General features: G+C 37.5%; 1 protein-coding gene across 9 annotated transcripts; it reads left to right on the forward strand.

The window, feature by feature from the left end:
- The first annotated feature begins 19338 nt into the window (after nt 1-19338).
- Nucleotides 19339-47824, forward strand: LOC106836131 (zinc finger protein 566). 9 transcript variants are annotated; one of them, XM_070499035.1, is made up of 7 exons: nt 19596-19728; nt 24624-24670; nt 27010-27073; nt 29818-29889; nt 33035-33161; nt 33462-33560; nt 45730-47824. In XM_070499035.1, exons 4-7 carry the CDS (start codon nt 29881-29883, stop codon nt 46752-46754), a joined length of 1260 nt encoding a protein of 419 aa, XP_070355136.1. In that variant the 5' UTR covers nt 19596-19728; nt 24624-24670; nt 27010-27073; nt 29818-29880; the 3' UTR covers nt 46755-47824. The 9 variants fall into 9 exon arrangements, with proteins under 9 accessions (XP_070355135.1, XP_014704285.2, XP_070355139.1 ...); XM_070499036.1 differs by having other exon boundaries at nt 33465-33560; XM_070499037.1 differs by lacking the exon at nt 27010-27073 and having other exon boundaries at nt 33465-33560.
- The last annotated feature ends 21934 nt before the right edge of the window (nt 47825-69758 follow it).

Here is a 69758-nt window from a genome sequence, read left to right on the forward strand (position 1 = left end):
GGAAGAATCTGATTTCCAGAGTTAACACCTTATAATAGTGCACAATTTTCAACATAAAAACAAGGTACACAAAGAAAGAGGAAACATGACTCATTCAAAGGAACAAAATAAATTGACAGAAACCATCCCTGAGGAAGCCCACTTATCAGACTTACTAGATAAAAATTTTATGGGGGCTGGCCCAGTGGCCAAATGGTTAAGTTCACATGCTCTGCTTTGGTGGCCCAGGATTTTGCCGGTTCGAATCCTGGGCAGGGACATGGCACTGCTCATCAGGCCACAGTGAGGCCGTATTCCACATGCCACAACTAGGACCCACAACTAAAAATACACAACTATGTGCCAGGGGGCTTTGGGAGAAAAAGGAAAAATAAAATCTTTTAAAAAAGAAACTTTATAACAACTGTCTTAAATATGCATAAAGAGCTAAGTGAAAACATGGGCAAATAATTAATCAGGAAAACCTTATGAGCAAAGTGAGAATATCAACAAATTATAAAATGGAACCACCCAAATTCTGGAGGTGCAATATACAATAACTGATATGAAAAATTTACTAGAGGGTTTCAACAGCAGATCTGAGTAGACAAAAAAACATCAGCAAACTTGAAGATAAGACAATTAAAATTATTGAGTCTAAGGAGCAGAAAGAAACCAGAATGAAGAAAACTGCATAAGGGACTTGTGAGACATGCTTGAGCAGATCAACATATGCATTATGGGAGTCCCAGAAAGAGAAGAGATAGAGAAAAGGGCAGAAAGGTTATTTGAATGAATAGTGGCCCCAAACTTCCAAAATTTGATGAAAGAGATTAATCTACAAATCCAAGAAGCTCAATGAACTCCAAATAAGATAAATCCAAAAAGACCCACATTGAGACACGTAATCAAATTGCCAAAAGGCAGAGAGAATCTTGAAAGCAGCAAGAGAAAAGTGACTCATTGCATACAAGACATCCTCAATAAGATTATTAGTCAATTTCTCATCAGCAAATTTGGAGGCCAGAAGGCAGTGGGATGGTATATTTAAAGTTCTAAAAGAAAATATCAACTGACAATTCTATATCTGTCAAAACTAAAAACTGTCCTTCACAAATGAGGGGAAAATTAAGACATACCTAGATAAGAGCTGAGTTCATCACCACTACAGCTGCCCTAGAATAAATGCTAAAGGGAGCCCTTCAGGTTAAAATGAAAGGAAACTAGAAAATAATTCAAACCCATATGAAGATATAAAAAATCTCCAGTAGAGGAAAACACATGGGAAATATTGGAGCCATTATTTTTGTAATTTTAGTTTGTAACTTCATTTTTTATTTTCTACATAATTTCCAAGATAAATGCATAAAATAATTGTAAATCTATGTTATTGGCATACATTGTACAAAGATTCAGCATTTTGACATTAACAACAAAGGGAGAATAGAGCTGTAAAAGAGCAGAATTTTGTATGTGAATGTAAGTTGGTATTAATTCAGATTAAATTGTTATAACATTAAGATGTTATGTGTAATCCCCATGGTAACCATAAAGATATATTCATAGAATAGGGGCTGGCCCCGTGGCCGAGTGGTTAAGTTCGCACGCTCCGCTGCAGGCGGCCCAGTGTTTCGTTAGTTCGAATCCTGGGCGCGGACATGGCACTGCTCATCGGACCATGCTGAGGCAGCGTCCCACATGCCACAACTAGAAGAACCCACAACAAAGAATACACAACTATGTACTGGGGGGGCTTTGGGGAGAAAAAGGAAAAAATAAAATCTTTAAAAAAAAAAAAGATATATTCATAGAATATACACAAAAGGAAATGGGAAGAGAATCAAAATATGTCACTACAACATCAAAAAAAACTAAACACAAATGAAGGCTGTAATAGAGGAAATGATGGTAAAATGCTGTAAGACACACAGAAAACAACTAACTGGCAGAAGTTCTTCCTTATCAGTAATTACATTAAATGTAAATTGATTCAACTCTTTAATTAAAATTTCCAGAAAAGGGCCAGCCCTGTGGTTAAGTTCGTGTGCTCTGCTTCGGCAGCAGAGGGTTTCACCGGTTCAAATCCTGGTCATGGACATGGCACTGCTCATCAAGCCATATTGAGGTGGCATCCCACATGCCACAACTGGAAGGACCCACAACTAAAAATACACAACTACGTACTGGGGGGCTTTGGGGAGAAAAAGGAAAAAAATAAAATCTTAAGAAAAAAAAAGAACAACTTTAAAAAAATAATAAATTCCAGAATGGAATTTTAAAAAAATGATCCAACTATACACCATGTACAAGATACTAATTTTAGATCTAAAGACACAAAAAGGTTGAGGGTAAAAGGATAGAAATGAATATTCCTTGCAAATAGTAACCAAAAGAGAGCTGGAATGGCTATACTAATATCAGACAAAAGTGACATTAAGTAAAAAACTGTTATAAGAGAAAATGAAAATATTTATTGATAAAAGAGTAAATCAACCAAGAAGTATAGAAATTAAAAACATATGCACCAGACATCAGAGTCCTAAAATATATGAAGCAATCTTTGACAGGACTGAAGGGAGAAATAGTTCTACAATTATAGTTGGATATTTCAATACTACAATTTCAATAATGGATAGAACAACAGGAAAAAAAGATCAATAAGGAAAAAGAAGACTTGAAAACAGTATAAACCATTTAGACCTTACAGACCTAGAGAAGACTGTACCTAGCAACAGCAGAATACAATATTTTCTCAAGTTCATATGGAATATTCTGCAGAACAGACAATGTTAGGTCAAAAAACAAGTCTCAATAAATTTTCAATAAAGAAACTCAGATACAAAGATTAAAATAATACAAAATATGATTTCCAATCACAATTGAATGAAACTAGACATAATAACAGCAAGAAAAGTAGAAAATTCACAAATACATAGAAATTAAACAGCACACTGTTAAACAAGGGGTCAAAGAAGAAATCAAGTGGAAAATTTTTTAAATACCTTGAAACAAATGAAAATGAAACCCCAACATACCAAAATTTATGAGATGCAGCAAAAGCAATGCTAAGAAGGAAACTGAAAGTTGTAAACACATACAACTCAAAGCAACACCTAAGTTTACACCTTAAGGATCTCAAATCAAGATCTCAAAGCAACAATCTAAGTTTACATCTTAAGGAACTAGAAAACAAGGAGCAAATTAAGCCTAAACTAGCAAAGAGAAGAAAATAAAGATTTAAGCAGGGAAAAAAAGAATAGAAAATTCTCAAAACCAAAAGTTAGTTCTTTGAAAAAAAAATCAATAATATTGACAAGCTTCAGCTATATTGACTAAGAAAAACATAAGACTCAAACTCGTAAAATCAAAAATAAAAGTGGGGACATTACCACCAATTTTACAGATGTCAAAAGTATTATGAGAATACTATGAACTGTACACCAAAAAATGGATAATCTATATGAAATAGATAAATTCCTATTAACACACAACTTACCAAGACTGATTCATGAAGAAATAGAAAATCTGAACAGACTTATAACTAGCAAGGAAATTGAAGCAGTGATCAAAAATTTCCCAAGAAAGAAAAGTCTTGGAACAGATGGCTTCACTGGTCAATTGTATTAAACATTTAAAGAAGAATCAACACTCATCCTTCTCAAACTCTTCCAAAAAGTTAGAGGAGGGAACACTTCCTAACTTATTCTACAAGGTCAGCATTACTCTGATACCAAAGCCAAAAACATTACAAGAAAAGAAAACTACAGACCAATATCCCTTCTGAATATTGATACAAAATTCTTCAACAAAATACTAGGAAACTGAAATCAGCAACATATCAAAAGGATTAAAGACCATGACCTACTGGGATAAATTCCTGGATGAGTCAACATATTCAAGAATCACTCAACACACGTCAATCAATGTGATACACCACTTTTAACAAAATTCAACACACTTTCATGATAAAAACACTCAACAAATTAGGAACATAATAAAACTTCCTCATCATGATAAAGCCCATATATAAAAAACCCATAGTTAACATCATACGTATTGTTGAAACACTGAAAAGTTTTCCCCTAAGATCGAGAACAAGACAAGGACACCTGCACTCACTATTTCTATTTAACATAGTATTGGAAAGTCTAGCCAGAGCAATTAGGCGAAAAAAAAAAATCTATCTAAGTTGGAAAGGAAGAAGAATATTTCTCTTCTCTGAGATGTTATTTTATGTAGAAAACAATAAAGATTCCACACAAAAAAATGTTAGAGCTCATAAATGAACTGGTCAAAGTTGCAGGATACAAAATCGACATGCAAAATTCAATTCCATTTCCATTTCTATACACTAACAATGAACAATCCAAAAAGGAAATTATGAAAACAATTCCATTTATAATAGGTCCATTCCATTTATAACAATTTTGAATCAAAAAGAATAAAATACTTAGGAATAAATTAACCAAAGAGTTGAAAGACTTGTATAGTAAAAGTTACATCATAGTGCTGAAAGAAACTAAAGAAGACATAAATAAATGGAAAGACATCTCATGATCATCAATAGAAGACAATATTGTTAAGATGACAATAATACCTAAAGGGATATACAGATTCAATACAATCCCTATCAAAATCCCAATGGCATTTTTGTAGAAATAGAAAAACCCACCCTAAAATTCATATGGGATTTCAGTGACCCAGAATAGCCAAAGCAATCTTGTAAAAGAAGAACAAAGTTGGAGGATTTCCTGATCCTGATTACAAACATTACTACACAGTACAGTAATCAAAACAGTGTGGTACTGGCAAAAGAACAGACATAGCAAATGGAATATGATAGAGAGTACAGAAACAAACCTTTGATATATTGTCAATTGATTTTCAACAACAATGCCAAAGCCATTTAATGGGGAAAAGACAGTCTTTTCAACAAATGTTGCTGGGAAAACTGGACATCCACATGCAAAAGAATGAAGTTACTCAATACCACATACACAAATTAACTCAAAATGGAACAAATACCTAAACATAGGACCTAAAACTATAGGGGCCGGCCCTGTGGCCAAGTGGTTAAGTACGTGTGCTCCGCTTCAGCAGCCCAGGGTTTCTTTGGTTCGGATCCTAGGCACGGACATGGCACTGCTCATCAAGCCATGCTGAGGCGGCATCCCACATGCCACAAACAGAAGGACCCACAACTAAAAACATACAACTACATACCGGGGGCTTTGGGGAGAAAAAGGAAAAATAAAATCTTTTTTTTAAAAAAAAAGACCTAAAACTACAAAAACTCAGAAGAAAACACGAGGGAAAGCTTCATGACACTGTATTTGGCAATAATTTCTTGGATATCACACCAAAAACACAGGCAACCAGAGGAAAAACAGGTAAATTAGACTTCATCAAAATAAAGTTTGTGTATCAAAGGTTACTATCAAGAGAGTGAAAAAACAACTGTAGAAAATATTTGCAATGCATATATTAATATGTAGGATATATAAAGAACTCACAACTCAACAACAACAGACAACCCAATTCAAAAATGAGAAAAGGACTTCAGCAGACATTTCTGCAAAGAAGATAGACAGATGGGCATAAGCAGGAGAAAAGATGCTCAACAGCACTACCTATTAGGGAATCATAAAACAAAACTGCATTGAGATACCACTTACACGTTAGTATGACTATTACCAAATTGTGGAAAATAAGTGTTGGCAAGGATGTGCAGAAATTGGAACCTTTTGCATTGCTGGAGGGAATGTAAAATGGTATAGCTACTGGAAAACAGGTTGGTGGTTCCTAACATAGAATTACCATGTGGTCTAACAATTCCACTCTGGGTCTATACCCAAAAGAATTCAAGGTAGGCACACAAAGAGATATTTGTACAACCATGTTCATAGCAGCATTGTTCACAATGGCCAAAAGGTGGAAACAACCCAAATGTCCATTGACAGATGAATGGATAAACAAAATGTGATATATATATACATAATTAATTATTCAGCCTTTTAAAAGAATATGATTCTGATACAACATGGATGAACCTTGAAAACATTATGCTAAGTGAAATAACTCAGATACGAAAGGACAAATATGATTCCATTTATATGGGGTACCTAGAAGAGACAAATTCATAGACAGAAAGTAGGATAGAGATTACCAGGGGCTGGGAGGAGGGGAGAATGGGGGGTTATTTTTTAATTGTTACAGTTTCTGTTTGGGATGATGAAAAAGTTCTGGAAAAGGATAGTGGAGATGGTTGCACAACATTGTGAATATAGTTAATGCCACTAAACTAAAAATGGTTAAAATGGTAAATTTTTATTATGTATATCTTACTACAATAAAAAATATTTTTTCTGGTGGTGAGTAGGTGAGAATAAATGTTAACAATCATAATTATTATCTAGTATTTATATGAGTGAAGTCTAATATCAAGAAATTACAAAATAATAAACCTACAAAATTGATCTGAGCTATGATTAAAAGTAAGAGTAATATTTGTTCAGACAAGGCAGGGATCAATGCTAATTGAAAGAGTTTTATCATCTCAGGTAGGAATGAAAAATCAATGTCAGAGGATGTTTTTATATGGACAGAGAATATAACAAAGAAGGCAGATGTAGGGAAGAATACAATGTGAGAAATTTTAAAGAAACTTGAAATGTAGTACAGGAAGAGTAAATATTCCTTACTCCAGTACAAGGGATCTTCTCGTCAAGTAACTCCAGCCCTTTAAGGTTTTGAATCCAGATTCTGTGACCCAAAATGCAATCATTTGTCATTGTCTCCATAGAGACGGTGGGTCATGAATGGAAACTATTTGCAGTGATCCCTCAAATACGAAAAGGAAGGGTATGTCATTTGTGCAACATTTTTCCCTTCTGCAACCATAGAGACATTTATTGAACATTTACTATAGCCCAGGCCATTGAAGACTTCTGTGTTTCTACAAAAGCCTCAGTGATATACTCTGCCAAATGCCCTAAGTACAAAGTGCATAAACTCAAAATTTTTTCATTCAATCATTGATTATTGATTCCATTTTTGAGTCAGGTCCTGTTCTTGGCTAATGGATATATACTAATCAGTTTATTTCCTGAGACTCACATAGTGTATAACAGATATAGGGTCAAATAACCATAAAAGTTGTGGAATAGGGGCATGTGAAAGACCCACAGGAGTAGAGAGGAGCCCGTGACAAATTTTGAAGCTGGGTCTAGAGAGGCTTCTCAGAGAAGGTGACACTTAAGCTGATTCTTGGCAAGTGAGAGTGAATCACTGGGCAGAGAAGGGAGAAAAGATCATTCCTAGGCAAAGGATACCCTATGTGCAATTGACCAAGGGCTATATTACATAGACTGTATATGTGCTATCCCCCAGCTGGGAGCAGCTTCCCATCCACTTAACCTAGTTGGTACTGCTTCATCAGCTCAGTGGTTAATTTCTCAGGCAAGTAGTTCCTGAGAGACCTGGGTAGGGGAAAACTGCTATTTTCATTGCTCATCAAACTACATAAATCACTGTAGTAACAAAAAACTGTTGAAAATTTACACTTACTTTTATGACTGATAAATATGTCTCCCCATCTAGACTGCAAGTCTCAGGAGGACAGAAAGTGTGTTTATTCTTATTCATAATTGAATTCCCTAGTTTCTGGACCCTAGAAAGTGCTCAATAAATATCTGAGGAATTAGCAAACGAATGAATGAATATACCCCCTCAAGACAGGACAAGTGAGTTGCCTATAATTGATAAATGGAAGACTAAGATGAATGCCCAGGACTCTTGATTTCTGGTCAAGACATTCAACAACAAAAAGCCCTGGGTCAGGAGAAAAGTTTGTAGCTATTTTGAAATTAAGCATTCTCTGTGAATATAAAGACATAGTTATATTCTTCTCAGACCACTGTACCTTTCTTTTTCACAGTCATTTCCAAGGGCTCTCAGTAGAACTTGAAAGGCCACAAGCTATGGGAGCAGTAATTTTTTCTCTCTTTTGGGTGCTGATATTCACAGTTATCCATCTCTCAGGGAACCATGCTATCTCAGATTTGACAAATATTCCCATTATCTGCCCAGGATAATTGCAATGACTTCTACTGTTCTTTTTTACTCTCTTCTCACAAGTGATTCATGGTGTCTTTGTGAATGGAATACTAGGGCAAATGACATCCATACTTTTAAATTTATTAAATATTTCCAAATTGCATTAAAAGTAGTCGTACCAGTTTACAATCCCTCAGCAATGGATGGGAATCCCCACTGATGCAGGTCCTCACCAACCCTTGCTTTCAGACTAATTTTCCCAAATATGTTGATTGTGGAATGGTTGCTCATTATGGCTATAATTTGCATTGCCTTGGTTATTTGTAAGGATGAGCTTCTTTTCAAATGTTTTTTGTCTGTCTACTTTCCTCTTCTGTGGATTTTCTGTTCATATATACCCCTCACCCACTTTTTCCTCCATTTTTTGCATTTAAAAATAAGTAGGTATGAATTGTGTATACAATCTGGATTCTAATCTGTCAGTTACATGCGCTGCAAATATCTACTCTCAGACTACAATTTCTCTTTTTACTTTATGATCTCTTTTGATGCCCAGTAGTTTTAAATTTTAATTTAGTCACCTTATTCTTTTGGGATCTTGTTTAAGAAATATTTCCTACTCCATAGTCTCCAAGCTATTATGCTATATTTTCTTCCAGAGTTTTATAGATTTTTTAAAATAATTAGTTCCTTTATCTTTTTTCCTTTTTTATTGATATAATTGACATATAACATTATATCAGTTTCACGTATACAACATAATGATTTGATATTTGTATATACTGAAAAATGATCACCATAAGTCTAGTTGTCACCACAGTTATAATTTTTTTCTTGTGATGAGAACTTTTAAGATCTACTCTCTTAGCAACTTTCAAATATACAATACAGTATTATTAACTACAGTTGCCATATGTATGTCTCCAGGAGTTTTTAATTTTATAACTAGAAGTTTGTACTTATGACTACCTTCATCCATTTTGCCTACTCCTCACCCCACACCTCTGGCAACCACCAATCTGCTCTCTATGAGTTGTTTTGTTTGTTTGCTTGTTTTAGGTTCCACATATAAGTGAGATCATAAGGTATTTGTCTGACTTATTTCACTGAGCATAATGCCCTCAAAGTCCATCCACGTTGTCACAAATAGCAAGATCTTCTTCTTTTTATAGCTGAATAATATTCCACTGTACATAAAAGACATACAAATGGCCAAAAGGTACTTGAAAAGATGTTCAACATCACTCATCATGAGGGAACTGCAAATCAAAACCATGAGATACCACCTCATAACTGTTAGAATGTCTGTCATTAAAAAGACAGAGATAACAAATATTGGTGAGGATGTAGAGAAAATGGAACCCTGGTGCAATGTTGATGAAAACGTAAATTGGTGCAGCCACTATAGAAAATAGTATGGAGGATCCTTAAAAAACTGAAAATAGAACTACCATATGATCCAGAATCCCACTTCTGGGTATATATCCAAAGGAAATGGAAACAGCATCTCAAAGAGATATCTGCACTCCCATATTCACTGCAGCATTATTCACAAGAGCCAAGATATGGAAACAACCTAAGTGCCCGTCAATGGATGAATGGATAAAGAAGATGTGGTGTGTGTGTATCACACAAACAATGGAACATTATTCATCCATGGGATTTTATTTCAAAGGAGCAAGAGGATTCATTTTCAGATTCAATTCTTGAATGTTGACTGCTTTGGACTTTAACTTTCAAGGGGTTTTAGTTTTTGGATTTTAATTTCTCCCTGGAAATTTGAGTAGAAGGAAATTTTTCTCAAATTTGGTGCATCTTATGTTGGGTATTTTGTTATACCTTATCATAGAATCTCTGTGGTGGGCTTTATTAGACATTGAAACTGAGCATAATTCAAGATGGGAAAAAATTAGAGACTGATGTGAAAGACAAACCAGAGCTGAACAGTAGTTAAAGTGGTAAAAATGGATTTTACCGAAGACTATTTCAATAGTGGAAAAAAGATCTTGGTATAGAACCAGGCTCAATTCTGAAGGCAGCATGGGCAAGTGGAAATTTATAACGAGAGCGCAGGGTGAGGGTCAGTGGATGGAAGATTCTAGAAGGAAACATCAGGGGTAAGGGTGGTTCTGGCTAACCCAACCTAACAAGAGTCTTGCTGAGTATAGGCCAGCATGATCAGATATCACCTAGGAGATAGTGAAGGATTAGCAACCTGACCAAATATCAAGGGTGATCAGATAATGAGAGTGGAGGGTTCTGATTAAACTTACTTAGAAGGGTTCTTGCTAAAACTAGATTTTATAAGTAAGTGCACAGATAGGCCTAAGAGAAGGATCAGGAGTCTGACTAAAGTTTGGTCAAGCAAACAATCTTCGTCACTGAATTGTTGGCATTTGGGCAAAGCAGCACTTTGAGGTTAGTTTAACTAACGTGCTATTAATGACCCATTTCAGAGATTTCTGAAGGCAAACCATACATGTCCAATAGTAGTCCAAAAAGATGCCCCAAGCAGCAAGGGTTAGTAGTGGGGCAGTGGTCTCATGAAGATGCAGTCAGGCTATACTATGACAGGCAACAGAACAAGTCTCAGCAAATTTAAGATTTCTGAAATCATACTAAGCATCTTTTCTGACCACCATAGTATGAAACTAGAAATGAAAACATGAGGAAATCTGGAAAATCTATAAATATGTAGAAACTAAAAAATACAATTCTGAACAACCAATGGGTAAAAGAAGAAATCAAAAGGGAAATTTTTAAAAATCTCTAAACAAATGAAAATGGAAACACAATACACCATAACCTATGGGATTCTCCAAAAGCAGTTCTAAGAGAGAAGTTAATAGAGATAATGCATATATTAGGAAAGTAGAAAGGCCTCAAATAAACAACCTAACTTCACACCTCAAAGAACTAAAAAACAAGAACAAATTAAACCCAAAATTAGCAAAAGGAAAGAAAGAATAAGAATCAGAGTAAAAATAATGAAATAGAGACCACAAAAAAAAAAAAATAGAAAAGAGCAATGAAACTAAGAGCTGGTTTTTTGAAAACAAAAACACAATTGACAACCTTTTAGCTAGACTGAGAAAAAAATAGAGAAGACTCAAATAAATAAAATCAGAAATGAAAGAGATGTTACAACTGATACTACACAAACACATATGCTCATAAGAGACAATTATAACGCCAACAGATTAGATAGCTTAGAAAAAGCAGATAAATTCCTGGAAACACACAACCTACCAAGACTACATCAGGAAGAAACAGAATATCTGAACAGACCAAAAAGTAAAACGTTGAATCAGGGGGCCAGCCCAGTGGCGCAGTGGTTATGTTTACACGTTCTGCTTCGGTGGCCCAGGGTTCACCAGTTCGGAACCCAGTGCAGACGTACACACTGCTTGTCAAGCCATGCTGTGGCAGGCATCCCACATATAAGGTAGAGGAATATGGGCATGGATGTTAGCTCAGGGCCAGTCTTCCTCAGCAAAAAGAGGAGGATTGGTGGCAGATGTTAGCTCAGGACTAATCTTCCTCAAAAGAAAAATTAATCAGTAATCAAAAACCTCCAAACACAGAAAACTCCAGAACTAGACAGCTTCACTGATGAATTCCACCAATTATTTAAAGGAGAATTAATGCCAATCCTTCTTAAACTCTTCCAAAAGACTGAATAGGAGAGAACACTTTCAAACTCATTTTACAAGACTGGCATTACCTAATACCAAAGCCAGATAAGGACATTATAAGGAAAGAAAAATATAGATCAATATCCCTGATGAATATAGATACAAAAATTCTCAACAAAGTATTGGCAAGCTGAATTCAAGAATATATTACAAGGATTATACACCATGACCAAGGGGAATTTATCCCTGGGATGAAAGGATGGTTCAACATCCACAAATCAAGAAATGAGATATAACACATTAATCAGGTGAAAGATAAAAATCACATGATCATCTCAACAGACGCAGAAAACTCATCTGACAAAATATAACGTCCTTTCATGATAAAAACCCAGATTGTGTGTAGAGGGTGTATTCCTCAACATTATAAAGGCCATATATGACAAACTCTCAGCTAACATTATACTCAATGGTAAAAAATTGAAAGTTTTTCCTCTAAGAGCAAGAACAAGACAAAGATGCCCACTTTAACCACTACTATTCAAGATAGTACTGGAAGTCCCAGCTAGAGCAATTAACAAGACAAAGAAGTAAAAGGCATCCAAATCAGAAAGGAAGTAGTAAAACTGTCATTATTCACATATGATATGATTTTATATACAGAAAATCCCAAAGACACAACCAAAAAACGGTTGGTACTAATCAACAAATTCAGTTTGCAGGATATAAAATCAACATACAGATATCAGTTGCACTTCTATTCACTAACAATGAAACGTGAAAAAGAAATAAAAGCTATCTCATTCACAATAGCATCAAGAACAATAAAATACCTAGGAATAAATTTAACCAAGGAAGGGAAAGATCTGTATAATGAAAACTACCAAACTGTGCTGAAAGAAAGTGAAGAAGACACAAACAAATGGAAAGATGTCCCATGGATTGAAGAATTAATATTGTTAAAATGTCCATACTACCCAGAGCTATCTATAAACCCAATGCAATCTCTAACAAAATTCCATGGCATCTTTCACAGAAATGGAAAAAACAATCCCAAATTGTCCCATTTGCAAGAAGATGGATGGAATTTGAGGGTATTATGTTAAGCAAAATAAGCCAGACAGAGAAAGACAAACACCATATGATTTCACTCATATGTGGAAGAGAAACTAACACATGGACCAAGAGAACAGATTAGTGGTTACCAGAGGGGAAGGGGGTTGTGGGGTGGCATAAGGAGTAAAGGGGAACATTTATATGGTGACTGACAAATAATAATGTACAACTGAAATTTCACAATGTTATGAACTATTATGAGCTCCATAAAAAAGGGGGGAGAGGGCTGGCCCGTGGCCGAGTGGTTAAGTTCGCGCGCTCCGCTGCAGGCGGCCCAGTGTTTCATCGGTTCGAATCCTGGGCGCGGACATGGCACTGCTCGTCAGACCACGCTGAGGCAGCGTCCCACATGCCACAACTAGAGGAACCCACAACGAAGAATACACAACTATGTACCGGGGGACTTTGGGGAGAAAAAGGAAAAAATAAAATCTTTAAAAAAAAAAAAAAAAAAGGGGGGGGAGATAGATGAAAAAAAATCCTGGACACCAAGGCTCAAGTAAACATGCTGTCATACATCACTGCTGGCAGAATTAAGGGCTATCTGTACAACTCCACTAGGAGAGGACAACAGGAACCTTGTGTCTGTTCTCTCCTGGTCTCTACCCTATGCTCATTTTTTCTTTGCTGGTTTTCATCTCTATCCTTAGGCATGAGTATAACATAACCCATAGACATGAGTATAACAACTTTTCTGGGTCTTCTGAGTCCTTCAACCAAATCATCAATCCTTAGGATGGTCTGGGAACCCTCCACACAACAAGGATATCTATTACAAATATGTTTATGTTAGCATAAGCCTGGAAATGGTGCTGGGGAAACTGGATATCCACACGCAAAAGAATGAAGTTGGACCCTAATCTTATAGCACATAAAAAATGAACTGAAATGGATCAAGGATCTAAACAAAAGAGCTAAAACTATAAAACTCTTAGAAGAAAATATGAGGAGAAATCTTCATGAAATTGGATTTAGCAGTGATTTCTTGGACATGACACCAAAAGCACAGGCAACAAAAGAAAAAACAGACAAATCTGACTTCATCAAAATTAAAAACTTTTGTGCATCAAAGGACACTATCAACAGAGTGAAAAGGTAACCCACAGAATGGGGGGAAATATTTACAAATCATTTATGTGATGAGAGATTAATATCCAGGCTATACGAAGAACCCCTACAACTCAATAACAATAAAACAAACAACTTGATCTAAAAAGCACCAAGGACTTGAATACATGCTTCTCTAAAGAAGATATATAGATGGCGAATAGGTACACAAATAAATACTCAACATCAATAATCACTACGGAAATGCAAATCAAAATTGCAATGAGATACCATTTATTTAAAAGCCAGAATATAACAAGTGATGGTGAGGATATGGAGCAATTGGAACCCTTGTGCACTGTTAGTGGGAATGTAAAATGGTGCAGCAACTGTGGAAAACAGTATGGTGGTTCCTCAAAAAATTAAACATTTAATCACCATATGATCCAGCAATTTCACTTCTAGGTATACGCACAAAAGAACTGAAAGCAAGGTTTCAAAGAGATATTTGTACACCCATGTTCACAGCAGCATTATTCACAAAGCCAAAAGCTGGAAACAACCCAAGTGTCCTTCAACAGATAAATGGATAAACAAAATGTGGTGTAAACACACAATGAAATAGTCAGCTTTCAAAAGGAATGAAACTCTAATACAGGCTACAACATGGATGAACCATGAAAACAGTATATGCTAAGCTAAATAAGTGACACACAAAGGAACAAGTATTGTATGGTTCCACTATATGAGAGGTACCTAGAATAGTCAAATTCATAGAGACAGAAAGTAACAAAGTGGTTATCAGGGGCTGAGGAGAGGGGGGATAGCAAATTATTGTTTATTGGGTACAGAGTTTCAGTTTAGGATGATGAAATAGTTCTGGAGACAGTGCTGGTGGTTGTACAAGGTGAACGTACTGCCACTGTATAGGTGTATACATTTAAAAATGATTAAAATGGTAATTTTATCTTATGTATAATTTGCCACAATTATAAAAAACAGAAAAACAGGCCTAAAATGCAAATAAATTTGTTGGTCATGAGTCAGTAAATGTTGTTGAAGCCATGGTAGTGGGATATGGTTGCTAAAAAAATATGTACAGATTAAGAAAAGATGGTCAATGACAGAAACCTAACTTTAGAAAGACAAATGGGTTAGGTTAAATGAGTATTTACTGTGTACCTAATATGGACTCGGGGGCACTATCCTAACACTTTCATATATTACCTCTCTTAACTGTTAAAGCAAGTACTCATTTCATAGTTAAGGAAAAATAAAAGTAAAAAGACAAGTGGAAAAACAATTCACTAGTATTTTTGTTGTTGTTGTTGTTGTTAATTATTTGTTTTAGTGATCAGAGGATTAGAATTAGAAAAACAAGAGTGGTTTCAAGGAAACCAAGGAAACTGACAAGAAAATGGTCATGATACATTTCTGGAAAGAAACATACCCAATGACTGGAACACAAAAAATCAACTCTTCCTTCTCATGTAAAGATGACAATGAATAAAAACTTATGTAGAAAGAATATATTCCCAAAAAGCATAGAGTGAAAAGTTACTCCTTTCTTTGTCCCTCCACACCCTATTGCCCCCAATGTTTGCCAAAGAAATCATTTTTATTAGTTTCTGATGCAAATTTCAGTTCTTTGTGCAAACAAATATTTATTCTTATTCCCCCCTCTTTCATACAAAAAGTAGCATATTATACCATAAGGTTCTGCATCTTGTTTTTCCTTTACTTAGTGTACCTTGAAGGCTTTTCATATCAGGCCATAGACAGCGCTCTCATTTTTTTCTCCAAGTGCATAGTGTTGCACTATTTTCAACAGCTTATTTATGGCTATTTTCAATATTTTTGTATTGTGAAGGCTGCTACATGAATAACCTTGGATATGCATCATTGTGTAACTAGATCCTTAGATGAAATTCCAGAGATGGGATTGCTCAAAGGTTAAATGGAATTGGAATTTTGAAAGAAGCTCCCAAATTGCCCTCAGAAAGTTTGTACCAATCTGCAGTCCCTCCACCCCAATATAAATTTTCCAATTTGGGTAATTTTTGCCATTCTAGTGCATAAGAAACACTATCTTTACACAGTTTTGTGGGGTTTTTTTGAGGAAGATTAGCCCTGAGCTAACATCTGCTGCCAGTCTTCCTCAGCAAAAAGAGGAGGCATGGCACGCCAAGCAGTGCCATGTCCACACCCGGGATCCGAACCGGTGAACCCTGGGCTGCCAAAGCAGAACAGGTGAACTTAACCGCTGTACCACCAGGCCGGCCCCTCTCTATACAGTTTCAATAGCATTTATCTAAGTATGAATGAAGTTGAGTGTATTTCATATATATATATATATATTTACGCATATGTAGATTCTGTTCTGTGTATTATTTGTTAATCTCTTTCTCCATTTTTATTGGATTGTTAACCTTTTTATTAATCAATTTTTTTTGGTGCTTCCTTATATATTAGGGAGATTAGCCATTTGTTTGTAACATAAAATGCAAATATTTTTCCAGTCTGTCACATTAACCTTTTCTTTGATGTAGTAGGCGTGACCAATCTTTTACGTGTTGGTTTTCGGATTCTGAAGTTAGGCCTTCCTCATTTCATGGTTATAAAGAAATTCACTCAAAGTTTTCAGTCTTTGTAATTTAATTTTTTTATTTTAAATTTCGACACATTTGGAGTTAACTCTGAATTCAGTACATGGCATAATCCATTCTCTTTTTTCCAGAAAAGCTAGGAAATTGTCCCTATTATCTTTATTGAAAAGTCCATCTTTACCCAACTGATTTGAGAGGCTCTATTCACCACACACTAAAGTCCTTTATTTGGTTCTATTTTTGGATTCTCTATTCTGTTCTATTGGTCTGTATAGTCAGATGACAATCTCATATTAATCCAATTTTTGAAGTTTTAGAGTATGTTTTATCTAGTAAGACTAGCCCCAAATATCCACTCCCCGGCCCCGCTTTCTTTTCCAGATATTTTCTATTCTTACCTTTATCTTTCCACTTGAACTTCAGAATAACCCCTATTTATAAAAACATATTTTCATGATTTCATGTTAAATTCATAAATTAATTTAAAATGACCTGTTTATGATGGTAAGGATTTCAAGTCAATAGGGTAAAATTTTCATTTAAGTCTTTTTTTGTGTCCTTCATAGTGTTTTAAACTTTTTCTTATATATATTCTATTTATTTCTTGCTAGGATTATTCTGAAGCATTTTATCCTACTCCAAGGTTTTGTTTGTATATATGAAGTTTGTTTACATGAATTTTACACCCACCTATCTTACTTTCTCCTTTTATTTAAAATTACTTTAAAAGTAACTGTACTTGGAGAAAGCATCTTTGCAGCTAGAAGCAATTTATTTTTATACTTAACAAAATCCACCTGGCTTGGGGGTAATCAGAAGCAATTAGTAAGTCAGTTGATCTGAATAGGCTCCTTGAAGAACTTCAAGCTGACATTCCTTGCTCTCTCTGAGCTATGTTTTTTTCTACAGAAAATGGGAATAATACTGCTTACTTCATTTCTGGGCTATTTACAACTGTCAACACTACCCTTCAAACTTTATTTCGTAGTCCAGGACTTCACAAATCAGCTTCCTTACATCTACACCCTTCCCCCAGGACTCTAAAAACTACACAGAAGATTGAATGGCTATGTCTCCAGGGTCTGGGCTCTAAGTAAGAGCAAGCACTCCATAAAAAAAGTTCCTTTTGGGGTCCACCCGCGGCACAGCAGTTACGCTCACATCTTCCGCTTTGGCAGCCTGGGGTTCGCTGGTTGGGATCCCAGGTGCAGAACTACAAACCACTTAACAAGCCATGCTGTGGTAGGCGACCCACATATAAAGCAGAGGACGATGGGCACGGTTGTTAGCTCAGGGCCAGTCTTCCTCAGCAAAAAGAGGAGGACTGGCAGCAGACGTTACCTCAGGGCTAATCTCCCTCAAAAAGAATTTAATTAATTAATTAATTATTTTGAAAAGTTCCTTTCTGGCTGGCTGGTGCCATAATGGTTAGGTTCAGGTGCTCAGCTTCCCCCCAGGGTTCACAGCTCCAGATCAGGCTCATCTAGCCACAGCTGTGGCTGCATCCCACACAAAAAAAATAGAGGAAGATTGGCACGCTTATTAGCTCAGGCACAAACTTCCTCAAGCAAAAAGAGGAAGATTGGCAACAGATGTTAGGTCAGGGCCAATCTTCCTCACAAAAAGAAAAAAGTTCCTTTCAAATGGACTTTCTTTCTTAAGAAAACAATGCTGTTCTCATTTCTACTCCATAATAGATGCTTCTGGTTTTACATAAAAGTCTAGCTTTAAGTTATTTATCAGCTCAACTAAGTAACCTTTACTAAAAACAAATAGAGACAAGCCTGGAAAATTTCCTGAGCAGATAAAATCAGTTTAGTCACAAATAAAATTTAATTTAGCTTAGTTTGCAAAACTCACTTGACCTGGGTCATTTCTTGCTTATGTCTCTGGAAATCAAAAGCAAACCTTAAACTGCTTCCCAAGTTCCATAGGAGGTAAACACTGACCAATTCTCTATCATTTAAGAAAATTCTAATATGATAACCAATCACTGTGATATAAGCTACCTTCTAACAATATACCCCCAAGCCTTGTTTTGGTTTTTGAGTGCTCTCGGTTGGCCAACTGTCTTTCGGTGTGTGCACAACAAACTTTTACTAATTATCACTTCGGAGATTCACTGGTTTTACTCTGGCTATTTCTGAACTTTTGACATTTCTCCCAACAAATCTTAAAAAAAAAAAAAATTGATGCTCCAAGAAGATCTATCCTTGTTATCGTCTTACGGATGAGGCTCAGAGATTACTCTCCAAAATACAATCCCAGCCATATATACAGTGATACTCATTTAAATTATCAATTACACACACGCCCACCAATAAAATCCTGAATCCAAGTTCTCCCTCTCTCTACTACCCCCAGCACCCGGATTCTCATTACTCGCTTCCTGAATAGTCTGCCTCACGACTCCCTCATTCTCTTCAGGCCCAGCCTCTCACACAGCAGTCAGAGCACAGAACACTAGCCCCCTTAGCAATTTCGGAAACTTCTCCCTTTTGGCCTCCCCAACCCCGTTTCACTTTTAGCGAGTCCTCCCCTTCACCTCTCCAATCCCTTTGCAGGTTCCCGGTCTCCTCCCCTTCCGGCTCCCTAACGAGCTTTGGGTCTCAGAAGCTGAGGTCCCACAACTCTAGTTCACTGAGGAACCCCAAGCCAAACTTACGCCCAAAGGCCAAAACGGCGACCCAGGAAGCCTGTGGATTCCTTGGGGGCAGGGGCACTTTCAGAAGTCTCCCGAGTGTGGCCAGGCGAAGGCTGTGAAGAATCAAGAGAATTAAGCGGTCCATCCACCGCTTTTCCTGCTCCGAACTACATTTCCCAGAAGGCTCGGCGGTGCGAATTATCTTCCCTTGCAAACTAACCCTCCTCTTCCTGAGCCTCTTCAACTCGGGAATAGTAGGACGAGTCTGAGAAGGAAGCCCATTTCAAACGCATAGGGGTGGACTTCTTCGGGAGCTACGGCCCGAGACTGAGCCAGGTTCCCTGACGCCCCCGGCGCGGGGTTTGACGAGGGGGCGCGCCAAACTCTAAGAGGAATCCCGACTCTCGGGAGCCATTTTGTCCGGCACAGGTACGTCTCTGACTACATTTCCCAGAAGACCCCTCGGCATGAGCGTTATCCTCGCGTGAATTCAGCCTCAAAGTCACGCGCTGGCGGGACCCTCAGGTCTGCACCGGCAACTGTTGCGGTCTGCTGCTTTGGAAGCCTGGGAGGCCCGCGGTGAGGACCTGAGGAGAGGGCGGGGCCGGAGCCGGAGCCCGAGCCTCGGCTTGGTATGGCGGAGGAGGTGAGGTTGAAGTTGTGTGACTGTGTCTGTGTGATGGTATGTGGTGAATGCCCGTGTGGTTGTGACTGGCTGTTCCTGTGGTGAGTGTGTGGTTCCGATGATTACCGTGTGCAGCACAGTCTGGGAGGCTGTGACTGTGCTGATGTGACCAGATGCGACCCGATGGTGTGTGCGTGATTGGGACCACGTGCGGCATTGTGTGTGCGGCTGTGGGGAGCTTGTGACTCGGTGGGTGTGATAGCGTTTGTCCCCGTTGGGTGTTTGATTCTATGACCGTGTGCTGCAGAGTATAGGTGGGGGGCCTTGCAAATATGGTGTGGTTTTATCTATGGTTAGTGTGACTGTGACTGAGTGTCCTCTTAGTAAATGTGTGATTGTGCGTACGTGACGGTTTGAGGCTCTGGGTTTGCGACCCTGTTGCTTTGGCTGTGGTTGCGTCTAGCTATTTGTCCCCATGGTGGTTTTGTGATGATGTTTGTGTAATTGGATAAATGTATGAGTTTTTTTCACTTCTGTATATCTCTCTAAGCGTTATACTGTAGTTTCCCCCCGTTTGTAAACTTTATATGCATTCTGCCATACTTTTTTATCTTTTTATTTTGCTTATTTGTACAACTATGTTTTTGAGAATTATCCATCTTAGATATAATAGCTGTTCATTCATTTTATTTGCTCTGTTGTATTACATCTTTCGAAGTATACCACGATTTAGTCATCCCTTCTAGTAATGATGGACATTTGAATTATTTCTAGTATTTTGCTTTATAAACAGTGCTGCCACGAGCATTCTTTTACACAGGGTACACGTGCACGAGTTTATCTCCCTACCAGTCGAATTGCTGGGTCATATGGTATCTTCCACTTTACTAAATAGTGCCAAAATATTACCAAAGTGGATGCACAAATTTATACCTGCACAGTAATGTTTGAAACATCTCATTGCTCCATATCCCTACCAAAACACGGTTCTGATAGGTTTTTTTTTTAATTTTTGTGATACAGCATATATACAGTAAAGTGCACAAATCTGAAGTATACAGCTGAGTAACATTTTCCTAAATCAATATAAAGAGCTTTGCCAGCATTCCAGTTATTTCTCTCCCAGAATCACTATTCAGAATTCTATCACCATTAGTTTTACCCATTCTTGAATTTCATATATAAATGGAATTATATAGCCTGTGCTTTTATGCCTGGCTTCTTTTTTTCCACATTATGTCTGTGAGATTCATCCATGTTGTTGAGTGCAATTGTACTTATGTTGAATGTAATTGCACTTAGTTCTCATTACATTTGGGGATATATTGCAATTTATTAATTGATTACACTGTTGATACATTTGATAATTTCCAGTTTTGGGCTATTACAAATTGTGTTGCTGCTCTGAACATTCTACTGTGTTTTTGGTAAACACATAAATGCTTTTCCCTTGGGTAGATATTTAGGAGTAGAATTCTAGATCATAGGGTGGGCATATGTTTAAGAGATAGTACCAATTTCTCATGTGCTTGTACCAATTTGTACTCCATCTGGCAATGTATGAGAGTTTCATTTGCTCCACGTCATCTCCATTATTTGATATTGTCGGTCTTTTATTTTAACTGTTCTGGTCGTTGTGTAGTGGAGTTTCATCGCAGTTGTGATTTGCGTTTCCTTGATGTGTAATGATGTTCAGCGCCTTTTCGTACACTTGTTGGTCATTTAGACGTCCTATTTTTGTTTTTGTTTTTTAAACATTGGCACCTGAGCTAACAACTGTTGCCAATCTTCTTCTTTTTTTTTTTTTTCTGCTTTTTCTCCCCAAATCCCGCCAGTACATAGTCGCATATTTTAATTGTGGGTCCTTCTAGTTGTGGCATGTGGGATGCTGCCCTGGCATGACCTGATGAGCGGGGCCATGCCCACACCCAGGATCCGAAACCGTAAAACCCTGGGCCACCAAAGCTGAGCAGGCGAACTTAACCACTCAGCCACGGGCTGGCCCCAACATCCTGTTTTTAAAGTGTCTGTTCAAGTCTTTTAACCCACTTGCCCCTTTTTAATTTTTTCAGTTCAAAAAACTATTTTCATGTTTTAAACATAGCGTAAAGAATTCCTACATACTCTCACTCAGGTGCATACAGCACAGTTATGAAAACCAGGAAATTTACACTAATACAAGACTTTCGACCACTTCACAGACCTCCTGTAAATTTTGCTAATTGTGTTATCAGTGCCCTGTTCTGTTCCAGGATCCAATGTAAGATCCCACATGGATTTGATTGTCTTGTCTTATTAGTCTTCTCCTGTCTTGACATGGTTCTTTAATCCTTTTTATCTTTCATGACCTTGACCTTTTTGAACATTTGTCTACTGTTGCCTCATGGTTAAATTTAGACTGTGCATTTTTGGTAAAAAGATCGCAGAAATGATGTTGTGTTCTCCTCAGTGTGTCGTATCAGGAGTTATTTGATATCAATATATCTCATTATTGGTAATGTTAACTTTGCTTACTTGGTTAAGGTGCTGTCTGCCAGGTTTCTCCTTTGTAAAATTACTATTTTTCCCTTTTTAATTAGTAAGTATCTTGTGGGGAGATGCTTTGAGACTATGCAAAAATACTGTTTCTCATCCTAGTCCCTCATTAATTTTAACATCCATTGATAATTCTTGTCTGTAACAGTTATTACTGTGATGTTTGCCTAGTGGTGATTTTCTCTTTCCATCATTCCTTCTACATTTATTTTTTATTTTTTGAGGAAGATTAGCCCAGAGCTAACATCTGCTGCCAGTCCTCCTCTTTTTGCTGAGGAAGACTGGCCCTGAGCTAACATCGGTGCCCATCTTCCTCTGCTTTATATGTGGGACGCCTACCACAGCATGGCTTGCTGAGTGGTGCCTTGTCCACACCGGGAATCCAAATCAGCAAACCGTGGGCTGCCAAAGCAGAACATCTGTGCTTAACCACTGCACCACTGGGCTGGCCCCCTTCTACATTTATTAATTCAAGTTCTTCTGTAAAGAAGAGCTGTCCCTTATTCCTCACGTGTTATTCAGTTGTTTATTTATGAACTCATGGATATTTGTATTATTCTCTGAGTTTATTGTTATATAGTTTGTTGCTCAGATTGTCCCAGATTTGGCCATTAGGAACTCCTTCAAGTTGGCTCCAGGGTCCTTTCAACATGACATCAATTTTTGAGTGCTTTCTTACTTTCTGGCACCAAGATGTTCCAGGGTCCATCTTGTATTTTCCTTTTCCAGCCCTGGAATCAACAGTTTCTCCTAGGAGCCCTGGTTTCTTTTATTGGAGAATGAATTTATAAACCAAGCTCTGGGCCCTGCATGTGCTCATTGCTATCTAGGTGTAATTGCTCTAGTTCCTGTCAGTGGACAGAGCCTGAAAATATACAAATGTATATACACACATCTTTATATATTTATCTGTTTATTTTTATATATTAAAAAACACCGATTCATACTGATACTTTCAATTCCAATCCAATACCACAGGATCCTGTCAAGAACTTTGAATTTCTGTCAAAAACTGAGATTTTTACCCTACTTGTAAGTTAACAAGTTAGCTTGCCACAGTTTCACAATGCTGGCAGAAGACATGAGACTCCTGAGTCAGAGATGAAAGACAGTTTATTGCTCAGAACAATAGTTAGAGTATGAACATTTTCTTGCACTGACTCACTTGCACCCCTAGAGTGATGCAAAATACACGGGTACTTGTGTTCTCCCTTGAATTTAGGTAACCTGAATCTTTATAATAGGCAGTAAGCATGCCTGCCCTTTGCTCTAGAAGGAAACTGTCTGTCTTCCAAGGCTGTTCATTATATAAACATCTTGGAGAAATAGTTCAAAATAGTAGCACTTAGTGCTTCTGATCACAAGATGTACAGAAACACTGAAGATCTGGGGAGAATTGTCTCCGAACAGGTTTGGCCGTTTCTTTATTTGTAACTCCTTTCTCCAACAGTGAGAAACCTGCTTCTTAATATCAATAATTTTTTACACGTATCCTGGAATACATGTAAAGTAGTTTCAGAATTGCTAACCCATACTTGTGTAAAAAACAATTTTACTAACGACAGTAAAGTATTTGTGTGCAGCTTTTATTTGTGTGCAGCTTTTTTTTTTAACCTTTCAGTGTGTCGTCAAAAATGTTTCCAAAGTTATTCCCTTTAGTTCTTTTCTTAGCCACCCTCTTCAGTGTAATTTTGTTACTCATTTTTCATGCATTTATCTTTGTGTGTTACTCTTTGGGTTCCCCCACATCCTAGTTGATGGTAGCCTGTCAGAATATTTTGAGTATGAAGACATTAATGTGGTTCCTACCCACTCCCTGAACATAATCAGTCTCTTTACTTTCTGCCTTATTCATCTGGTATTTTTTTTACACAAATGAGCAGATACATGTATTCTTTTGAATGACTTTCTTTTTTTTGTTTGTTTTAAAGATTGGCACCTGAGCTAACAACTGTTGCCAATCTTTTTTTCTTTTTGCTTTTTCTCCCCAAATCCCCCCAGTACGTAGCTGTATATTTTTTAGTTGTGGGTCCTTCTAGTTGTGACATGTGGGATGCTGCCTCAACATGGCCTGATGAGCAGTGCCATGTCCAGCCCCTGACCTTCTGTTTTTATTGCGTTAAAGATAACATACTGTAGGTGCTCTCTTGAACATTGCTGTTTTCACTTAATGATATCTCTTGGACATTGCTCCACCACAATTCAAAGAGATACTCAATTCTTTTTTTTTTTTACAGCTGCGTAATATTCCAGTATATGGATTTATTAAAGTTTATTCAACCACTCTCCTATTGTGGGCATTTAGGTCATTTACAGTATTTTGCTACTAGAAACAGTGCTGCAATAAATAACTTTGTATGTGTATTTTTGTATTGCTGGAGGCATATCTTCGGGTAGATTCCTTGAAGTGGAATTGCTGGGTCAAAAGGTAAGTGTGTTTGCAGTTGTGTCAGGTATTACTAAATTGCCCTGTACAATTGTGGTACCAGTTTTCATTCCCACTTACAATGCGTAAGAGGGCCTGTTTTCCCCACACCCTAGCCAACAGGATGTAGGTCATACTTTTTAGTTTTTAATGAGAAATAGTGTCTCAGTGTTTTCTTATTTCTTTAATTATGAGTGCGCTTGAACATTTGTTTACCTTTTTTATGTATGTTTCCAGCAGGTTTTTAGCCCTTTCTCTTTTATGGTTAGTGCTTTTTTATATCTTGAAAAGAAATCTTTGCTTATTTGCAAGATCTTGAAGATATTCTCTTACGTTTTCTTTTAGAAGCTTTATAGATGTAGCATTCACATTGAAATCTGTGATGCATCTTGAATTAATTTTTTGTGTACGGTGAAAGACAGGGCTAAGGGTTAATTGTTTTCCCTTCAAGTGCTCAGTTATTCCAGCACTACTTACTGAAAACACCATCCTTGCCCATCTGAATTGCAAAGAGCTTTTATCATGAATCAAGTGATAGTATATATGTGACTCTCTGTCTGGACTGTATTCTGTTTTGTCTTTTTGTCAGTACCACTGTCTTAAAATCTGTGGTATTAGTCCTCCAACTCTTTTCCTTCTTTTTCAAGACTGACTTGGCTATTTTAAGTCCTTTCGGTTTCCTATTGATGTTCGAATCAACTTGTTAATTCTCACCAAAAACAAAGAATCCTTGCTGGGATTTTGTTTGTGAATCTGGATGTTGATTTGGGGAGAATTGACATCTTATCAATATTGAATCTTCCAGCTAATAAATATGGTATATATATACATTTGTTAAGGTCTTTAATTTCAACAATTTGTTGTAGTTTTCATTGCACATCTTTTGTTAAATTTATACCTCGTATTTGATGTTTATTGTTGAAACTGTAAATGGTATTTCATTTTTTTTATTTTCCAATTGTTTGTCGCCAGAAGCACAGTTGCTTTTTGTATATTGTCCTTATAGCTAATGATGCGGGGTCGGTGAGCCGAGGAGTCGAAAGAAAGATTTCTTAGACTCTCAAGATCTGGCAGTAGTGCTCTTTTATTTAGAGAATAGTGTGGAATAGCATGGGGACAGGACCCATGGGCAGTCAGAGCTTCTGCTGCCGCCGCTTCTGCTGCCCCCGCTGGCATGGGGACAGAGCCCATGGGCAGGCAGAGCTGCTGCTGCTGCCCCCGCTGGCATGGGGACAGGACCCACGGGCAGTCAGAGCTCCTGCTGCTGCCCCGAGTTGAGGGTTAGGGCTAAATTTAAGGCATGGGTATGTGAGTCATCTCTTTACAAGACAAAGGAAAAAAAGTTAAAATGGTACCAGTGCCGGTAGGGTCCGGCCATTGGGCGGTCCCACAACTTTTAGATAAGAATCAAACCGGATTGAGTAAATGGCAGAAGTCACCGCTCAAATATTATCTTCAGCTAAAGACAAAGGAGGATTTTGGGGTGGGGGGTTAGTTACATGAGGTTGCCAGACAGTAAACAACTTAAGTTCTTGCCTTCCCCATTAAGAGTTTCCAGAGATAAAGCCATCCCCCCTTCCTCCTGGCGCAGAGAGGGAGGCATGGAGATTTCCTTCACAAATGCAATTGTCTCTGATCAAAGGGCAAACAAATTCCACTCCTCGGAGCCTGGTTCTTATCTGTAGTTTTAAAAGTAACCAGCCTAAAAATCCTCATCATAAACCGTTTTAAAATTAAGCAGCCTAAAAATCCTCATCAGCTAACGCCTGCAAAACACCTTCTGTAGGTGCTATTTGTCAAGTTGAGGAAGTGCTCTTTCTCATTTGCTAATAAGACTTTTTCACATTAATGAGGGCTGAATTTAGACAAACGCATTTTCTGTGCATGGAGAGGATCCTATGGTTTTCTTTTTTTATATATTAATGTGGTAAATTATGTCGATTTTCAAGTGTTGAACCAAACTTGTGTTCCTGAAATAAATCCTAGTGGACCATGATGTATTAGACGGTTTTTTTTTTTAACTTCACTGGGTTAGATTTCCTAATACTTTGTGTAAAATTTCTGCATGTATGTTCATGAGAAATATTGGCCCATAATTTTATTTTCTTCTAATGTCTTTGTTAAGTTTTGGTATCAGGCTTATAGGTAGCCTCATAAAATGAGTTGGGAAGAATTCACTGTGTTTCTCTATTCACTATATGTAAGACTAAACTTATTCCTTAAATTTGGAAGAATTCACTGGTGAAGCTATCTGGGCCTGAAATTTTCTTGATAGGAAGATTTTAAATTATGGAATCAATTTAACTCTTCAAATGTTCTGTTGTTTTTGTTTGTTTTGTCAGCTTTAGCATGTCTTTTAAGGAATTTGTCTATTTCATCTAAGCTTCCAGACTTAAGAACATAAAGGTATTAGTATTTTCTTATCATCTTTTTAATGCCTCTGGCATCTGTAATTATGTTCCCTTTTTTATTCCCGATTTTGTTCATTTGCATCACTGTTTCTTATTTTCATCAGTGCTCTTGGTAATGTCTTTTTCTCCTCTGGGTACTTTCAAGACTTTTTTCCTTTCTCTTTGGTTTTCAACAGTTAGACTATGATGTGCTTGGTTGTGGTTTTGCTTTTTGTTTTATGTGTTTGTTTTCTTTTCCTTTTTGTTTATTTTTATTCAGGTTTGCTGAGTTTCTTGAGACTCTTCTTGAGGCTTTTGATCAGTTAGTCTATCGAATATTCATTCCTCTCCAATCTATTTTCTCCTTCTGAGACTCAACTTACATGTATGGCAGATCTTTTACCTGTGTGCCATGTGTCTTTTATACTCAGTTCTGTTCTTTTTTCCTCTCTACTTCACATGGATTTTTTTTTTTTTTACTTGTCTTTGAGTTCAGCAATTCTGTCTTCTGCTTGTCTGCCTCATGTTAAAACCATGCAATGACTTCTTAATTTCTTAATCTGTTGATCTAGATTGTCTTCTTGATTCTTTTTTATAGATTTCAATTTTGTTTGATTTCTTCATCTTATCCATTTGCCTATCTTTTCCTGGGTTGTCTTCAACATTTTAATTATAGAGATTTTAAATTGTTTGCTGACTCCAATATCTGAATTATCTGTGGTTCTGCTCCTATTTTCTGTTTTTATCTCCTTGCATGTCTAGTAATTTTTAATTGTATGATAGATATGGTGTCTAAAACAACCGTGGGGGCTAAGGCCAGCGGATAACCTACCTCTGTCCTTCTCATTATATAAGAAAAATTAAACTGCTTTTCAGGTCCCTGTTACTAACACACAAATACAATTACTAGCATACAGGAGATTATCAGGATAATGCTGGAAGGAATTTAAAACATTTTTTATTAAAAGATAAGTTTATTATTTAGAAGAGTGCAAAATTCCCCCCAATTTTAAGTTATTTACTACTTGTCAAAGGACCCGCTTCTCTGTAGTGGTATCTTTTGGCAATGCTCCATACCCCAGGCATGGTCATTTTGCAAGCATACTACAGTCTTAGCCACAGAGATGGGTGGTTTTAAAAGGGAGGAGCAGATCCCCCAGATGCAAGAATTCAGCCTGAGAGGACACTCCCTAGGGGCAACGATGAAGAGGGTTGGGAATGTGACAAACACAATATGGAGCTATTGAAGTAAGCGTGTTTCCTGCCCATTCCACTTGGACGATGCAGCACATGAGGACATCTCTTTAACCAGGGAGAGTCCAGGAGGAGGGACCAGAAAAGGGGACTTAAAGTGAGGACTATGGGAGAAGGAACTCTCTTTCCAAGTCTTCTGGATTACTCTTGATTGTTTAGTATCTAGTACAATGCCTGGCACAGAAGAGGCTGTGTGAGTAATAAAAGAATACTGAAAGCTTAATAAATAGCAATAATAATATTAAAGGAGTACTTTCAGGTTTTAAGGAAGAGAAATTTGTGGATTACTTTGGTTTTCATTTCCTGGAATATGTATACTCCTGGGGGAATGTAGTGAGTGCCTAAGGGTAGAAGCCATCAAATAATTAACAACATGGTGCTGCTTCCTCAGTGGTCAGTTTTGCATGAAATTGTTGATAAATTGTTTAATGATCAAGGAGCTTTGTACTTAGAGAGGAATGCTCACTGCCTTTTGTAGTTTTATAATGCTCATTTTATTATATTCTATATCTAATAAACAAACCCAAATTTTCTTAAACATTTAAACATCAATCACAGATTTAGTTACTCCCTTTAAACAATTTAGACTAATAATAGTCTTTTAGTATAGCTTACTCTTTTGCACATTTTAAATGTCTTAAGCACACAGAATATGCACAATTATTACAATTTTTATTACTACACTTAGAGTCAAAAGCTATTCTAAAGCATCAGTGATGTGGGTTTAATCCATTTCTACGTTTTTCCTGTACTTTTTAATTCCTTCCTATTGTTATGCTAATTTTAATATCTTCCTAAAGTTTCAGTAATATTGCTTTGTTTACTTTTCTGGATTTAAGTTGAGTCTTCTCAAGTAGGCAAAATTAGAGGACCTGGTTTATCAATCAGTTGTTTCTTGGTCAGGACTTGGGACCCTGATTGTACAATCCAAGATCATTGAAAACTGATTTAACCAATGTACATCCAAACTAAAATGCATATGGTCAAGTTTTAGAAATTATTCAGAATTCATGTACAGGTAAAATGGTATATGTACAAGAATATTTATTACAACATTGTTTGTTATAGTGAGAGACTGGAAACAACCCAAATGATCATTGGCAGCAAATTAGTTCAATAAAGTCTATCTTTTAACGGAATACAACATAGCTAAGAGAATTATATAGCTCTATATGTACTAGTTGGGATCCGAGCCAAGATATATTAAATAAAAACAACAGTATGTGTAACAGTGTGTATAATATGCTAAAATTTGTATTAAAAAATTTTATCTTTGTGTGTATTCATGTGTACATATAAGCTATGTTTTCCAAACCATCTCGGGTTGTCCAAATCTATCCTGCTCCAGTCAAAACTTGAGGTTTTTGGAGTTGAGAATAACGAGAGATTTGCCCATTCTTCTCACTAATCCCTCTTAGGTGTTTGTGTGAAGTGAACCGAGGAGAAATGATCATTCTGGGAGTTGTGAGGCAAGTGGGATCTTATGTAGTTCTTTTGCTCCCCCAGCTCTGCCGTTTTCTAAAAGAGGACCCAGAGGAGGACTGGTACTTTTCTGCAAGTATCAAAGCCATGGCTCAGGTGAGATGCTGTTTACTTTTGCTCATATAGAGTCATTTGTACCTTTAGTACATGTAAACATTTGCTTTCCTCATCATGATGCTTTCTGGTGTTTAAAGAAAGCAAAATAAAAACTTTCAGACAGTTTCGTTATAAGCAGTGTCAAAGTTCTCTTACCCTTACTCTAAAGAAAAAAGTTTCTTAAGCCAATTCAGAATTTCTGTCTTGCTGGAGATATTTATGGAAAAAAGAAGTGCTTAGATAATCATTGTTGGAAAAAGTAAAGAATGTCTGGTTAAAGATCTTTACAATCTTAACTTACAGATAACTGTTAGAGGGCCAAGTGGTTGGATAACAAGTTTCTCTGAAGTGGTCTTAAGCAGATTAAAATCCATCAGAAAATTGCTTATGGATTTCATCAAGAATCCTTACTTGTTCCCACAAAAAGATTATGAATTATATAATGTAAAAAGAAGGCCTGATTAAAACCAGGTTTGGGGAAAAAAAAAAATATATATATATATATATATATATATATATATATAATTTTTTTTTTTGGTGAGGAAGATTGGCCCCAAGTTAACACCTGTTGCCAATCCTCCTCTTTTTGCTTGAGGAAGAGTGGCCCTGAGCTAACATCTGTGCCCATCTTCTATTTTATATGTGGGTTGCTGCCACAGTTTGGCTTGATGAGTAGTGTAGGTCTGTGCCTGGGATCCAAACTCACGAACCTGGACCTCTGAAGTGGAGCACGCCAAACTTAACCACTACGCCACTGCGCCACTCCTGGAAAAAATATTTTTATACTAGTTAACATGGTTCCCCTTCAGGAACCTAACCTCTCTTTCCTCCTAAGCAACCCAGTGCCCTCCCCAGTTCCCTCTTCTTTTAAATAATGTTTACAAACTCATTTAGTAAGTCCTTCAGCAGCATCTTCTCTTTTTTTTGGAGGAAGATTAGCCCTGAGCTAACTGCTGCCAGTCCTCCTCTTTTCACTGAAGAAGACTGGCCCTGAGCTAACATCCATGCCCATCTTCCTCTACTTTATATGTGGGACGCCTACCACAGCATGGTGTGCCAAGCAGTGCCATGTCCGCACCCGGGATCCGAACCAGCGAACCCCGGACTGCCGAAGTGGAACATGCGCACTTAACTGCTGCACCACTGGGCCGGCCCCAAGCAGCATCTTCTATCTCAGACTTCTGCCAGAAATCTTGATAGAACAGACCTGTATTTCCCATTTGTGGATGAATCTAATTTGCTTGGACAGTGGTTTGATAAGATGGAGATGAGTAATTAGGGACATCTCGTAGGGAGAAGCCCTAATCATCTCTACAGACTTAGATTTTCCAATAAGAAAATATGTGGAATGTTTCTGTTTGATTTCAGTCTTAATACATGGGGAGATCTCCTGATGTATGAACCTTTCAGATTTGCGAGTATGACTAGTAATCAGTACAGAACTCTGACGCCCCACCAGATCATTCATGATGCATAGTCTTCATAATGCCATTGTGTGAATCTGGATCATCCATCAATTTCCTGTAACTCAGGAACAAAGGGGATTTACATTTAAGCAATAGGTGGTTATAGGTAATATTGGGCCGGTATTGGAGAGGTTTTTAAAGATCACCTGCGGCCTCAATGTCTGAAAGCAAAAGAAAAGTTACGATTGATATCCATATAATAGAATATTATTCAGTGAAAAAAATATGCTTATGAAAAGAATTTGTTGTAACAAGGAGTAACTGTTATATAATAGTGTGATATGAGAATGGATCAAATCTTGAATGATATGCAAATTTAATTTTCTAAGATAAAATATTTTTTAAGTCATTTTACACATGTTTACAAGTGAAGTAGTACAGTTCCAGTCTTGTCCCATCACCAGCCCTGCTCCCAAAAGGTGGCTGCCCTCACCTGTTGAATATGGTTTAATTGCTATCTTTTGATGAATCAGTTTTACTCATTATCTCTTGACTTACTGCATAGTAGAAGGGACATTGTACTCCTGTATCGTACCCTTTATTTCCTCTGATTCTATGAATAATTATATCACAATTTTGGGTTAAATCAATAGTGTACATAATATTATGACTACAAATATCACTCACTGCTGAGCCAGCTCGTGGCTTTATTCTATCACAACCTTTCATTTTTTCCTGGGGTTAATTGCTTCCACACACTGCCCCCCTTTGCTTAGTTGTCCATGTATTTCTATCCAAAATCTCCAGAATCACTGCCATGTGCCAGTCAAGATGTTTTCCATCTGGTCAAACACATGAGTTCCTTTTGAGCCTGGAGATTTCCGTCCCCATTGCTTTTTTCGCCCTGCTCCCATCTGGTCTGGTTACTCTCTAGGCCTGTCGCAGTTTTCCCAAGACTTTCCTTTTTTTGTTTTCCTGGGATTTTCCTCCACTGTTCTCCTGTTTTAATTCACCTATTTCTTGAATTCCATTGTCTTCCTCTTTTCTGGTTTATTCCTCCATTTTGGTGGAGCACATCTCTAGTAGTTTCCTAAGAAAATTGTGCTTATGTCCTGTGTCTAGGAATGTCTTTTTTCAACCCTCACAACAGAATGATAGTTTGGTTATAGAATTCTAGATCAGAATTTCTTTTTTCCATCAGAATATTAAAGAATTGTTCTTATTTCTCGTTTTTAGTGCTAGTGTTGGGAACCCCATTGCCTCTCTGATTCTTGATGTCTTTTATGTGACCTACTCTCCTCTGGCTGCTTTTAATGTCTTCTCTTTATCCCTTATTCTGAAAGTTTACTTTTAGCTATTTGGGAAAAGAGGAGAGAGAAGAAGCTCACATGTTGATGATGTATTGTGTGACAAGTATTGTGCTAGGCATTTGTATATGCTATTTCATTTAATTGAGAAACTCCTATTAGCTGAATTTTGTACCTTCCCAGACTTCTTTGCATAATGGACATGTCCCACCCTACACAGGCAGTTTTGTCTGGAGGAAACAGTGACGTGGACGCATAGTCATTCAGTCATGCGTATTTGTTTACGGTCCTCCACTTGCATTCCAGACATTCAGTCCCACTCTGTATGCTTGCTGATTTTCACTTCCTCTGTCTTTATTTTTCTCTTCTCTCTTTCCTTCACAAAAGCACTTCTTTTTATTAATCAAGTCATATACATGGTTGTTGTTCCAGGAGTCAGTGATGTTCAGTGATGTGTCCATAGACTTCTCTCAGGAGGAGTGGGAATGCCTGAATGATGATCAGAGACAGTTATACAGAGATGTGATGTTGGAGAATTACAACAACCTGGTTTCAATGGGTAAGGACATCTGTCCATAATCATTCAGATTCTGCCCCCAGAAGGTCTACTTCCTTCATTGTGAAATGCTCACCTACCTTGCAAATAACAAGCTGGATTTCTACATCCTGTTCCCAGAGGAATGTTTTTAATATTGCAGAATAGAAAGAGGAAGCTGCATTGAGTTATGTGTGAAGTTTCCAATCCTCTATTGTTTCATAAATCTGTTATACCTTTCTTTGACTCTTTCTTAATGAAGGGACTGCATTTGAATTCTGGGACGTTCTCATCGTAAACTTGTCTCATTACTTCTTTTGCAAGCAGGACATTCTATTTCTAAACCAGATGTGATCTCCTTCTTGGAGCAGGGCAGGGAGCCCTGGTTGGTTCACAGAGAACTTACAAGAGGCCAATGGCCAGGTAAGTGAGGCCCAGCAGGTAACAACCGAGTTTGTCAGTGGAGACACTGCTCCTTTGAGATGCTGTCTGTAAAGCTCCTCTTAAAAGCATTAGGTCTGCTGTGCAAAAGTAAGCCTTTTCAGCACGCGCTTTCAAATGACCGGACTGTTTCCCCTTACTTAACATACTCTGCCTGCTCTTCTCCTCTTATACTTCTCTCCCAACTCTAACCAGCTGGTGCCCTCTTTCACCCTCTCTAATGATATTCCTTTCTATCCATATTTTGGATCTAGGTCTTTATCAGCTTCTCATCTTTTTTTGTATTTAGTCTTTAAAAAGTATCACTGTCTCCTGAAACTTTCTTTTCTACACTGCCCAAGACCTATTTTCTTTAGAGTTTTTTAAATTTTTTTTTATTTATTTATTTTGAGGAAGCCCTGAGCTAACTACTGCCAGTCCACCTCTTTTTGCTGAGGAAGACTGGCCCTGAGCTAACATCCATGCCCACCTTCCTCTACTTTATACGTGGGACACCTACCACAGCATGGCTTTTGCCAAGCAGTGTCATGTCCACACCCGGCATCTGAACTGGCAAACCCCGGGCCGCCGAGAAGTGGAATGTGCAAATTTAACCGCTGTGCCACCGGCCGGCCCCTAGAGTTCTTTTAGATACTGTAGTTGATACACTCATTGGTTCATTCATACTTATAATGAACATTTACTGATTTTCTCATGTATGTGAGGTACTCTGCAAGGTGCTGCAGAGATTAAAAAATGAATAAGCAATTTCAGAATTTATAGCTTAATACAAGTACCAGAACATGTCTGTCTTTAGCTTCTATAAAGTAGAACCACCATAAGAGAGGATAAAATAGAGAGCTCAGCAGAAAGTGAGGGCTAAAGATGTGGAAGAGGACTTGATCCATGTAGAAGTCATAGGATGAGATTTGAGCCTGCATGTCATTGACTTTAGATAGAATGTTGGAAATAGAGTCTATGCCTTCCCTGAGAACTTAGAGCTGGCAAGGATAGAGAGATTTGATATGAAGGAGGGAAAACAGGACAGCACACACAATCATTCCTTCAGTATATATTTGTGTACTATTAGTACCTATTGTGTACTCAATAGTACCCAGCCCTGCTCTCAACACTGAGGTTACATCAGTGACTAGAACATGCGTATCTCTGTTCCCAGAGCTTACCCTCCAGTGCGGGGAGAGATACACAAATAAAGGAATATATGATATCAGGTAATAGTAAGTGCTAAAAAGAAAAACGGAAGAAAGGGGGTTGTGGGTGCTATTTTCTGTGGCATAGTAAGAGAAACTTTTTCCAGTAAGTTGGCATTGGGCTGAGACCTGAAGAAATACTGTAGTAAATCATTGTATGTGGTTACTGGGAGAAATAACATTCCAGAGAGAGAAAACCAAACATTCAAGGCTCCCTGGGGCAGGTGTGCGTTGGCTGTGTTGGAAGAGCAGCCAGGAGGCCAGTGCTTCTTATATCCCAGTGGTTATTGTTCAGATATTTTCAGATAAATCCAAGGCCTTGTGTCATTTCACCTTTGTACAACCTCAATATGTAGTTCTAAAAAATATGGACATTTTCTCCCTTACATAATTTTTGAATGCCGTTACTGTCCCTAATAAATTTTACGATGATTTCTTGGCACACTGAATTGTGTTAGTGTCACTATATCGAGTCCTAGTGAGAGTGGACATTTTCACCTTAATGGTACTATTGTCTTTAATTTGTTCCCTACTATATTTTACACTTTTTATCTATTACTATCCTTATTTTTTCAGTCAGTTTTTATGGACTTTGTGAAATAAAAACATGTATCCATTTCCAGATGGTGTTTTTACTTTATAATTTTAGTTTTGATTAGCATCTTTAATATGTATGTTTTAATGTGTTTGTAGTCATTTTCTTTTTGGTTATTTTTATTTCTGATTTTAGAAAATTAACTGGCCTCTACAAAGTTTATAGATATTTTATTATGTTTTTCTTTTTCAATTTTCTGCAATTTGTTTTATAGAATTTAAATCCATTTTAAATTTCTTTTGCAGTGAGGTATAAATTGAGATTCCAAATCAATCCCCTACACACACACATCTTATTTGAGCACCATTTACTCAGCACCTGCTTATTTCATCGTTGTTTTATCTGCCTATTCAGTAATAAGTTCTGATTTATGTTAGTTTGTATTTCAGGGCCTCTTTTTCTGTTTCTTTGATCCATCTATCCTCCTGTGCCATCAGAGATAGATATGCCTAGCAGGCAGTTAAATTCTTCCTATTGGAAATTATCACATATACAGAAAAATAACAAGCTATAGGTAGATATTCAAACAATTAAGAAATGAACTCTCAGCGCCAGCCCCATGCCATAGTGGTTAAATTCATATACTCTGCTTCGGCAGCCTGGGGTTTGCAGGTTCAGATCCCAGGCATGGACCTACATACCACTCATCGAGCCAAGGTGAGGCAGCATCCCACATACAAAATAGAGGAAGATTGGCATAGATGTTAGCTCAATGACAATCTTCCTTAAGCAAAAGGAGGAAGATTGGCAATGAATGTTGGCTCAGGGCCAATCTTCCTTACCCCCCCAAAAAAAAGAAAGAAAGAAAGTGAACTCTCATGGAGCCATCACCCAGATCAGCAACTACAGCACTACCAGCAGAGATCTTTGTGTCCACAATATCTGTGTGTCCCTTCATAGTTTTGCCACCTAAGAGTGGCACACACAACAATATAGTTTAGTTTTCCTTGAGTTTGAGTTTTATATGTATGGAATCATTCTATATATATTATTTTATGTTTTGCTTTTTTATTGAACATTTTGCTTTTAAGATTCATACCTACTATTGCTTGTAGTCAGAGCTGATTCATTCTATTGTATGGGTATATCACAGTTTGTTTATCAGTTGTACTGTTCATAGACAGTTGGATTTTTTCCAGTTTTTTACAGTTACAAACAGCTGCTATGAACATTTTCTTTGTTTTAGGACTAGGAGAGAAATGGGTGAATCATAAGATATCATATCTCCAGCTGCCTAATTTTCAACTTTTATTCTTTAATGACTATACTAGTTTACAATCCCACCAGCGGTATATGAGAGCTCCCATTCATGCGTATGCTTCCTAATGTGTGGTGTTGTCAAACTTTGATTTTTAGCAATAGGTGAGTGTACAATGATACTTCAGTGTGGTTTTAAGTTGCATTTTCCTTTTTACTGATGAGTTGGAACACATTTTCACATCATTATTGGTCTTTTGAAATTCTTCTTTAGTGAACTGCCTGTTCAAGGCTTTTCTCCCTGTTTTTCATTGGATTGTCTGTATTTTTCATAATGATGTGTGAGAGTTCTTTGTATATTTTGCTTATGAGTACATTCCATGTTTTAAAAATTGTAAATGTCTTCTCCCCACTCTGAATTGTCTTTTAGCTATCTTTATGGTTTCTTTTTATGAACAGAAGTTCTTAATTTCAGTCAAATTCATCAGTCTTGTCTTTTGTGCTTCATGCTTGTTGGGTCTTACGTAAGAAATTCTTCCTTGGCTTATTTTTGAATCTTATATAAACAAAATTGTACTATCTGTTCTTTTTTGTCCTGTTTAAGAAGTCTTTGCCTGCCATACGACCATGAAGATATTCTCCTGTTTTCTTCTTGATGAATGATTTCGTTCCTTTATAATCCTTTCTTCTAATGGGCTAAATTTTTACTGTGATGTATTCAGGTGTGGTTACCTTTATTCCCCCCATATTTTGCTTCTGGTAGTATTTTTCAATCTGAGGACTCGTATCTTTTTTTGGTGTTAGGAAATCATTGGCAGTCATCTCTTCAAATATTACTTTGCTACCATTTCCCGTTTTCTCTCTTAAGCTCCTATTAAACAGACATTAGAACGTCTGGATCATCTCCAAAGTCTCTTACTCTTCATCTGTTTTTCCACTTACAGTGCCTTTGCTTAGAATTCCTTGGCTTCATTTATATTGCACTGTTCAACCTATCCATTAAGTTTTTTATTTTAAAAAAGTAGTATAGTTATTTATAAAATAGTATGTTTATGTAATAGGATGTATATAGCAATTAACTTAGTAAAATTATAAGACAATAAATATAAATCTCTAGATTTGCATACACAGGAGACTTGCTAGGAAATAAACCAAGGAATGTAATTGCTGGGTCTTGGCATACATACTTATTCAGCTTTACTAGGTAATGCCAAACTTTTCCAAGTGTTTGTATCACCATTTTTCCTATAATTGATATCGTAAGATGTTTTTCTTTCTTTCTTTCTTTTTTTTTTTTTTTTGAGGGAGATTAGCCCTGAGCTATCATCTGCCACCAATCCTCTTCTTTTTGCTGAGGAAGACTGGCCCTGAGCTAAGATCTGTGCCCATCTTCCTCTGGTTTATATGTGGGACACCTGCCACAGCATGGCTTGACAAGCAGTGCGTAGGTCCGCACCCAGATCAAAACTGGCAAACCCCAGGCTGCCAAAGCAGAATGTGTGAACTTAACCACTTGCGCCACCAGGCTGGCCCCAGATTTTTTTCGTTTTTTAACAGTCAGATTGATGAGTATAAAATCTTGTTTCATTGTTTTAAATTAAATTTTTCTGGTTATTGTTGGAGATGATTACCTTTCCATATGTTATTTGGCCATTAGATTGTCTCTTCTCTTGAATGCCGTATTGATCGTTGTTACATCAGGCTATTTGTCTGTTTCCTACGATTTGTAGGAATTCCTTATATATGTTCTAGGTACTAATTTTTGGTCAGAAATATTTTATAGACATCTTCTCCAGGTGTAGCTTCTTTATTCACTTTCTTTATGATATCTTTCGATGAACAGTAATTGTTTGTGTTAGTGTGGTTAAATTATATATTTAATGGTTAAAGTATATATAGTTTATAAAAAATTATACTTTTCCCTTGTATTCTTTACACCTTTGGAGTCTTAAGAAACCTTTCGCTAGCCCACTTTTCTCCTCTGTTTTCTTCCAAGCATTTTTCTGTTTTGACTTTCTTATTAAAGTCCTATTAACGTAACTGGAAATGATTTTCATAAATGGTATGAAATAGAGATCAATTGTAATTTTTTCCCATATAGAAAACAAGTTATCTTTGCCCCATTCAATGAAAAGTCCATCTGTTTTCCCCAGATCCACAATGTTCTTCTGTCATATATTAAAATTCCATGTATACATGGGTCTCTCTTGTCCCATTGGCCTTTTTATCTACTCTTGTCCTAATTACCCTTGCTTTTATAAGAAGTCTGGATCTCTGGTGGGACAGATCCCTCCAACTTTTTCTTCAGAAGTGTTTGGTTATACTTGTCTTGTTGGTCTTCCATATAAGTTTAAAAATTACATTAAGTAAACTTTCATTGAAAACGTTGTTTTTTCCAACATCTATTCATGATAAAAACTCTCAACAAATGGATATAGAGGGAACGTACCTCAACATAATAAAGACCATATATAACAAACCTACAGTTAATATACTCAATTCTGAGAAATTGAAAGCTTTTCCTCTAAGATCAGGAACAAGACAAGGATGCCCACTCTCACCATTTTTATTCAACATAGTACTGGGCGTCTTAACCTGAACAGATAGACAAGAAAAAGAAATAGAAGGCATATAAATTGGAAAGGAAGAGGTAAAACTGTCTGTATTTGCAGATGACATGATATTATATATAGAAAACCCTAAAGACTCTGCCAAAAAAACTGTTAGAATTAATAAATGAATTCAGTAAAGTTGCGGGATACAAAATCAACATACAAAAGTCAGTTATGTTTCTGTACACTAATAATGAACACTCAGAAATTAACAAAACAATGCCATTTACAATTGTATCAAAAATAATAAAGTAATTAGGAATAAATTTAACCAAGGAGATGAGAGACCTGTACACTGAAAACTATAAGACATTGATGAAAGAAAATGAAGACACAAATAACCAGAAAGATACTCCGTGCTCATAGATTGGAAGAATTAATATTGTTGAAATGTCCATACTACCCAAAGCAATCTAGATACAGTGCAATCTATATCAAAATTCCAGTGGCATCTTTCAGAGAAATAGAACGAACAATCCTAGAATTTGTATGGAAACCACAAAAGACTCCGAATAGCCAAAGCAATCTTGAGAAAGAAGAACAAAGCTGGAGGCATCATGCTTCCTGGTTTCAATCCATATAACACAGCTACAGTAATCGAAACAGTATGGTATTGGCATAAAAACAGACACATAGATCAACAGAACAGAATAGAGAACCCAGAAATAAACGTCTGTGATCAATTAATTTACAACAAAGGGGCCAAGAATATACAATGGAAAAGGACAGTCTCTTCCATAAATGGTATTGGAAAAGTGATACCATACAAAATAATGAAACTGGACCACTATCTTACACCATAGACAAAAATCAACTCAAAATGGATTAAAATCTTGAATGTAAGTCCTGAAACCATAAAAATCTGAAGAAGAAAACATAGGTGGTAAGCTCCTTGACATAGGTCTTGGCAGTGATTTTTTGGATTTGACACCAAAAGCAAAGGCAACACAAACAAAAACAAACAAGTGAGACTACATCAAACTAAAAAGCTTTTACACAGAAAAGGAAACCATCAACGCAATGAAAAGGCAACCTATGGAATAGGAAATATTTGCAAATCATATATCGTATTAGGGGATTAATATCCAAAATACATATGCAGAAGCCATGTAACTCAATAGCAAAAAAACCCCCAAACAACCCAATTTAAAAATAAAAGATATAAAAAGGAACATGGAAATTTTAGAACTAAAAAATACAATGGCCAAAATTTTTAAAACTTATTGGATAGGCTCAGTTGAAAAATGGAGTTAGCAGAGGAAAATTAGTGAACTTGAAGGTAGATCAAAGGAAATTAGCCAATATGAATAACAGAAAAAATATTGAACACTTAAGAAGAATACAGACTCAAGTACATGTGGGACAAACCTTTAACATTTGTGTCACTGAAGACCCTGAAGGAGAGGAGAAAGTTCAGGACTGGAAAAAATATTTGAAGAAATAATGGTTTACCAAAGTTGGTGAAAGACAGAACATACCAATTCAAGAAATGCAGCCACCTCAAAGAGGATAAACCCAAAGAAATCCATACCCAGACACATCATCATCAAATTGCTGAAAATGGATGACAAAAAGAAGTAGACGGAACCATAGAAAAATAATGCATTACTTGTAGGAAAAGAACATTTTGAATGGCTGGCTTTCTCTTCATAAACCATGGAGGCTAGAAAAAAGTGGAACAATATTTTATTATGCTAAAGAACTGTCAACGTGAAATTCTATATATCCAGCAAAAACCTATCAGGGATGAAGGCATAATTAAGAAAAGCAACATTGCAAGTGTGCATGGCAATTCAGACTGGCCTGGGAGTCCTTGTGACTCTAGGCAGTATTGGGGACAATGGCTAATGAGAGAGTCTGTATCTGTCTCAAAGGGGTAAGCACTTGGTAAGTCCAGGAGACAGCTGTCATATGTGATCACAAGCCCAGTGCTGCCAGATGATCCAGTCTTTCAAGGAAAGCCAGAAATTCAAATTAAAGCATTAAATCTCCTGATATCTATTTCCTATATAATTTTCCTTCTCCATGACTCTGGCACCATTTTTTTTGGGGGGGGGGGGCGCGGAGTGACCATTTCCATCCTTTCTCCTCTGAGAATTGATTTTCAAGAGTTAATTCTAGTTTTAGTGATGATTGACTTTTCACTGTGGAATTTGAAGATTTGACTTACTTTATACCCTCTTTTCTCATCCTCCAAATAGAATAATCATAATTTTTAAGTTGTCGTTATTCAGTTCACTTAATCACTGTGTAAATAGTTTTCAGTACTGCACCCTGTAGTCACATTTCACTTATACTCCTTTTTCTTTTCCATACAGTTAATCCTTGCCTTAATTAAGAGTTTAATTTTCTGTGCATCTGTCACTAATCTAACTCTTCAGACACATCAGGTAGCTGTGGTTTGTTTGTTTTTCCACTGAGACATCCCTCTAACCCTTTGTTCTCCTGCCCCAATTGAGACTGTTACACAGCTGTCATTTTAGAATTTCCATTCGTTATGGTCCCATGGATTCCCTTAGGATCATCCCATGGGTTCCCTTTACCTCTCGCCTTTGAATTCCTTTTGATTTCATCTGTATTTGGATGCCTTGGATGCCTTTGTATACCCTGACTGCTGGATTTCTTGCCTTCCTCTTTCTTGGCTTTATTCCCTCATTATTTTGAAGCACGTCTTCCAAAAGCAACCAAGGAAAGAGAAGTAATGCAAGAGAAGTAATTAGAAAGTATATTTTGTGAATCTATGTCTGAAAATGTTTTCATTTCACCCTCTTATTTGATTGATAATTTGACAGGAGATGTAATTTTAGGTTGAAAAACTTACCGTCAAAATTTTGAAGGCATTGCTCCATGGATTTCTAAAATCGAAGTGTCCAGTGTTGTTGAGAAGTCCAAGGCCCATTAGGGTTCTTAATTCTTTTATGTGACCTATTTAATCTCTTTGGAAGCTTTTAAAATTTATTCTTTATTTATGACAGCTTTTAAAATGCATTCTTTATTTATGATGTTCTAATATTTCATGTTGAGGTATCATGGTGTTGATTTTCTTCTTTCGTTTGGCTGGGTGTGTACTGACACATTTGATTCTGGAAACTTAAAATCTCTGAAATTGTCTTGTGTAATTTTCTGGATCATTTGTTCCCCATCGTTTTCTCTATTCTCTATGTGTCAAACTTCGATTATTCACTTTTATATCCAGGGCCTGGAACCACATCTGACACGTATTAAGGACTCGTTAAACTTTTTGAATGATCAAACACTCATAATTCAGATCTTAGATTTCTTGTCCTAGCCCTAGAATTTCTTTTTTTTAATTTCTATTTTCCAGTTCTTTTTTTATGTTGTACCTTCTGTGAGATTTTTTTAAGTTCTAATTTTTGTATTAATTTTTATTAAAACTTTTTTTTTTTGACGTTTATTTTTCTGACATCATTCTCTTGTGGGATTGTTATATATTCTTTTTAGAAGCATTCTTCTTTTGAATTTTTTTTTTTAATTTTGTCCATTGTCTCTTTTTCCTGAGTTCTTTTCTCCTCTTTATTTTAATCATTTGTGTTTAAGATTTTCCTGAAATAGCTAGTGACTCAAGGCTCTCTGGTCATATAAAACTGTGGCATTAAAAAACTGATTTGAGCTTGTTTGTGTCTGAGGATGTGTAGATTTATTGGTGGTAGTCATTGTAATGATCTGCCTAGAATGGTTCATTGGCTGACACCACCTATCAGGTCTCTTCTCTTGGGCTGGTTTTCTCCAGAATGGAATCCTCTACTTTCTTTCTGGGAATTAATAAAATACGCTTGGCTACCAGATTCTGGGAGTTTACTGGGTGTAGTGGGCTAGGGAATCAGCCTGCTGTATAGGTAGGTTTGAGAATCTGAGGTCCGTCTGTTTCCTACAGATTTTCAATTAATCTTCCTTTTTGCAGCCCCTCATGCACCCTGCTTTCAAAGGTACCTGATGATTGCAGTTCTTGAAAATATCTGAGATTCCACAGTAGAACCAATCTGCGACTTCAGTTTCAGTTTTTTTATCGTTGATACATCGTTTATTACTGTTCCATCTACTCTCTAGCTTCCAAAATTTTGTTGCTACTCTTTCCTCTCCCATTCTCTTTGTCCTCATGGAGTTTCTTCTTACCTTTAATCTCATTACTATCACTTCAGTGGGACTTCATGAAGGAGCAGTAATAAATGCATGTATTCAACGTGCCATGTTTGAAAAGAGTATGTCCTTTTTTTCTAAAGGAATTTTTTAGACATTTTTTATTAAGGAGTATACATTTAAACACTTGCTAATTGAATCAGTTGATAAATATTAGTTGATCTTCCAATATGTACCAGATACCGTGCTCAAAGTTGGATATGTGTCGATGAAGACAATGACATTCTCCTTGCCTTCATAGAACTTAACACCTATTGAGGGGAAAAGATATTAAATGAACCTACATAAATATGTAATTACAAATTGTGAAAATCCTGTTAAGGAAGAGAACAGAGTGCTAAAAGAGTAATTATAAACAGAGTATAATTTGGTCATGGGATGAGAGAAGGCCTCAAAAAGTGTGACCTTTAAGTAGAGATTTGGAAAATAGGCAATGGTTATCAGGCCCAAGAATGAAAGAAAACACCTTCTAGACATAAGGGAAAGTACCTGCAAAGGCCTTAGAAGGGGCCAAGAGCTGGGAGCATTTGGAGAACCACAAAATAGGCCAGTGTGGATGCAGCTTAGAAACCAAAAGGGAGCATAGTGTGCAATTTGGTTGAGGAGGCAGACAGGAACCAGATCATTCAGAGTTTTGTAGACCATGTTCAGGAGTTTGGCTTTTATTGTAAGAGCCAATTGTATGGGAAAGCCCTGAAGGATTTTAAGCAGAGCAGTGGCAAGCTAATGTGATTGCAGTGACATGGATTCAAGATTGCAAACCTCAAGTAGAGAAACAGTAGGAGACTATTCCAATAGTTCAAAGGAGAGATGTTTTATATTAGATGTTGAAGTTAGAGGAAAGAGTCTCAAAATGTATTTAGCAGCAAGATTAGGCAGTACTTGCTGACTGATTATACAAGAGGAGGAAGATGATACTAAATCATTTTCACTCATTTGGCTTGAGGTTTTCCCTCTGTGTCCATTATGGGGTCTTCAAAGCACTTCACTTGCCTAATGTCCCCATTTCTGTGTAGACATTGTTCAATAATATTATCTCCCAAATACTAAACACTTCTACCAAATACTTTTCATATATTATTCTCAATCCTCACAATGATCATAAGAGTTACTTATTATTCCTGTTGTATAGACTGAGAATTGGGGGCTCAGAAAGATGAACTAATTTGCCCAAGAAAACAAAGCTTGTAGTTAACTGATTTAGAGTTCAAAACGCATATAACTGAATCTTGTACCTCTGCTCTTGCAATAGTAATATACTGCCTCCCGTTATATTCTCTCCCCTCCTCTTTGAACCGCAAATGCCCTCCCTGTCAGTTGGTCATCGCTAGTATAGTGCTTGTGCACTTAGTAAGTCCTCTTCTCTTTTCTTCTAAGATCACCATCACAGAATTCCAAGGCCAATTGTATTTTCATCCAACCCCAAACATGTACCATATCTAGCCACAAAAGAATCCTCCCTATCTGCCATGCTAGATTCATTGAACACTTGACTTTTCTTAAGCTTTTCTCTCATCTGGATTGCCACCCTGTTTCCTTATCATTTGTTAAAGAGACTCTGGGGCTCCAGTTACTGAATCCAGACCAATGCTGTCCCATAGAACTTTCAGCAATGATGGAAATATCCTATGTTTATGATTTCCAGTATGGGAGCCACTAGCCACATTTGCCTGTTGAACACTAGAAACCTAGATAGTGCCACTGAGGAACTGAATTTGAATTTTTACTTAATTTTAATTATGTTAAATTTAAATAGATATATATGCTTATTGGCTACTGTAATGGACAACACAGATTTAAGCAGGGGCTGGCAAACTTTTTCTTAAAGGGCCAGATAGTAATTATATTAAGTTTGCAGTCAGTGTGGTCTCTTTTTCAACTACTCATTTCTCCCATTGTAGCTCAAAAGCAGCTATAGATAATACATAAATGAATAAGTGTGGCTGTGTTCCAGTAAAACTTTACTTATAAAAAGTGTTGCAGGGCTTCAGGCCATAGTTTGTCAACCACTGGGAATTTTCTCTTAGACATATTCATTTAATCCTGACAACAACCCTGTTAAGTAGGTATGATCATTTCCCTTATTTTACAGTTCATGCTATGGGATACTCTTATATATGTGTGCATATGCTGTGAGATTTTGTGTGCGTGTGTGTATTTATGATTAGAGTCCTCTTATAACAAGGGAGATAAGACTAAGATGTCTGTATATTTAGCCTATAGCAATGTTTGGAAACCAGTGGCTGGCTTACTGCCCTCATCCTACTGTGTGATCTCTTTTCACTCTTCTTTTCTCATCTATTTTTTAAAAATTCTGTTTAATTCTCCCATTTTTATTGAACTTTTACTTTTCCCAAACAAGAAAAAATATGAATGATTGCTTTTGTTTTTTCTTTCAGTCCTCCAATCAAGATGTGAGACCAAGAAATTATTTCTGAAGAAGGAAATTAATGAAGTAGAGTCAGCCCAGTGGGAGATAATGGAAAGACTTACAAGATGTGACCTTCAGTGCTCTAGTTTCAGAGATGATTGGGAATGTAATGGCCAGTTTGAGAAGCAACATCGTTCTCAGAAGGGACATTTCAGTCAACTGATATTCACCCATGAAGGCACGCCCACTTTCAGTCAGCATCCATCGTTTACATTACAGCAAATCATTAATAATAAAGAGAAATACTGTGCAACTAAGGAATATAGGAAAACCTTTAGACATGACTCACAACTTACTACAGATCAGATAATTCATACCGTTGAGAAACCCTATGAATGTAAGGAATGTGGAAAGGCCTTTAGACATCCCTCAAGACTCAGTCATCATCAAAAAATTCATACCGGCAAGAAACCCTTTGAATGTAAGGAATGTGGGAAAACCTTTATTTGTGGCTCAGACCTTACTCGACATCACAGAATTCACACTGGTGAGAAACCCTATGAATGTAAGGAATGTGGGAAGGCCTTTAGTAGTGGCTCAAACTTCACTCGACATCAGAGAATTCACACTGGTGAGAAGCCCTATGAATGTAAAGAATGTGGGAAGGCCTTTAGTAGTGGCTCAAACTTTACTCAACATCAGAGAATCCATACAGGAGAGAAACCCTATGAATGTAAGGAATGTGGCAATGCCTTTAGTCAGAGCTCACAACTTATTAAACATCAGAGAATCCATACGGGGGAGAAACCCTATGAATGTAAGGAATGTGAAAAGGCTTTTCGTTCTGGTTCAGACCTTACCCGACATCAGAGAATTCATACTGGTGAGAAGCCCTATGAATGTAAGATATGTGGGAAAGCCTATTCTCAGAGTTCACAACTTATTAGTCATCACAGAATTCATACTGGTGAGAAACCCTATGAATACAGGGAATGTGGGAAGACCTTTAATTATAGCTCACAACTTATTCAACATCAGAATTTGTACTGGTGATAAACCATAGAATGTATGAAATGTGTGGGAAGGCTTTTAATTACAGCTCAAAACTATTCAACATCAAGGAAATTTATCTTGATAATAATCCCTCTAAATAGAATAATGTAGAAACATCTTATTTGTTGACTACAGCTTATTCAGCCCGAGGAAAATCATGTAGAAGAATCACCCTATGAGTAGGATACATTTTGGAAGCCCTTTAATAAAAGCTCATTTTTCTCTTGACATGAGATAATTCGATCTAGCAAATACTAAAATGACAGCACTTTTGACACCTTTCTAACCTTATCTTAAACATCAGAGAGTCCATGCTGAAATATAATCCTGTCATTTTCATTTTATTTTTTCCCCTAACTTGTCTATAGTTGTTATATTTTTAATCCGTCTTAGATTTTTATGACTGTAAAATCCATCTGTTTACATCATGGTTTGTAAAATGTCTTTATTTTAAAAATACCTTTAATACCTGAGAGAAGTGACCTCTTTATTTTTGAAAATGGCGTATTTTTGCTCTTTACAAAATTTAGGCTTTCTTATTGTAAAAACTTTCATGAACAACTTTGAGTAAATAGAGACCCTTTAGTAGCTTCATGGTGTTTCCTTGTGTTGCTGTAATATCATTTAACAAATCCCTATTGATAGACATTGTAGTTTCCTTCAGAATTTTTGCCATTATACACAGTGCCCTGGTGGGCATTCGCCCTAGGCATATCTCTGTATCATGTCTTCTCTTTTAATTGCAGAAATAATGCATGAATATGTTTTCCTTATAAAAGATTTAAACATTACAAATAAGGCAGACATACCCTTTGACCACCATCCTTGTACCCATTCTCCTTTCCTGAAGGAGTGATTATTTGTTTAATATTTATCCTTTTTGAGCATTTTTCTATGTTTTTATATATATATGTCTTGGTAGAAATTATAAAGTGGGGATAATTATAATACCTACCTCATAATTTGGTGTGAGTATCAAATAAATTAAGACACATAAGTGCTTAGAATTGTGCCTGTCATATAATAAATAGATACTCCCTGAATGTTGGTCTTTGTCATTATATTCATCGTTGCCTTTAGTATTATTTGTTGAAAGACAGCTGTTTTTGCTGACCTTCCTCAACATTAGGCAGGATGTCTAATTGAAGAAACCCATGGAGGGTAATGAATTAAGGCAATTTTCCATCATCATTTATTTCCTATGAAATAATCCTGGGTGTTGGTGGGGAAAGTGCTGTATGTAGTGTGTGGGAAGGACTTTATTCAGACTTGCATCCTTTTTACTACATCATATAATACTTAATGTAAAAACAGACAAGAATATAGACAAAACATTGGGGACACTGATGAAGAAAAAGTGTGAAAACACAAATAGCATTGTTTGAAAAATGGATATATATATATATACATATAGGGAGAGAGAGAGAGAAACCTTATGGTTAACCACTTTAAATGTTATATTGAATACAACACTTCTTTCCAGTACATTTGAAAACCTAAAGAAAATTATTTTTTTGGAAAATAAAAATTACCAGTATTAACTCAAAGAGAATTAGAACTCTTGGAAGACTCTTATAAACACAAGGAAAAGGAGAAGTTTAGCATGGGATTTAGTAGCCATCACTAATGAAGCACCAAACCCAATTTCCTTTCAGGCAGAACATTATCAAGTGTTGAAGGAGCTATTAAATAGAAGTAGACATCTCATAACGTACTCTAACATAATCTTGATGTTAGAAATGGATTAGGAGGGCACTATAAAAAGGAAGCTATTTTTCAGTAGCATCCAGGAAGATACATGCAAGCATAAAAAAGAAGTTAACAAACTGCGTATCTAATAAAAGAATAGAAATGACCCTGGTTGGGACAGTAGCTAAAGAGGATGCCCAGTGCCCAGTTACAGCCAACTGATGCTGCGAGGAAATGCAGGCCCCATTTTGCCAACTCTTCTGACTTTTTGAGAGAATCCAGAGTTGTTGTTTTGTTGTTGTTGTTTTTTAGTGTGTGATAGCTCTTGGTTTTTAAATGGCAGCTCACATTTTTTTGAAAAAAACGCAATGAGGGCCAAAGATATATTGACTCTGCAAGTAGCAAGTGGCCTGTGGGTTACTTTTGTTCTGGACACCAGAGCAGTGAGTGCAAAAGGCTTGCAGGAGTTCTCAATTGTGCAAATCCCTTGGCCTCAAGGAAATTTAAGGTGGGGGAAGGAATAGTACAACACAAGATAGTTTATTCAGAATTTCTTAGATATGAACAGTTTTAGATTAAAAGTACTTCCAGAGATAAGTAGCTAAACTCCAGGTATAAAGTTTTTTTTAAAAAAAGAAAGGACTTGCTCCAGCCCCAATATTTTCTACATGCAGTTTTTTAATTTATTCTAAGCATGACGTCAGTTTAAAAACAGGATGTATTTTATGTGTCGTATATCCCATTCATGAGCTGTATATATACACACACAACTGAAAATTAAAAAATAATCTATCAAGAGAAAAAATAGCCAGACCACAATTTCACGTGAGGAGAAAATATGTCACTGGAGTTACATATTGTGTTCTAGACGAAGGGTCAGCAAATCTTCCATAAAGGGCCAGATAGTAAATATTTTGGCCTTTGTGGGCTATTTTATTTCTGTTGCAGTTACTCAGCTTTGCCATTATACTGTGGAAGCCTGCTAAAAGTCTTGGATTAAGAAATCCTGAAGTTAAAAAAAAAAATACCCCACAGCTTAGCTTTGTTTATGTTGTTAGTGTTTTTACATGGACCTTTCCTGTGCCTCAATTTGCTCAGCAAGCAGCTTCCTACACTGCGTGGATACCACCCTGTGGCAGAAAAATCCACACATCCAGAGTTAGTCGAGGTCTGTCCTTCCATGCCCCACTCCCCTTTTTTCTTAGATCCCATGATAGAGGTTTTTGGGTTTTTTTAACATTGAGTTAAAATTTTTTATAGGCTTTATTTTTTATAGGCTCATGCCTATAAATTATTTCATAATCAATTTGAGAAAAGTAGAGTGAACAAAATCTCTGCAAATGAGAGAATTAGTAAAGACACGCTATTTCTGTTTTGCTTTACTATCAAAATGAGAACTGCTAAATGATTTTTTTTGAGCATATTTTTAATCATTTCTTGAGTTCATCTAAAATTACAAAGCCAAACCAGCCCTGATGGCCTAGTGGTTAAAGTTTGGCTCTCACTGCATGGGCGGCCTGGGTTCACTTCCCAGACACAGAAACACACCACCCATCTGTCAGTTGCCACGCTGAGGCAGTGGCTCACATAGAAGGACTAAGATATACAACCATATACTGGAGCATTGGAGAGGGAAAAGAAGAGGAAGATTGGCAACATTTGTTAGCTCAGGGTGAATCTTTCCCTGCACAAATAAAAACTAAAAAATAAAATTACAGAGGTGATGCATTTGCAACTGAACCAATGAAACAATGCCAATAAATAAATAAATAAATAATCTCTGCCCCTCTCCATTCCTCACTCCCTTCCCCTCTGTGCATTTCCTTCTGAGTAATGTTTAAAATTTGGGTATATTCCCCATATATTTCTTTGTGCTTAAATGTTAACACAAATAAATTATTAATTTTAGTATATTCTTATAAAAATGGGTGATACTTTATACATCCTCTGTAATTTGCTTTTTTACATTCAACGGTACATTTTGGACTTCCTTTCAAGTCACTAAATGATGATTCAACTTAGTTTTTTTAATGGTTACAGTATATTCTGCAGTATGCTTGTACCAATACCTAGTCAACTATTTCCCAACTGTGGTATTTCAGATTGTTTGCTCTTTGCCGTTTAATAGTAGTGCTGCAATAAACATTCTATTATATTCTTGTCTACTTATTTTATTTTTGTAAAATAGGTTTTGCAAACCATTTCCAGTGTTTCCTATGTTTCTTAGAAAGGTATTGCTTATAGACAGTTATAGAGGGCAAGAGGACAAAGGAACAGAGTGTGCAATTTTTATATATGTGTTTATGTGGATGTGTGTATACACATGGAGATTTAATGTTTTAATCCATCTGGAATTCATTGTTGTATATGGTGTGATACAGATTGTCAGCTTTGTTTCCATCCAGAAATAAAGCCAATCATGCTAGAACAAATTATTATTAACCTTCTTCCTACTGAATTAAAATACTATTTATTGGGGTCGGCCTGGTGGTGCAGCAGGTAAGTTCGCATGTTCCGCTTTGGCGGCCCGGGGTTCACTGGTTCAGATCCCAGGTATGGACATGGCACTGCTTGTCAAGCCATGCTGTGGCAGGCATCCCACATATAAAGTTGAGGAAGATGGGTACTGATGTTAGCTCAGGGCCAGTCTTCCTCAGCAAAAAGAGGAGGATTGGTGGCAGATGTTAGCTCAGGGATAATCTTCCTCAAGAAAAGAATAAAATAAAATACTATTTATCACGTATTACATGCTCCTATCTTCAGATCTATTTCTGTACTCTATTTTCCAGCAGTTTCTGACTTATACTTTTCAGTAACTTATTACTTGAAAATAAAGATATGTATATTATTAATATATAGTTTTTATTTGGAAATAAAGAAATATTTGTTCATGATAATTGTTAAATTATCCAGTTCTAAGAAAAAACTCATTGAGATTATATTTTGAATTTTATTCAATTTAAATACAGAGTATCCAAAAATTAATTCACAATTGACATTGAGTGGATATTCATTAATACATGTATGTCTTGAATTTTCTTTGACAATTCTTCATCCTCCTTACTCTCTAATATCTTTAGAATGTAATGATTCATCATACTTAAAATATGCTAGTAATATCTGAAAGTTTAATATCTTTTATTAGAGTATTGGTTATAAAATAGATTCTTTTGATCTTTTGTAATCTGCAGATGAAGTGATATACCTATCTCACAGTATTTATACCTATTTTACTTTCTTGTTTTATCTCACGTTGTAGACCTGATGACAGTGGGTGTTGGGCAAGACTTTTTACCGTATTTTCCCCATTTTTACAGACTGACAGGTCAGTTTTTCAAGATAATTTCTGCTTCCTATTTTCATCCCTACTCCTGTTTGTGTGTCATGAGGGAAATGATTTATTGCCTTGATAAAATGTGTTAAAACACATAAATTATCTCCCTTTATCTCACATGAATTTCTTATGTTCCCTGGGGCAGGCTGTGATTCTCTATGCCTACTCTGAGGCCCAGTCCTCTGCTTGCATATGTCCCAATATCTAAAGTTTCAATGAAGTATCAGGATGTGCATTTTAACTCCAGATTCTAGCTGCCTCTTTCAACAAAAATGCTCTATTCTTAATTAGTCCAGAGAGTTATGATTATCACCCACAGAAATTTCTACTATAGTCATCTTTGTTTTATTTCTAGTTTTTGTAGGGGTTTTTTTTGGTGAGAAAGATTGGCCCTGAGATAACATCTCTTGCCAATGTTCCTCTTTTTGCTTGAGGAACATTGTCACTGAGCTAACATCTGTGCCAGTCTTCCTCTATTTTGTATGTGGGACACTGCCACAACATGGTTTGATGAGTGGTGTGTAGGTCTGTGCTTGGGATCCGAACCTGTGAACCCTGGCCTCCTGAAGCGGAGCATGTGAACTTAACCACTATGCCACCAGGCTGGCCCCGTTTTATTTCTAATTTTAATGGAAATACATATTGGTTATAGTCAATATGTTCTACCTTTTGTTAATTTGAGTAGATAAGAAATTCATTCATAGAATATTGAGTTTGCTCATAGAGAATCTTAGAGTGCTGGGGAACAAAGATAAAGAACCAGGAACTATGCTCAAAATGATGACCCAGAACTTGTGTGGTGAGGTCACTGCTGCTGCTGGACACAGAATCCCCAGCTTACCCTACTGACAGATGGGCGCTGGACTCTGGATGTTCCTGCTACTGCTACATGTGTACCTGGGGTTACCTATCACCTAGATGGAATCTCCACAGACCTTGGTCCTTTGTATCATCATCACCTTGCTGTTCTGAGATGGGTGTGTTTGAGTGCTGAAGCCTGGGTTCCATTCCTATGTGGCTGGGGAGGCTGAGATACATTTTCAATTTAGTGAGAATCAGCCTCTGCTTCTTTTTTTTTTTTTTTTTTTTGAGGAAGATTAGCCCTGAGCTAACTACTGCCAGTCCTCCTCTTTTTGCTGAGGAAGCCTGGCCCTGAGCTAACATCATGCCCATCTTCCTCTACTTTATATGTGGGATGCCTGCCACAGCATGGTGTGCCAAGCAGTGCCATGTCCACACCCAGGATCCGAACCAGTGAACCCCAGGCCACCAAGAAGCAGAACATGCAAACTTAACCGCTGCGCCACCGGGCCAGCGCCTCTGCTTCTTAAAGATGGGTGTTTCTCATCATAGGAAGAGTACACAAATATTGGGCAGCCAAACAAATGAACAGTGTTCACAAGATGGCATTCCATCAATATATATAATTCTTCCCATAACTGAAAATGAAAACCTCACCTAAAATAATATATCCATTCCTCACTCAACCATTTCAACCATTTCACTCTCTTGACTTTCACTGTTGATGTGAAAAGTTGGCTGTCAGTCTAATGACTACTTTGAAGGGAATGTGTCCTTTTTTCTTTTGCTGCTTTAAGATTTTCTCATTGTCTTCGATTTTATGCAGTTTCTCCATGATGGGTCTAGGTTGGGGGACTTGAGTCAATGATTTAGAGATTTTCATCATCTTTGGAAATTATTCATTTATTGGTTTTTCTAACGTTGAAGTTTAATTGCAACTCCAACTCAAGTTATGTTGGACCTCCTCACCTTCTCACTCTATCTTACTTATCTTATTCATATCTTTCAAGCTCTCTTTTATATATTTCCTCATTTTGTCTATCTGTGATAGATTTTGGGTAATTTTTTTGATCTTTCAGGTAAGTAGTTCTCTTTTCTGCTTTGTCCAATTTTGTGCCCAACATGTGCACTAAGTATCTAATTTTGGTTATTGTACTTTTCACATATATAAGTTTTATTTGGTTCTTTTTCAAATCTCTGTAATTTTTATAATTCCCTACACAGTTTTTTTTTTTTTTGAGGAAGATTAGCCCTGAGCTAACATCTGCCACCCATCCTCCTCTTTTTCCTGAAGAAGACTGGCCCCAAGCTAACATCCGTGCCCATCTTCCTGTATTTTATATGTGGGATGCCTACCACAGCATGGCTTGCCAAGCAGTGCCATGTCCAAACCTGGGATCTGAACCAGTGAACCCCCGGCCACCGAAGTGGAACATGTACACTTAACTGCTGCGCCACTGGGCCAGCCCCCCTACACATATTTTAAGGAAATAAAATCAAGCTTTAAATATAAGTAAATTCTCTGGTGACTTATGTCTATGATTCAAATGAAGGCCTATTGTTGCTGTCTTGTGTTTTTGCTGGTTCTCTCTGATTGTAATTTGTTTCATTATCGGCTTCAGCTTAGTTCCTTTTATCACATGCTTCTGATAGCCCTTGAAAACAATTATTTATTAAGATTCTCTGAGATCAAGAAACAATTGATATAACTTCTGTCAGGCTAATGGGGCACCTGTGGAAACTACCTTAAACCATGTTCAGGGCTTAAATTCTTCTTTTTGCTTGAGGAAGATTGCCACTGAGCTAACGTCTGTGCCAGTCTTCTTCTATTTTGTATGTGGGATGCTGCCACAACATGGCTTGATAAGCAATGTGTAGGACCATGCCCTGGATCCAAACTTGTGAACCCCAGGCCACTGAAGCAGAGCGCACGAACTTAACCACTATGCCATGTGCCAGCCCCCAGCTTTTCACTTATGAATACACTTGGGTAAGTGTAAAGATTTGACCTTCAGTGGAAACATTTACCACATTATAATATTTGTATGGCTTCATTCTTCCATACTCTGCATTTATTTATTAGGTTTATTCCGTGAAGGCTTTCGGAGCATTACAATGCATTGATTGAAAGCCAAACACCTCTAGACATTCATCACATTAATATGGCTTTTCTCCCATCTTCAGTGGATAAGATCTAAGCTGTGTCTAAATTTCTTATCATGCATAAGCATGTATTAGGTTTCAGACTGATGTGGACACTCTCATATCTAACATGACATTGACAAAAATATTTCCGACATGTAGAATGCGCATGTCTTTTAATTTCCAATTGTAAATGTCCCTAGCGTTGTTATATCCCTTGGCTATCTCCTCTATAGCCTCTTCTGGGTGGCTACTTCACATTTTGTGGGAATTGCCCCACGAGGTAGAAGCCATGACTAAACAGCTTTTCTTCACCTGTATCTATGGGAAGCTTGATTTACATGTATGATCCTTTGTTTAGAACTTTCTGGTTTACTGATTTTTTTTAACTTGAAAAAATATGTACTACACTCCCACAGAGTACATATCTTAGAATCCTGTGCCTCATTAATCCTAGAGAGTTCCACTTTCCAAATAAAGTGAAACAAACAACAAGATGTGGTGAAGAGAGAAGTGTGTTTAATTAACCACATAGCTGTACAAAACTTTACTGAACATTATAAGGTATGTACATAATTGTCCTTTAATTTTGTGTCGGTTGGTAAAAAAAGAATTAATATTAGACTAATATACACAAGCTCAGTGTTTCCAAAGTAATAACAAAACAAACACCTTTGCACACAGGGATAGATCTTTCATAAACATTATGTGTTTGAGAACGAATGCTAACCAATGGGAGATAAATGACAAAGAGCTGCTCTCAGTCCTCTTCCCTCATGTCGATTACAACATTTAAAAAAATTTCTCTCTTCTCTTCTTTCAATGCCCAGTTCAGAATTTCTGAATTTGTATAGACTGTGCCAAGGAGAAACCAAAATTATTATCCTAGAACAGTAACAGGAGAAAAATGGAATATATTTAGCGGTAGCACATTGCTGAAATTCCCCTACATGTCATCCCTGTAGAGTTTCTTTTGAGTGTCTTTGGGGTTTTGTGTCCCACCAAGGTACAATGCATAAGCACATCTTCAAAGCTATCATTTTAGCAAAGGAGGCATCCCACATAGAATAAAATACAAAGGATAGACAGAATATGTGCAGAAATATTCTAAGAAAACAAAACAAACAAAAACCAATTAATTTTAAGACTTGCTTTAGGGCTTACTAAGCCAAATTTTTTCAATGTATTTTTCAAGCAAAATATATCAATAATTAAATTATAACAGAAGACAGAAACTGCAACCCCAGCAAACTCCATTATGTTCCTAAATTTGGCTTTCTCAGTCTTGGTTGGGTACCTGCACCTCTTGGGTCTCTGGTAAAATGACAGAATTACAGAGTTGTTTTCACAGGATATGTCCTTCTAGCTAATAGCAAGTTATCTGTTCCTAATGAAAATTAGAGCTAGGAATTGAGGGTAATAACCCAATTAATAATACTCAACTACTGGTCTTCTGGTTAAGAGAGACACAGATCCCCATAGTAACCTAAAAATTAAGCCTAAGAGCAGTGATTCTCAACTTGAGCAACGCCCCCTCTCCTCCTCACGCCACCCCTCAGGAGACATTTGGCAATGGCCTGAGACATTTTTGGTTGTCACATTGGGGTGGAGGAAGTGGTGCTATTGAAATCTCATGGGAAGAGGCCAGGAATGCTGATAAATATCCTACAATACACAGAAAAGCACCCCCACAACAAAGAATTATCTGACCCAGAATGTCAATAGTGCCATAGTTGAGAAACTCCAGCCTGGAGAGTTATTCGACAGCATCATAAGGTGTCAGGGAGGGGCATGGGAATTTTGGTCACAGACCTCCTCTACAAGATAAGACATGTGGTTTGTTTTTCTAAGTATTAAAATCTAAAGGAAGCAGAGTGGTAACAATTATTTGTGATTGAACACGAAGAACGGCCAGTTGTCACCCATCTCCAGCGACTATCCAAGGAGTGAAGGATGCCTTAAATAGCTGTAAATAGACCCTATGTATGTTAGCTCGGATGTCAATTGCTGAAATCTCCCACCACCACCCCCCTGAAATCCCTAGTCCCAAACTGAAGAGCTTTCTGTCTATCTCCGTCTGTGGTATCTCACCACCCAGGCCTAATTATGCATATGTAGAACTGTACTCTGCACTTAGATTCCTGAGGAGTTTGAGATTATGTGTTTGTTTATGAATCAATTGGTCTAGAATGGTATTTAGGCTGAGAAAGCAGTTGTATCACACAAAAAATAGCTGGTCCTTGTAGGAGCAGAGGCATCAAGTCAAGTCATTTTTCTTTTTCTTCATATTGGCCTAGCTCCATTAGAGGAGAAATATAGGCAAGAAAGGAGCTGGTTTCCTGAGCATGGAAATGGGAAGACTCTCTAACAAGAGAGTTGGACTCATCGTCTATGCTCACAAAAGAACACAAATCTATTCTCTACTTATAAGAAGGATAAACCAAAAATTCTGTCTGTAGCCCAAGTTTGTCTAAAATGCCAGGAAGCTCACCCTCCCTAAGCCTTAATTATGCTTTGGCAAGCTCCTCTTTGGCCCCTTTCCAGCCCATAGGCTAGAGAAAGAATGCACTGCAGACATATCTTTTTGGAAAATGAAACTTTGCAGTTGGTTGCTGTATTTGAGAAACGAACTGCAGGCCAGGATAGGATTCAGAACCCAAAAAAACTCAAGCAGGTGATGGAGTCACATTTTCTTTCCAGGGACTATGAACAATGTCAAATATCTAACTCATGACTTTTCCTTATATTACAAAGAGTGAGACTACTTCCTCTCAAGGGAAAATGTAAGTAGGTATGAAATAAACATAGCTCCATCTAGTAGAAAAGAGTATTATGCACCCATTAAAATATTTATTAAGCATATGCAATAAATTAAATGTTCACGATATAATTTTAAGTGTGTTGTTCATAATACATAGGAAAAAGTGAAGTGACATTTAAATACCGATTACTTGAATAGATTTTGTAATGCATATCAAATAATACATATCAAATAAAGAAATTATTTTTTTCCCTTTATTTTGGACATCTAGGAAGTAACCTTTTCCTTGAGAACATACTAAAGGTCATCCTGGTCTAGGTGATTTTCACAATCTAATTTAATCTGGAAATAATATATACTTATATATATATTCTGCAGACAAGTCTGTACATAGTATAGATTAATAGTTTACATATGGAACCCCCAAATTTAACTACTTCCCTGATCATGTACTACTTCCAGTATTATAAACAATACTCGGTAAACAAGTATATTTTTGTGCACTTGTCTCATTATTTTCTTAAGATAACTTCTACAAGTTCAGTCAGTAGTTTTTGATACATATTACTAAAAAGCCCTCAGGAGCATGACTGTTTTCCACTTCTATGACTACCCTTGGTGTTCTTCATCTTTTAAAATTTTCTTTGCCTAATTTGAAAGAATTAATTTTAACTGACACTTCTTTTGAGATGTTTCTTCTTACTAACTTGATTAAATTTGTGTTTGTTAGCTGTATTTTTTTATTAACTGCCTATTCATATCCTTTTCCATTACTAAGTTCAACTTTTATATTGCTTTCTTTCATTGCATTAAATACATAATATATGAATACATTGTTGTACAGATACAAATACATTTGCAATTTCTCCAAGGCTTTGTAGCCGCTAAGAGAATGCCTTAGCCTGAGAGTCCTGAGGAGCACTTCACACTCAAGCCTACCTGTTCATGGCAGCAGTGATGATGGAGAGTAAGTGTGATATTATGATTTAGAATAAGAAATATATATTTGGCCTTCCTTCTGTTTCTGGCCCAGGACTCCTAAAACCCTTGGAATTTCCTGTGATGAGAGCCATCAAGGTGTCTCTTGATTTGTTAACGATGTGACTTTTGGAACACCTAAGGTTTCTGGTTGCTAGGAAAACCAACCATGTGATTAGAGGGTTGGAACTTTCAGTCCCAGTCCCCTTACCTCCAGGGAGGGGAGAGGGGCTGGAGGTTGGATCAGTCCCCAATGGCCAATGATTTAATCAGTTGTGCCCATGTAATGAAACCTCCATAAAAACCCAAAAGGATGGGGTTTGGAGAGCTTCTGGGTAGGTGAACATGTGGAGATTTGGGGAGAATGGTGCACTTGGAGAGGGCAGGGAACCTCCATGCCCCTTCCCCATGCCTTGCCCAATGCATCTCTTCCGTCTGGCTGTTCCTGAGTTATATCCTTTTATAATAAACCAGTAATCCAGTAAGTAAAAGGTTCCTGTGAGCAATTCTTGCAAAATTAATCAAACCCAAGGAGAAGGTCATTGGAACCTCCAATCTATAGCCCCTTAGTCAGAAGCATAGGTTATAACCTGGACTTGTGACTGCCATCTGAAGTGGGGGAGGGGGCAGTCTTGTAGGCTTAGTCCCTAACCTGTGGGATCTAATGCTATCTCCAGGTAGAAAAGTGTCAGAATTGAGTTGAATTGTAGGACACACAGCTGGTGTCTGAGAATTGCTTGGCGGTGTGGGGAAACTCCCTCCCTCACACACACACACACACACACACATTAGAATTGGGTGCAGAACTCTTTAGTAAGCAAATATGAGGTTTGTTCCAGGCAATGTACACCTAAGGAGTGACCAATGCAGCAGCACCCTCCCTCCCTGGACAGGGACCCAGCAAGCACATAGGCTTAAGCCAGCACCCTAGGGCTAATGCACTTGTGGATGCACACAAGCTACCAGTACTGCTTCCATAATTAAAACTCATTCACCCAGTCATTGCCCAACTTTGGAAAAGCTATTCCCTGGGCACCTTGCTTCCCCCAATGCGAGTGGCACCATGAGTGTCAAGGGTCTATAAAGAAGCAGAGAAGTTGGTCACTAGCAGACAAGGCAAACATCAAGCACTGAAGGAATCAGTGACTGATTTCAAAGAAAACTCAGTATTGCTGGGTAAATCTTGATACATTACCCCACCAATGGCTAGCCTTAATGCCATGAAGATGTATCCCTTCTAATGATGTCACTGTCTTACCTAACTGCAGGTGATAGCTGGCATGAGAGGAGACAACAGAAATGAAACTGAACTTAAAGGAAAACATCATACTGTACAAAATCCTCATCAAAACCAAATATTATAAATACATTTGAAGCAGAGTTCACAAGCCATGTAAAATCAAACTTATTAGCTGGCATTCTATAAAGAAGAGCTTTTCTATTTTACTCCATTTTCTCTTGTTTATGGATTTTTAATGAGTTACAATCAGTTATAGAAAATATTGATAGCACAGGGAAAAGAATTATTTCAAGTACTTTTTAAAAACTCTGTATAGTTAAGGGGGATATACTCTAAAACAGGGACTGACAAACTTTTTCTGTGAAGGGCCAGACAGTAAACACAGTTGATCCTCATTTTTGTGTGGAGTCTGTATTTGCAAACTTGCCTACTTGCTAAAAGTCGATACTCAGCAATTTCGTGGTCATTCATGGACATGTGAAGAACAATGAAAAACGAGTCCCCCAACACATATGTTCTCAGCTGAAGTCAAACAAGGCGACCTTCTGCCTTCTTGTTTTAGCTCTTATACCGTAAACAAGTGTCCTTTTCACAGTCAAGTTAGTACCACTTTTTTTCTCATTTTCTTGCTTTTTATTGGTGATTTTGTTGTTTAAAAAGGCCCCCAAGCATATGCTAAAGTGCTATCTAGTATTCCCAAGTGCAAGAAGGCTGTGATGTGCCTTACAGAGGAAATATATGTTAGATAAGCTACATTCACAGGCACGAGTTATAGTGCTGTTGGCCATGAGTTCAATGTTAATGAATCAACAATATATAAAAAGTGTCCTTAAATAGAAACACATAAAACAAGGTTATGTATTGATTGCTTGATGAAAATGTTGTGACCAGATGCTTGCAGGAAGCTAACCCTGTATTTACCCTACTAGCAATAGTTCCATAATTAGTCTTTGCAACAACTTTATAGAATATAACTACCATGAATAATGAGAATCAACTGTATTTTAGGCTCTGTAGGCCATTCTGTCTGCATAATCACTCAATTCTGCCCTTGTAGCTCAAATGCAGCCATAGACAATGATGAGGATTATTTTGGGCTGGTTACTTTTGAAAGCTGCAGACAGGAAGGAAACTCTGAAGGGTGGAATTTGCTTGCTGTTTGATGAGAGACATTTGCATTTGTGAAGGAAGTCTCCATCTGTGGGGGTGTCTCCCTCTCTGCACCAGGAGGAAGGGGGGATGACCTTATCTCTAGAAACTCTTACTGGGGAAGGCAAGGACTTAAGGCTGTATAAAAATCTTGCTCTTGTTTGCTGTACTTGTCTGGTAACCTCATGTAACTGAACCCCCTCACCACCAACATCCTCCTTTGTCTTTAGCTGAAGATGATATTTAAGGTGGTGGCTTCAGCAATTTACTTAATCTGATCTGATTCTTATTTAAACTTATAGGACCACCCAATAACCAGACTCCACCTGCACTGATACCATTTTAATGACTTTTTTTACATATTCTTTCCTTTGTCTTGTAAAGAGATAACTCACATACCTATGCCTTAAATTTAGCCCTACCCTTAGCCCATGTGGGCAGCTCTTACTGCCCATGGGTCCTGTCCCCATGCTATTCCATACTATTCTCTGAATAAAAGAGCACTACTTCCAGACCTTGAGAGTCCAAGAAATCTTTCTTTTGACTCCTTGACTCACCAAGCCCACCTCAGACAATACATAAATGAGCATGGCTATGTTCCAATAAAGCTTTATTTATGGACACTGAAATTTGAAATGTATGATTTTCACACCTCAAAATATTATTCTTTTGATTTTTCTTAACCATTTAAAAATATAGACACCATTCTTTACCCACTAGCTATACAACAGGTGGCCCACCAGATTTGGCCTGCAAGCTTTAGTTTGCGAACCCCCACTTTAGAAGAACTATAATCTAAAATTTTATTTACCAGCTTTATTGTTAGTAATAATATTGGCATTGCAATTCTAAACACTTTTATGGTGATTCTAAGCTAATGTAAATATATAAATAATATTACTAAGAACCAGAATTTCTAGAAAAAAGATTGTTAAAGAAAAGCAGAAATATAAAAGGTAAGAATAAAACCCTTGTAACATTATATTCGAATTAGTAATGTCAGCATGAACTCACGCTTTGAATCTTAAACAAGTTTCTTGCCTTCCTTTAACAAAGATAAAAGAGTGCCTGATCTAGAACCCAAGATATTTGACTCCCTAATCCTGGGTTGTCTGCTCTGGTTATACTGCCTTTTTTTTTTTTTATGCAAAGACGTTTTTTCTTAGTTTAGGGCTTCTTAAATCTTCCCAACAAAATCCTCTTAACACCAAGAAACAGGGAAAGTTCCCTCATGGGAATCTGGGGCAGAAGCAAATCAACTACTTCACAACAGGAATTTCCTTGGAAATCTTATTTTCAAAGTTATGCTTATTGACGTTCTTCTCCATAATAAAGCTGTGATTGAATGTAAAATAAATATATAATTTTCTAGAAAAATTCGGGTCTTTTTTTTAACCAAATCCTTCAATAAAGCTGATGCTGCTTGAAGATGCAACATTCCTTTACCTATTTCGGAACTGAGGTGAGTGAGGCTCTTGGTCACATCCAATCATCCAGATAGCCACCTCGTCACAGTCCCGCAGGAACACCAGAAGCGCACACACTCGCCACACGATCACGCCCGCCGTTCCTCAGACACACACTGAGTGACTCACACCCACGGTCTACAGGGAAGGCCCAAGGAAAACAAATCTGCCAGAACCGCGCTGCAAAATTTGAGTCAATTACAGACACGTTCACAGAAACGATCTCATGCACTCACAGTCACCCCATTATCTCAAAGGCTCCCTCAACATTCTCAGTCCTACACAGCCCGACACACAACTCCACTCGTAAAAGCTCCTTCACAAACCGCATCCTGGTCCCTGCAGTCCACCGTCTCAAACACAAACCAGACACACCCAACGAAAAAATCGCACCCAGAACCGCTTCAAAGACACACAGCGCCGTCCTTGGGCACAGCACTCCCGCCTTGGCCGACGGAGAGTCACATTTACCCACATCCCCCTTTAATGCTCCTGCCCCACCCCCTTCCAGGTCCCGCCGCCACTTTCCGGGGACAAAGGGCCAGGAAAGCGGCCCTCCCTTGGGCCGGACTGGACCTCCCGCTAACCGGCCGGACTGAAGTCCCGCCCCCTGGAGCTGGCCGCGCCTGCGCACTCCGTGCGTGCAGCCGGAGTTCCCAGCAACCCCCGCGCGCGGCCCGTTAGGCCCGGGAGACTGTGGACTCGACTGGGCAGTTGCGCCGTCGCTTCCGCTGGGCATCCTTGTGAGACCGGGTCGGCGCCCCAGGTGAGCAGTGCTGGCTCGGAGCGTTGGTTCCGGCCATCTCTTGGAAAAGTGTTGCGGCCCTGGGATGACGAGAAGGAAGGGAGGCGCTGCGGCACCGTAGAGTCTCGGGAGACCCGCACCTCAGGCCCGAGTGTGCGTGAGAAGGGCGGTGGTGTAACTCTGTGTGTGTGTGTGTGTGTGTGCGTGTGCGTGTGCGTGTCTGGGGGCGTGACGGGGCTGGGGCGTGGCATCGGGACTCTGCGCGCTTGTGAGGCCGGGACTAGTGGGTGATGGCGTGTTTGTGACTCAGTTGGGTGCAGAGCCTCTTGTGTGACGGAAGGTGGCCGTGGCCGTGAAGTGTGTGACTCCGACCCTTAGCGTCACGCGGCATCCTCTGCCTTCTAGCCACGCGGGCCCAGCCGCAGAGAAGGGGCCCCCGTCAGATATCTGGGCGCCAGAGAAAAGACTCCCAGCAGAAAGGCTCAGCCCGGATCTTGGGATGCGAGTGTGGGAACTGAGCGTGCCCCAGGCGGGCTCCTGGGAGTACTCCCGCCGCCCCTCATCCTCGGGCGCGCGGACGCGCGCGGCCTCGCTCACACCCTTACAGCGCTGAGGGTCCACCTGCAGGTTTCGGAACCACCCAGTTCCCTCCAGGAAGTGCTGTCAAATCCGATTCCAGAGCTGCACCTCCGTGAGACTGGCCTTTATCTAATGCTGGGAAGGGTCAACAGTACTCTCTCCCTCTTCCGTTACTCTGGATGTGTGTGTGTGTGTGTGTGTGTGTGTGTGTGTGTGTGGTGGGGGGGGGGCATGGAGAGGTGTTGTCGGGGCGTGCCGTAATTAGCCAGGCTGGACTGGGCTCCAAGAAGGGCCTGTTGTCTTCAGATCCCCTAAGAGAAGGGCTCTGAGGAGGGAGAGAGGAGGAATGAGTTGCTATTGCCCACTTGAAAGTCAATATCAAGGCGCGTGGGTATTTCCTCTTGTTCTGTGAAATGCATTATTTTTGGGGACATGAGAACATTTGCTTCCTCCTCCTTAAATGACCTGTCCAGTGAGTGAATACCTACGCCTTCTCCCTAATGCCTATATGCACATATCCATTTGGCAGATACTTCCCATTACTTTTATGAGCTTTCTTTTTACAACTATGTGTAAAGTTCTTAGAACAGTGTCTGCTATTTCCTAAGTACTTAATAAGCATTAACTGTTTGTGGTGATTTTGGGAAATTGCCCATCCGCTTCCAGTAGAGCAAGAGAAATGAAAATACCAAGCTAGTTGCGATGGGCACTTCTTTTTTTTTATTGTGGTAACGTTGGTTTAGAACGTTATATAAATTTCAGGTATATATCATTATATTTTGATATTTGTGTAGATTACATCATGTTCACCACTCAAAGACTAATTACAATCCATCACCACACACATGTGATGGGCACTTCTTAGTTTAAAAAAAAGACATGCTCAAATGGTATAGAACAGTTTTTTTTTAGTTTTTACTGAAGTAACATTGGTTTATAACGTTAAATTTCAGTGTACATCCTTATATTTCAGCTTCTGTATAGACTATGTTGTGTTTACCACCAAAAGTTTGGTTGCCATCTCTCACCATACTTATGTGTCCCTTTACCCCTTTTGCCCTCCCTCCCCCTCCTTCCCCTCTGGTAACCACCAGTCTCTTCTCTGCATCTATGTGCTTGTTTGTTGTTTTGATCTTCTACATATGAGTGAAATCATGACTTATTTCGCTTAACATAATACTCTGAAGGTCCATCCATGTTGTCGCAAATGGCGAGATTTCATCTTTTTTATGGCTGAATAGTATTCCATCATATATATGCACACCACATCTTCTTTATCCATTCATCTGTTGTTGGGCACTTAGGTTGTTTCCAAGTCTTGGCTGTTGTGAATAAAGTTGCAATGAACATAGCAGTGCATATGTCTTTTCAAATTAGTGTTTTTGTGTTCTTTGAATAAATACCCAGAAGTGGAATAGCTGGATCATATGGTATTTCTATTTTTAATTTTTTGAGGAATCTCCATATTGTTTTCCATAGTGACTGCACCAATTTCCATTCCCACCAGTAGTGTGCATGGGTTCTCTGTTCTCCACATCCTCTCCAGCACTTCTTATTTCTTGTCTTTTTAATAATAGCCATTCTGACAGGAGTGAGGTGATATCTTGTTGTGGTTTTGATTTGTATTTCTCTAATAATTGGTGATGTTGAACATCTTTTCATATGCGTATTGGCCATCTGTCTGTCTTCTTTGGAACAATGTCTGTTCAGATCCTCTACCCATTATTTACTTGGATTGTTTGGCTTTTTGTTGTTGAGTTGTATGTGTTCTTTATATGTTTTGGATATTGAGGAATTCTTAACCAAAGGTAATTTAAATCCATTTGGGGCTTTCAGAGATCCAGAAACCCCTTGAAGTTATATGTAAAATTGTTGTAGATATTTGTTAATATGCCATTTTTCTGGAGAGAAAGTCCATAATTTAATGAGATTATCAAACATGACCCAAAAAGATTCAGATCCACTGGCCTAGAATCAAAGACTGTAATATCTCAGAGTGTTCTTTGAGATAACCTTATATAAAATTAGTGTCTAATAATGGGAAATTATTAAATAAATCACAATAAATCCATGTGATGCAGTTTTATGCCGTTATGTGAATCATGAGAAAGAAAAAAGGTAGATGATCAATTTTAAGCAATAATCATAGTTTTGAACAAGATGACTCAAGAAATTTTTAGTTATGTATGAATCCCTTTTAATAAACTCAGGATTTTTAAGACATTTTACAAGGATTATATCTAATATGGAACTTTAACTATTCAGTGGAGAAAGGCAGAGATAAAACATCTATTTGTACCAAATAGTGTTCTGTATAGTTTGGTATAATTTGGGAATGCTGCTTACTTTGGTTGTGTTCAGGCACAGAAGATAGTGAAGGAAGCTCATTGTTTTGATGAAGAACAGTACAAGAATTGATGAGTGTTTATTTATTTCTGCCATGCAAATTTTTTCTTTTTTTTTTTGGCAGAACCTACTCATGTCACAGGCCTATAGTCTCACATTTCTCTTAACAACTAGAAGATATTCCCTCTCCTCAACTCTTTTTTGTTTGATTTGTATGGAAATAGTTTAACTTTTGTTTCTGATGATAGAATTAATGCAAGTTTATTGTAAAAAGAAAAAATCATACAGAGAACTAAGGAACTTATAAAGAAGAAAATTTAAATTGCCCATCGTCCTCCCATCCAGAGTTAATGAATATTACTATTTTTTTTTTAAAGATTTTATTTTTTTCCTTTTTCTCCCCAAAGGCCCCCGGTACATAGTTGTATATTCTCGTCGTGGGTCCTTCTAGTTGTGGCATGTGAGACGCCGCCTCAGTGTGGTTTGATGAGCAGTGCCATGTCCACGCCCAGGATTCGAACCAACGAAACACTGGGCCGCCTGCAGCGGAGCACGCGAACTTAACCACTCGGCCACGGGGCCAGCCTCCTGAATATTACTATTTAGATGATTGTCTTTCCAAATATTTTTCTGTGCACTTGTGTACATATGTTTGCTTTGCAAAATAGAATCAGAAAAATTGATTATTTAAGGAAGGAAAGAGTCTCCAACACTTTGAAAAAGAAATCCAGTGCAGTCATAATATTTATTATATTGCTATGCCTGTACAGAGTGCAGTGGTGCCCCTCTAGTTTGAAAAACTTTTCAAGAATTTATACATTTTAGGATTATGGAGACATTGATTAAAACAATTAGCAGAGCAACAAATTACTGTTAATTAACAAATAATTATTAGTTCTTATATCTCTTCAGAGTTAGAAACTTTTTTTAGTGGTTCAAATTTACTTCCAAGTACAGATTTATAATAACAGGGGAAAAAGAGTAGTAGTAGTGATAAATATTTAGACATTATACAGAAGACCTTGAAACGTTTTAATGTGTTCAATATGACACCTTATCAAATCAAATTTCTTGAGTTTTGTGATGCTGAATGGTGTCTCCTCGCAGCTGCTAGGGATAGAGAGCAAGAGAGGCCTTGCTCTACTTCTAACTTCTGGATTTTTGTGAATCTGTTTTGCTAATATTATTAAGAAAAGTTACATTCTCAAGCCTAGTTCTAAAATTTATTAATGTTGTAAGAAAGAGCAGTCCAGAAAAATCTCAAAAAATTTCCTATAAGGAAAAAGAAAAACAGCATCCTAGTATTAAAATTTTTGAAGAAAATTATTAAATATAATTTATCAAAAAGTTTTTAATTAAAAATTATTAAAAATAATTTTCTTTAATGGAATAAGGCAAATGTATTTTATTCAGTGCTTATAGTAAGCCATTTTAAGTGCTTTAGATGTGTTATATTATTTAGCCTTCATAACAGCCCTGTAAGATAGATACTGTTGTTATTCTCCAGTTTATCTATGAGGAAACAGAGGCACTGAAAATGAAGTAACATGTCCAAAGTCTCCTAGCTGATAACTGTCAGAGCTTAGATTCATGTCCTGGATCCTGACAACAAAGCCTGTATTCTTCATATATGAGAGACAGCCGCCTTCCAACATTGCGCATATTCTTTTTAGTCTACCTGCCATTCTTGGCAATTTGTTGTAGATCTCTTCCTTCATTAATTAATATGAACCAATATCATCATCATTATTAATAATTGCATAATATGCCTTCATATAGTGAAACATAGTTTATTTAGCTTGTTGCTTACTGTTAGGTATTCTGACTTTTGGTTATAAAAATTATTGTTTGATGAACTTCCTTGCAGATATCTCTTTGTGTACTTTTACAAATATTTCAGAAAGATAAATTCCTAGGAATGGAATTTCTAGGTTGAATTATCAGACACTTATAAAGTACTCACAATATGCTAGATCCTGTGTTAGTACTAGTACTGTGCTAGTGAGTAAAATGACATGGTTGCTATCCTTAAGTTGCTTATTATCTTTCAAGATAGATATTATCTTTTGAGTTAGATACACCTCTCAGGAATAACACAAAGACAAGTGTGATAAAGGTCATCGAAGAAGTCAGATGGCATGGCTTGGGAGTTCTGGGAAGGAGACCTCTCTGATTACAGCAAGCACTGTCAGGTTGTGACCAAATGCCTGCACCCATGGGATTTCCTTGGAGGTAAATGGATTTTACGAAATAAGCTTTATGCCTCACAGTTTTCATTCTCATGATGTTGATGCAAAGTGAGACCAAATAGGACAAGAAGATTCAGTAGCTCTTTGGAGGACATGTGTCTAAAGTGACTGGTTCAGAAGCAAAATAGGGGCCTCCCTGTGGCCTAGTGGTTAAGGTCACGCACTCCGCTTTGGCAGCCCAGGGTTTCGCTGGTTTGGATCCTGGACGCAGACTGAGCACCACTCATCAAGCCATACTGAGGTGGCATCCCACATAACACAACCAGAAGGACCTCCAACTAGAATATACAACTACGTACTGAGGGGCTTTGGGGAGAAAAAGAAGAAGAAGAAAAAAAAAGATTGGCAACAGATGTTAGCTCAGGTGCCAATCTTTAAAAAAAAAAGAAACAAAATAAATGCATCATTCAAGAAGTTATGAGAGGCAGCAGGGATGAAACAAGGCATTAGTTGGAGAGGTTTAACCATTCTTTTCTAGGCAAAATTCCAACATACATGAACAAACTTGCAAATCCTAGAGTTGGTTCAGTTATTGGGAGCTGAAATAAATAAAAGCAGAGCAGCTTTTTTCTCCAAGTTCAAGGGATGACTGCTTTGAAAAGTGAGTCTCTTTCGCCTATTTGAAGAAAAGTTTTTTGTTTACAAAATTTTAAAAATATATTTCAAGAATATATATGACCATATAAAATTATGAAGTAAATATAAGCAAAAAGAAGAAAATTAAGATCACGATGTGGTGGGCTGGCCCCATGGCCAAGTGGTTAAGTTCGTGCACTCCGGTTCGGCAGCCCAGGGTTTCACTGGCTCAGATCCTGGGCGTGGACATGGCACCGCTCATCAGGCCATGTTGAGGCGGCGTCCCACATGCCACAACTAGAAAGGCCCACAACTAAACTATACAACTATGTGCGGGGGGGGATTTGAAGAGAAAGGGCAATTAAAGAAAAAAAAAAAAAGATTTGGGGCTGGCCCTGTGGCTGAGTGGTTAAGTTCGTGCGCTCCGCTGCAGGTGGCCCAGTGTTTTGTTGGTTGGAATCCTGGGTGGAGACATGGCACTGCTCATCAGACCACGCTGAGGCAGCATCCCACAAGCCACAACTAGAAGGACCCACAATAAAGAATATACAACTATGTACTGGGGGGCTTTGGGGAGAAAAAGGAAAAAAATAAAATCTTTAAAAAAAAAAATTTTTTTTTAATAAAAAAAAAGCTTGGCAACAGTTGTTAGCTCAGGTGCCAATCTTTAAAAAAAACTAAAAGATCACCATGTAGAAATAAGCAACCTTTGCAGATTTTTTTCTATCTGTTGATGCCTATTAGTGCCTCTGTATGCTGATATATGTGTATACGTTACAAATGTAATCATAACATCCATTTTATTTTATTTTTCTAAAGACAACATATCTTGAATATTTTGCATGTCCTTATATATTTTCTGATGTTTAGCATTTAGTGATTACTTTGCACGTAGACAAATACGTATATACATACAGTTATCTTTGCCCTGCCATAGCAGCATCACACT

This window comes from Equus asinus, chromosome 26 (genome assembly GCF_041296235.1).
Source record: "Equus asinus isolate D_3611 breed Donkey chromosome 26, EquAss-T2T_v2, whole genome shotgun sequence".
NCBI classification, from domain to species: Eukaryota; Metazoa; Chordata; class Mammalia; order Perissodactyla; family Equidae; genus Equus; species Equus asinus.

Excerpts from the sequence above, each read along its gene's own strand:
- LOC106836131 (XM_070499032.1), top strand. The coding sequence starts at position 29,758 with ATGATCATTCTGGGAGTTGTGAGGCAAGTGGGATCTTATGTAGTTCTT. Across the intron at positions 29,890-33,034 it reads GTATCAAAGCCATGGCTCAG|GAGTCAGTGATGTTCAGTGA; the intron begins GTGAGATGCTGT and ends TTGTTGTTCCAG. Across the intron at positions 33,162-33,461 it reads CAACAACCTGGTTTCAATGG|CAGGACATTCTATTTCTAAA; the intron begins GTAAGGACATCT and ends TTCTTTTGCAAG.